This window comes from Leucopleurus acutus (genome assembly GCF_964270905.1).
Source record: "Leucopleurus acutus genome assembly, chromosome: 9".
NCBI lineage: Eukaryota > Metazoa > Chordata > Mammalia > Artiodactyla > Delphinidae > Leucopleurus > Leucopleurus acutus.
This window is the reverse complement of record NC_139144.1, coordinates 86,608,608-86,680,696: the sequence shown is the minus strand read 5'-3', so window position 1 is coordinate 86,680,696 and position 72,089 is coordinate 86,608,608. Positions and strand designations below refer to the sequence as shown.

Below are 72,089 nucleotides of genomic sequence, written 5' to 3'. Positions count from 1 at the left end.
ATTCAGACTGTTTATAACCAGCCACGGCCGAGTTGATTTTATTCCATTTCGGAATCTCACAGGTAATTTCACAAATGGACTACAACTCACCCCTGGCTCTCCCATCAGAGCAGCCTGTCAACCCGCAGCGTGGCAAGACACATTTTCCAGGTGTCACAGGACAGTTCAACACGTAGCAGGTCAGCAGGCACTCGGCAGGTGCAGACAAGTCTCCACCAGTCACATCCAAAGGGTCTCAGGGAGACCTGGGCACTCCCAGAGCTTTTCTCTTTCTTATTTGTCTCTGTGCCACAGAACCCATGCCAGACATTCCACCAGCGAGAATTTTCTCAAGATCTGGTGCCCAAAACATACTTAACTGTCTGACACAGTCATTTTTGTACCTTTTAGAGTCCCTTTTCGCACTGCTGACTCCAAGAAAGCTAATTAATTATTTTATACACCACTAATAAATTGACAAAGTGATTAATCTGATCATCCTTTTTATGAAATTACCTCTGAAATGCTAACTTCTCATCTTCTGAAACTCACTGTGTAAAGTACTCTGAAGATTACATTGTACCAGATTTTGGCTCTGTAAATCTTAATGGCAGGGGTTTTTTTTTTTTTTGCCCAAAGCAATAAAAGCTGTCCTGAATTTATCAGGTCAATCAGGAAAGAGGCAGGCAGCAGAAAATTGAAGGTGACTCACACTGCAAGTGGGGTTTGACTGACATTGTTCGAACCTGCTGTTGCCAGTTAGCTACAGGGGACTTTGCATCAGTGAGCGTTACAGTGGTAGCCTCGTGAAGCAGAGGGGCATGTGGAGCCTGCAGTTGCAGGTATCAGGGCTCCCTGCCTGAGAGAACTAGTGTGGTTCTGAGTGGTCCCTCCCCCCACCCCTTCCACCACCTTTCCTGCATCTTCTCTCAGTACACCCACTGAGTCTCTTGGTGGTAGAGACCTCCCAGCGTGTCCCATTTGGGCTCAAAGCCCACAGAGAGCTGCTTCATGGCTGCCCACCCTGAGCAGTACCCAGAAGTCCTTGGCATGGGGTAGGGGCAGGGAGCGCACCTTGGCTATTGCCCTCCACTACACTTTACTCCACCCATTGGGCAGGCTCCTGGACTCCAGTCTCAGGCTCTACCCGTGCTGTCATCGCTGTCCCACAGAAGGAATCTTAAAGCCTGCAGAGGCTACCAGGTCTGGTAGAAATAGCAGAGTCCATCTTCATTCTTTTTTCTAACAGCTAGTTTTCTTTCTTTTTCTTTTTAATAGTAAGTCCTGTGCATCCCAAGTGTGCCTTACCAAGAGAGTGTTAGGTCACTTTGCCAGCATCTTCTTAAGCTGCATGCAGAACACCTTTTACTTGTTTTGAAAACAGGTGAAAGACAAAACCTATTGAACCCATGGCCTCATTTATCCATTCACCAGCCCAACCATCCATCTATCTCTCCACGCCTCCACCCATCCATCCACCCATCCATCCATCCATCCATTCAGCAGTGTATATTGAGCAACCTACGGTGTGTCAGGCTCTGTTCTAGGCTCTGGGGTAAAACAGAACAAGAACACGGCAGGGATGATTCCTGCCCTCATGACACTTCCATTCTAATAGAGAAGTTGGACAATAAATAGGATAAATACTAAATGAGATGGTGTTCCATGCTTTGGGAAGAGGATAGGGACTTCTAGTCGGGGTGGCAGTCTACAATTGTAAATAGAGGGGTCAGGGAAGGCTGGGTTGCCTCACTCACCTCACTCTATCCCTGGCTCTGCCTCATGGAGAAGATGACATTTGAATAAAGAACAGAAGGAGGTGAGAGATTGAGCCCTGTGGATGCTGGAGGAAGAGACTTCCAGGCAGAAGGAACAGCCAGTGCCAAGGCCCTGACACAGGAGCATGACTGACTGGTCAAGGAACAGCGAGGCAGTGCTGTGGCCGGAAGAGGGTGGCGGGAGTTGAGGTCAAAGAAGTTTGGAATGCACGGGCCATGGAAAGAGCTGAGTAAACTTGACACTTCTGGGTGCTCTGCAAGGGAAGAGAGCATCTCTGTGCCTTGTTCCTGTGCTCCCCTGGCGTTCCCTTGTACCCCAGTTCTGACCTGAAGGTGTCTATCCCCCAGGCAGACCACAGCCTGAGGGCCCAGGCTAAGAGAAGGGTGTGGGCTGGAGAGCATGTGGGTGAGCATTTCCTGGGCTCTGAAACCCCACTGCCAGGATTCTCTACACGGCCTGGGGAAACTGAGGTTAGAGGGCACCTCCCTCCAGCTTCCCCTGTACTGTCACTGCAGCCGCTTCTCCTCTGAGCAGGTTCCTTCTGCTTCGCTGGGGCAGGAAGTTTACCACCTACAAGTTCCCTCTGTTCCAGATTTTCTCCCATCCCTGCGCACACAGGTGAAATAAACGAGAGAAGGGCCCTTCCCAGGAGCTGCTGGGCCGATTCCTCTGGTGGAAAGAGTTTCTGATGAATCTAACATGAAGCCTTGAAACCAGAAGCGGTTAATGATGCCCTCACGTTGCTCCTGAGGGAAGACCGCAGTGCGAAAGAGGGCTCCAGTCAGCGGCTGGAGAGTGGCACGGTGAAAAAGAGACAGTCATTGTCCTCTGGAGGGCTGAGGGGGACACTCCTCTGTGACCCTACACCCAAAATCCTGTGTGGAAGTTAGTCTATTTCATCACACTCCCCCCTTCAGCAAAAGGATGACTTTTCCATAGTCATGATGCCACACTGAGGTGTCAGCCTTCCAGGGGTCTAAAGGAGGTACAGGAAGAGCCCAGGAGGCCTCTGAGGGGAGCACAGAAGGGACAGCGGTGTCCCCTAGCTCACCCGCAGTTGTTTGTTTCAGACAAACCCTGTCTTTGGGCCTGGGGCTCTGAATCTAATCTGTGACTGCCCCTCCGCTGAGCTGCCCCACGAAAAAATTTTCTGGAAAGGGACAGCCAGGTGTGAGTTTGGGGAGGCTCTGAGAGCTCTGGCATCTCTGTTTTTTGCTTCCTGGGTGTGAGGATGAGTGACAGATCGATAGATGTCACAATAGCACTTTGGTGTGTCCCCAGCCCTCTGGCTCATCTGCCACTCCACCGTGAGTGCCTGACTCCGGCCTCCTCTCCTCCCCTCCTCCAGGCCCACATCATGTTCCAGAACAACCCCCCACCGTGTGCGTGGGGAGCGGCCTTATTCCCTGTTGCTTTTCTAATGAGCCTTTTCTTTCTCCTGAAGCCACACTCACACACCCGAGAGCGCCGTATCGACTGCCCTCTGGGTTGCCATGGAAACAGAGCATTCTTCCCTCCTCCCTCTTCTCTGTTTACCTTGGTCAGGGACTGCGGCTAAAACCAGCCTATCGCGGAAGGAGAGGGAGGACGGAAAGCCAGCCGCTCTAAACCAGATCATTCCGGTTCAGAGTGGTGCCCCCGCCCCTTTCCAATCCTGAGAGCCGCTCCGGTAGGCGTGGTGGGCTGCACTGGGAGGCTCTGGGCTCTGGGGCGGGCAGGGTCCGGGGCTCCTCTCTCCGGCCTACCCCTCCTCTTCCCTGCGGGGCTGGGTGATAGCAAAGTCTTTGCGGTGCTGGCCCAGGTTGCTGGGCCTAAGCCCAGAGCTGGGCAGTTGTTCACTGCACAAGAGCGCCCTGCTGGGGGTGAGGAGGAGTGAGAGCTGAAATCCAGCCGTGCCCGCTGCCCCGGCGCAAAGCATCCTCACCCTGCCTGGACCGCTGCCATGTCCTCCTAAGAGTCCTGCTTCCTCTTGCACCTTCCCTAAGGCAGCCAGAAGCATCCTTTTGTGTTCTCCCTGCCTTAAAGTTTTCCACTGCTCTTAAAATAAAAGCTAAACTATCTGCCCAGCTCGTCATGATCTGCCTGGCCTGCCTCTCCTTTCTCGCCTCCAGTACCTCTTCTTCCGGGTTCCCCTTTCTCCTTCCTTCTAGAAGACTCCAGGAGGTGGGTTTGGTCTGTTACCATAACATTCTTCCTCATGGCGCTTTCTAGCTCTTCCTGCTCATTCACTGGGTTCTTAAAATGGCTTTATCTAACTTTTCTATGTAAAACGTAAAATAGTATTCACATTAGCCCCCCACCCATCCCGCACCCAGATGCAAGCTCCCTGAAGGCAGGGCCATATTCCCTGCTGCATCCCCCAGCACCCGGCACTGCGCTCGGCACGTAGTAGGTGCTCAGTTAGGAACCGACCCAGAGGTAGTGAGCGCCGGACCCCCTCCACCACCACCACTTCTTTCCGGGTCCAGCCGGCTGGCGGTTGCCCGCTCCGGGAGGAGCTCCGCCGGCTCCATCCCCGCTAGGGGGAGGCAGGGGAGCCACCGGGACGGCTCTTCGCGACGCTTGAGTGCAGCACCAGGTAATCTTGCTGCGGACGGAGAAACTCGACTCTCGACTGCCCTGCCGTGTGTCCAAGGCCCAACCGGGCAAAAGCCGGGGCGGCGGGGGTCTCACTGCAGGAGTGGAGGTGGCGCGTCGGGGATCCGGCGTCCCTGAAGCTGTCACCCCAGCGCACCCCGAAGTCCTGACAGCACGGCCCTTCCCTGCCCCAGCCCAGGGCTTCATAGCCCGGAACAGCCCACCCCCGGGCGGCTGGGGTGGGCGGATGTGGTTCTCCAGACGCCCTTCGATAAGGGTTCTTTCGGTAACGACTTGCTGCCTGCAGCCAGGCGCCGCCCGGCGGGTGGCAGTTATTACAGAAAACCTCTCGGAATTGCAGGCAGGGCGCCCCTTTTCTGGGCTTTGCGGTTCAGGCTAGCTCTCGTGGCAAATCCTCTGACTTGGCTTGTCTTGGCTTCGCAATCTGTGAATGGGGTAAGACCTCCCCATCCTTTGAATTACCCAATCATTTACAGCCAGACTTGCTCAGAAGGGACCCAGATTTACGGTATCCTGAAGAACTAAATTGAAAGAGCTGTGAAATTCTGCTTTATAAAGGGGAAAAAAGGAAAAAAACAAACAAAAACCAAGAACACACTTGAAAAAACAGCAGCCCCTGCTGCAGCTCTTCTTACCTTCCAACCTGTCTTACAACTGTTAGCTCTTTTGTCTTTCTCTGGATACCTTTACATCTCTAATTAATGTGTTTCCTGGTTATTTGAGACACTCTGTATTTTTCCTTCCTGGTATGGAAGATGAGGATTTATCTCACTTCCATCACTCCACCTCTCCTGTCTCATCCTCTCATATTTAGTTTCTTTATCGGTTATTTTTATAATTTTAGTAGGTAAAAGTACTTCACCTTTATTTCTTGTTCCATCAACTCCAGAGAGCAACCTAATAATGCTTACTATGTGCCAAACATCGTTCTGAGCACTTTACATGTATCTACTCATTTAAGGCACACAATAATGTCAAGAGACAGGTTATTGTTATTAACCCCATTTTAGGGAAAAGAAAACTAAGGCCATTTTACTATCATTACTAGTGGTTTTCCAAGAGGGAGAGGAGGGGAATGTGGGTGGCCAGTCTGCCATCTTCACACTGAGTTCTAACAGAGCAAGTTTTGGGAAGCACTTATTCTGACCTTTGCTCTAGTTCCCTGTTGGGCAATGAAGTGTGACAGTGACAAGTAAGGTAGGGAGGTCTCCTGGTCATCTCAGCCAGTACCAGACAGCTCAGCTGTGGGACAAGGATTCCCAAATGTTGTAAACCAGCTAAATTGTAATCAACTGAGGAGTATGTTAAAATAACCCACCTACAAGAACAGAATCTTTGGGATTTGGGCCCGGGAATCTGTTTTTAACAAGCAGGCCTCGTGCTTGGAAACCAGTGGGTCATAGGTGAGTCTGGCAGCTGGCCTTGTTCTATTCCATACTCCAGTTTCAGCACTCTTCCTCGGAGCCTGCAATGAGCAAGTGGGTACCCTTTACTGTGTCACTCACTGAGGAACTACCTGGCTTTTGCAGTAGACCTCCTATCAAAGTAGGATCAACGATTTTAATATGAAGATCAAGGTGAAGAGCTAATGCAAGTCCAGTCCTAGTGTGGATTCTCACGTATGATGTTCACCATTATGCTCCAGGCCTTTGGTCATAATCACAGAATGTTAGATCTGAAAGGGACCTTGGAGATTATCTAGCCAAACTCCTCACTTGACAGATGAGTAAACCAAGGCCCAAAGGAAAGCAAATTGCATACAGAACTATTATGGACTGAGCCAAGAGCCAAGCCCTGGTCTCCCAATTCTCCAGGATGTCTCTTTCTAGAACTGTACTGTCTAGGTAGCCACTAGCCATGTGTGACTATTTACATTTAAATAAATTTAAATCAAAAATTTTTAAAAAAAGGTTTTTTTAGATTTAATTATTTTATTTTATTTTTGGCTGCATTGGGTCTTTGTTGCTGCGCGCGGGCTTTCTCTAGTTGTGGCGAGCAGGGGCTACTCTTTGTTGCGGTGCGTGGGCTTCTTATTGCAGTGGCTTCTCTTGTTGCAGAGCACGGGCTCTAGACACACAGGCTTCAGTAGTTGCAGCACGTGGGCTCAGTAGTTGTGGCTCGCGGGCTCTAGAGTGCAGGCTCAGTAGTTGTGGTGCACGGGCTTAGTTGCTCCGCGGCATGTGGGATCTTCCCAGACCAGGGCTCGAACCCGTGTCCCCTGCATTGGCAGGCAGATTCTCAACCACTGCGCCACCAGGGATGCCCTAAATCAAATTTAAAATTTAGTTTCTCAGTCACAAAAACCACATTTGAAGTGCTCAAGAGCCAGCAGCTAGTGGCTACTACATATTGGACAGTGCAAACACAGAACATTTCCATCATCATGGAAAATTCTATAGTCTAGGGCTGGTCTGGAACCTGGGCCTTTCATCTGAAGGTAGTATGGGAACTGGATAGTTTTATCAATGTCTTCTCCCCTCAAACAATTACTGCAGAAGAGTAACTCAAGAGAATGTGGTTGTACTATTCAGTTAACAGTAGTTTAGTGATAGCATTTTGACAAACTAGAATTTTATGCATGAAACTGGCAGAACAAACCCACCCAAACCAACTAAGCCACTGAAAACTCCTCCTAAGCTACAATGGGTCTCATCTAAGAACCAAATCAGATACTAACATGAGTTCGTTTTGAAGCTCTGGCTGGTTTAAAAGGTGTAAGGTCCATTTCTTATTCCTGGGAGGTCTGAGGGGAGTATACTTTCGAAGAGACAGGAAAAATAAACCAAAGGAAATAAAATTGCTCTGCATAATAACTGTAAAATGTTAACTGTAAGGTGGGCTGGGAAGGTTTATGAATTAATTAAGGGGCAGAAATTGTATCTTTTCCTCCTTGTGGATTTATAATATCTAAGATTATTCATCCCGGGAAGGTGTATTTGATCCAAAAGTTTGTCAATGGAAACACTGGAAAACGAAAGGTGCATGTGCAATTCTGGATGGGAGACCTTAAAAGTGACCAGACTTGCGAGTGTCCACCCTACTTCACACTTAAGAGACATGAAGAAAAGTACTACTGGGAGAGGGGATCTCATTAGAAGTGAAACTACACAAAGCAGAGGTCTTGGAGAAGGAAGCATTTGGAAGACCAGTTCCAGAACTAGGAACTGTGGTTTCATTCCCAAAGGACCCTGGCGAAGGGCTCAGATCCTCCTGGGGCTTTTCCCTTGAATCATACAGATAGTCGTGACTCTGTATGTAAAGGTTCACATTCTTCCTCTGAATTCCCTGTAGCTCCTCCAGCCCTTCAGAAGTCTTGATACATCCATATAAACTTGTGTGGAGGTGGTCTGGGGAATATATGGGAGGGGGCAGTAAAAGGGAGTATGCCTTGCCCCACAGTTACTCCCTTGCTGATGTCCTGGAGGGAGCCACGTTGCGTTGAGTGGATTACGTGTGTCCAGGAGTTGCAGAGGGGGAGCAGAGAGAAGGCGCCCACAGTGGGTGGGTGTGAAAGGTAGACGACACAGAGAGAAAACTGGATCCTGTGGGGTGGTAAAGGGAGTGGCGGAGGTAGGTTGGACTGACGCTTGGGTCATAGAGGTGAGCTCACATATACAAGTTACTGTCAGACAATCAAGGTGGCCTTGAACCAAATAGATCTGGATAAGATTTATTGATCAGATTGTTTTAGAAAACCAACAGCAAAACACTGACAAGATACATAAATACAGACTGGACATTTTAGGGTAAATTCACTATATTTCCTACCTGCTTGTAGGAAACCAGGTAAGGTGGGAAAAGCTGTCCTGATCATATGGCATGCACACCAGACTGCAAAAGGACTTCCACACTATTTAACAGGACTGTGGCAAACAGCTTTAAAGTAAGGCAAGCATCGTGTGTGGCCTAAGCATACCCTGTACCAAGAGCCAAGCCCAGGCTCGCCTCAGAGACTGCATGTGAGTGAGGTTTCCCTTTCTTGCCTAGTTCTTCCAGAAATATCCTCATTGGCAGGTGCCTTTACAGGGAGATGCCTGGCGCTGTCCCTGCTCAGACTCTGTGTACAAGGAAGTGGCTTTAGAGAAAATCAGTGTGTTTCTGATGCCTCCTTTGTATTCTAAATGTGCAACTAGTAAAACAGCAATTACTACTTGGTGAAACTGCCTCTGACTCACCCTGTACAGTGACTGAGCAGGGCCTTTTAAAAACTTCTAAAAAGTGAAAAAAATAAAAGATAAAAACATGAAAGTTATGTTAAAAAGATGGTACCACTTTTGAAGCACAACTCAAAACTTCTTTCCATAACACCAGATGAGGGAAGAGGTCGCTTTCCACCAAATCTAACGACCTTAGAAGGGAAACGCCACTGCTGGGCATGATCTGGTGGCGATGCACACAGAGGTTACAGAACTCTACCAAGCCTACCTCAGGCCCTGCCAACGCTCCTAGAGCCCCGAGGCATTTGGGGAACCTAAGCAATTTAAGCGAATGGTGACCAGTTTTGGAAGCTTATGATCATAGGACCATAAACCCTCATCCATCCTGGAGCTCAATGCTAGAACAATGAAGAATGAGGAAATTGACTTTTTGTGCTATATCAGAGTGCTGGCAGGTGGACAATTCAGTAACCTATGCCACCTTCTAAACATCTTTAAGACCACATAAAAACAAACTGGTTTTACAGAATTAAGACCAACGTAGTCTTAGAGGATAATTCAACCTTTCCTACAAGCCAAGCTATGGGTTGTAGGAAAGGTTGAGGCTCCTTCAAGAATAGTGGAAAAGCAAGTATTTGCAAAGATCCAAAGAAATGTATTCAAATGATGGGATTTCCTCTGCATCATACACAGCTTTTTTCTTCCAATATGTGCTAAGAGTTCTTTGGTGGTTATAGGAGAGACAGCCTAGAACTCAGGGCAGGAGACTATGCCAAAGCAGAAGAGTGAAGAGTAACATCTAAACTCACCATTAACCACTGTCATCAGGTTGACCACCTACAGCTAACTGGGCTGCCTATATGTTTGCTGGTTTCTAGCCCCTCCGTGATTCCTGCTTTTCAATTTCTAACTACACATTAGCCCCACTCCACTGAAAAGGAGATGCTTGTGGGAAAGGGTAGGGAGAAGGAAGAACTATAAATCAATCAATTGTTTGATAGAAAAGTTGAAACACTGATTATCTATGGATTTCAATTATCTGTGCTTTACTCTGGGTAATGAAAGGTCACTGTTAATATACCTTTTGCTTAGAAATGTTAATGTTTATTATTATATTTTTAAATCTAGCTATGTAATGGACACGAATAGCTTAGAGCAAATTTTTACATCATGTCACCAGGGCCCTGAAAAAAGAAGATTTGCCAGTAGAAAGGGTTTCAGTTTGGCCCCTGAACAGTTAAAATTTCAATCTATTCTATATTGGTTTATAGATTTTCCAGAATATGGAAAATACCTTATTAAATGAAGAAAGCATCATTTTCTTCATTTAATAAAGTATTACTTTCACAGATAAATTAGTATATACATGGGAGAACTCACAGTATTAAATATTAGGTTTTAATTCTCCATTTAGAAAACTCCTTACAGGTAGACTTCCTTGTTCCTAGGCAAAGAAATGTAAGAAGATATGCAAACATGAGATAGTACAAATATGACTGGGGAAAAGTCTCAATTCTAACAAACCCGAGAAACAACAAGTCTCTAAGAGTTGGAGTAAGGAAGCACTGGACTTGAAAGTCCAGCTTTACCAAGAGTTGGCCTAAGCCAGCCAATCACATCTCAAATTTTTGGTATAATTTGACTCTAAAGTAATGAGCTGGCTTCCCCAAGACAGATACAAAATAGTAGTCTACCTGCTTTATAGTCACACCTTATATATAATCTGTATATATCCATATGTGTTTCTATATATTGCACTTAAACTTACAGGACTGCAGTAAGATAGCTGGGAGTACCTCAAAGAGGCAGAGAAGCAGCAGGCATAAACTTTCCTAAGTCAAGTAACAGTGTCAGGAATTCAGAGTGCTGGTTTTGGATATACTAAAATGCCTGGTGACTCCCTATATAAAATTCTAGTCATCTACATTTAAGTCATCATACACACAGTCTCATTTGGCATTCAGAACACGTGCACATGTGTGGTTCTATAGCACTCAGAGCTGATCACACTACATCATTTTCACTAGTGTTATATTAAAAGAAGACACTTTAGACCAAAGATATGTACTTTTATGAAAACGTCACACACAAGGTCTTGGATGTCAGGCCTCCAAAGTCTACCTCAAAGAATACCGCCTTCAAAAGGTTTTAAAAAGGATGCTAGGGGCTTCCCTGGTGGCACAGTGGTTGAGAGTCCGCCTGCCGATGCAGGGGACAGGGGTTTGTGCCCCGGTCCGGGAAGATCCCACATGCCACGGAGCGGTTGGGCCCTGAGCTATGGCCGCTGAGCCTGCGCGTCCGGAGCCTGTGCTCCGCAGCGGGAGGGGCCACAGCGGTGAGAGGCCCCCGCACCGCAAAAAAAAAAAAAAAAAAAAAAAAAAAAGATGCTAGCAAGTGTGGATTGAACCAGTCTCTCTTTCAGCTCTCTGGTGTCACAGAATTAGAGACCTGCTTATATCCCAAGGACTATGGAAGGATAAGCACAGAGGCTGAACATTCAGTCTTTGGTCCCTATAAATCCAGGACATTGTAAATAGAGCTGCAATGAACATTTTGGTACATGACTCTTTTTGCATTATGGTTTTCTCAGGGTATATGCCCAGTAGTGGGATTGCTGGGACATGGAAGCAACCTAAGTGTCCATCAACAGACGAATGGATAAAGAAGATGTGGCACATATATACAATGGAATATTACTCAGCCATAAAAAGAAACGAAATTGAGTTATTCGTAGTGAGGTGGATGGACCTAGAGTCTGTCATACAGAGTGAAGTTAAGTCAGAAAGAGAAAAACAAATACCATATGCTAACACATATATATGGAATCTAAGAAAAAAAAAAGTCATGGAGAACCTAGGGGTAAGACGGGAATAAAGACATAGACCTACTAGAGAATGGACTTGAGGATATGGGGAGGGGGAAGGGTAAGCTGTGACAAAGTAAGAGAGTGGCATGGACATATATACACTACCAAACGTAAAATAGATAGCTAGTAGGAAGCAGCCGCATAGCACAGGGAGATCAGCTCGGTGCTTTGTGACCACCTAGAGGCGTGGGATAGGGAGGGTGGGAGGGAGGGAGACACAAGAGGGAAGAGATATGGGAACATATGTATATGTATAACTGATTCACTTTGTTATAAAGCAGAAACTAACACACCATTGTAAAGTAATGATGTTAAAAAAAAAAAAATCCAGGACAAAGAGCCTTTTGCCACCCTGGGTAGTGTGACTTGTTTAATTATGGATAGTTTCTGCCCAAACATCCAGAGACTAGATTGGAGTCATGCAGCAAAGCTTTGTTTTGAACTAATGGAGCTGCTCAGACTGACCTGCTCTGGAGAGAGCTCCTCATTGGAACAAGCCTAGCAGTGGGTAGCAAGAAGTTAAAGGCCAGACTGGTCATGGCAAGAGGGGGATGGGGCCTCTGGAGGAGTTGCTGCTTTCCCTGCTTCCCCCCTACCCCCTCATTCCCCAAAAGGACCCAAACTCACAGATGAAACGTTACAAGACCTTGCAGAACACAGGCTCTATGAACTCAACCCCACATGGATGGGAGGTTATAATAAGGCCTGGAGGTTAGGAGTCCAAGTCTAGAGGCCACATTCTTCTCTTCCCCAGAATTGAACACTAGATGGTAACTTTTTAGCCATAACTCAAAGGTGATTTTCAATCCACACATGAGCCTAAGAGATTCCCTTCTGGGACGAAGGGAGAAGAATAATTTTAAAAGCTAAGCGAAAAAGAGGCACTTAAAGCAAAAACATGTCCCTAGTCTCCCATCTGAGTCTCCTGTTATGACGTAACCAACGGAATGATCAGCACTGTGCCCTCTTGCACACCTTTAGCACCTTTCATACACCGAAGGACTTCCAACTGCTCATGTCTCAGTGACCACTCTAGCAGCCCGATGGCAAAGCAAGTAAAAACTTAGGTCATTTCTTTTTTAGAATTAAAATACAACACAAAACAAACCAGAACTAAAATTTCACACCAAAAAGTGAATGATCCTCAGTTTCATTCCTTCCTCATGCTAGTTTTAAAAATGATACTTAGTTCTTCAGGAAGAATGACCTGTGGCTTTTCCCCAAGACCTTTTATCCAGTTACTAGGCAATTACTCACAGCACCATGCACATTAAAGCAGACAGAAAATGAGGCAAAAAGCTAAGAGAAAAATCAAGGGCCAACTGGTTTTCTAGAGATAAAACCCATTGCCTGAGAATACGGCAGGTGCACGGCCCAGAGTGAGAAAAGAAAACAGTTCTGGAAGAGATATGGGAACATATGTATATGTATAACTGATTCATTTTGTTATAAAGCAGAAACTAACACACCACTGTAAAGCAATTATACTCCAATAAAGAAAGAAAAAAAAGAAACAGTTCTGAAAGGAAATGGCCGATATGACAAAGTTCACAGCCCAGAGCAGAAGCCCTCCCTGCCCTGCTCTGTTCAGGCCTCTCACGAACTTACATTTATGTCCCACAGCATTTATGCCACACACTTAGGGTCTGCAATTCCCCACAGTGAAGTCAAAAAGATACTTGAAACCATTAATAAGCATAGGAGAATTTCAAAACTGCCCAGAACGAAGAACTGTGACCACCATAAATTTCTTGATTTGACATGTTCTTGGTGCCATAATTTCTAAGAGCAACGACAAACAGCACAATTACAACACACAGTAAAGTCTTTAGACAAGTCAACTCTAACCACTGCTGGCACCAAAAGGATGAGAAAAGAAATCACTAATCAAGAGCTGCTGAGCTGCTTAACTTTTTTCCAAAGTCAAAGGATCGGTTTGGGTACCTAGGCAGCAAGACATCAACCACCGCTGCCATTAGATCCAGCTACTCAGTTAGATGTACCTTTGAAAACAGGAAGTTAAACATCTAGCTTTCCCTATAATCTGCAAGAGTCTCAAGGTTAGCCTTCTTGTTCTATCCCCAAAACTTCTTGTTGTTGTTGCTGGATTTAATTTTTTAAATTTTATTTTTGTTTTTATCGATGACGTTGCTTTAATTTATAGAGCACTGCCTGACAGGGTCATATCCTTAGAGTTCCTCTAAAATTTTCTTTATCTTATCTTAATTCATAACATTATTAAGGTACTTTCAGACTTTCCCTCAACTCCATCAAGGAAGAGGGAGTATGTGAGTATGTGTGTGTGTACTGGGGCAGAAGGGAGAGAAGCAAAGAAAAAAGCACGAGGGAAAGTGAGATTCCATAAACTTAAAACAATTTACAGAAAGGCATCTGATGTATTTTCTGAATAAGGCCTTGATCAGGGTAACCAATCCTCTCTGTAGCACATTCTACACTGCCCATAAATAAAGGAGTCTCTTTAAATTAACATTTCCAGTATCAATGAACAGTCCAGAAATCCTCATTTCAAGCGCTCGATGAGTCCCTGTGTGAGTCCAAGGTGCAGAAGCTGTGTCCGGGAGAGGTTTGCTAGGTTGGGGAAGGCCGCAAGCAGCTTCTCCCACGCCAGTTCCAGCAGGCTAGGAACCACCAGCCAGATCTTAAACAACGACCCAGTCCGTTTATTTTCGTGGATGTTCACCACTCCTCCATGAATGTACATGCAACCAGCCTATGAACAAATGGCAGTCAAAAGAGGATAAATTCACATGGGAGAGAAACAGGTACTTACGCTGAAGATTCAGCCAAAAAGTTCATAGTAGGCTGAATTAGACAACAGGAAACAGAAAAGTTTCTCACTGATCCCAACACAGTGCAGAGATCAAGAAAGGCTTAGATACTGAAGGAGTTACTAAGGGAAAAGCAAGAGGCTGGTTTTACTTCAACAACAACTCCAACAACGGTAAACTAAGACTATATTAGGCATCCCCTGTGCCCAGTACTAGGGTACAAGGTGAAAACAAAGGTCTTTGCATCCAAGAAACTAGTAGAATCTTCAATAACATGGCCTCTTGGGGGTAAAACTGTTCTGCCTTCCCAGGAAACACCTTTGGTGTCACTGTCGGGGCCTGAATGCCACATGTAGCATTGCTTTTACATTTATGTTGCTCTTTTGAGCTTGTATTATGATGGTTTTTCTCCCCTTTTCTCAGAGGAAGAGCTAGCTTTGGAAGAAAGGTTTTAAAAACACATTCTTAATCCAAGCTTTGCTAATATCAGAATCTTCTTTTCTTGCTATATCTCTAAAAATATCTCCTTATCATCTGCAACTACATAAAAAAGATACGAAAATGAAAGCTTACTGGTGTAACAGCTGCACAGTGAAAATAAACTGGCTCTGGCATGGTAGCTGGGAGCTTTACCCATTGAAAAGTCTGCAGATTCAGCTTCCAGATATCTCCCAGGATCACTTCTCCATTATAGCCCCCGCAAATGAACACATCTATCAGGAAAAGAGAAAGCCAAAATCACACAAAGGAAAAGGGCCACGGTGACAGCATGTCCTGTAGTAGCTCTCACAGCTAGATGACACGGGACCAGTTCAGTCCCCATACCATACAGGACTCCAGCTGGCGGGCCGCTCATGCTGCTGTCCTGTCCCTCACTAAAGTTCGGACACTATGTTGGGATCTTTGCTAGGGCTAAGAATGCAAGCCTCTGAGGAAGCTTCATGTCTAGGTTCTCAACTACAGGTGCCAGGCATAGGAAGTGAATGAGCAAGAAGGTTCAGGGAAAATAAACAAATAGGTCCAGGGAACAAACAGGAGTGCACATGCTCTAACGAGGAAGATGGCGATGCAGCTCCAGCTCATCGATGCCATGCAGGACTTGGGGTCAGCAACTGCCAGATCTTCCAATTTTTTAAAAGATGCTGGAAATCCAGATTTTTTGAAAAGTGAAACATTTTGATTTTTAAATATTGGCCACTAATTCAAAAACTGTAATACACACATGAGCCAAAGAGAACACATCTGCAGGCCACCAGGCTGCAAACTCTCCTTTTAAATAACATCCTGAAAAGGATAGACATTTTTCTGCCCATAGAGACAAACATTCTCTACTTAGACAATTAACCTGCAATGTTCAGTTTGGGGGCACAAAAGAGGTTTTTCCAAGCTTTCTTCAGCCCAAAGAGGACAGTTTGAAGTCCCATTTGACCTGTACCAGTTATTTATGTCAGGAACAAAACCTTCCCAAAATCAAAGGTTTTTTTTTTTATTATTGTTCTTGTTGTTCTTTTTGTTTTTATAAAGTCAGTTAGTTATAACTAAGTAGACAACATGTAACAAAGGCTATGTGAACCTTCAAGCTAAATGCCCACAACTATAGCTGAATTCCATTTGTATGGTGCCTGGACTCAAAGAACCAAATGAATACATGTGTTAACTCAAATCTAGATCAAGTTTAAGTCAATAAAATTAAACTATAAAATACACTGGAAACTTTTCTGGCTAGGATTTAAAAAAAGTATGGATCCGTTCTTAGAGAGGCAAAGCTGAAAAACGCCACTATCTATAAATCTTGTCCAAAGAGCAGAAGCATAATAAAAAGCGCCTCTGTACTAGAGATGGCAGCATAATCCTAGTAAAATCTGAACTAAGCTGCTGAAAGGATACAGGCTATCAAACTCATTTACACACACCTTCCTCCCCTCCAAAAATTTAAGGTGGTATATCCAACTATAAAATAAGCTGTAAATTAAAAGACAGGACAGTTGTCCAAAGAGGAGTCATTTATCACACTCAGATAAAGTAGCTGCAGCTGCTTTCTGAAGCCATACAATGCTTGTGCTGTAATATGGCCAAAGAATGCGCTAAGAGTTCTATCTGGTATCAGATAGAGAAGAGAATAAACTTTATGAAATAACACTCTGAAGGAGCCATTACAATTTTAATACAATGTCTACCAAGGTTTCTACTGTATGTCAGGATTATTAGTGTTACCCACCAAAACCAGAGACATCTGTTGAGGTGGGGTGCTGAACGATTAGGCGGTAGAGTAAAAGCTTATTTATCACTTATTTTTGAGTTCTGTGATAACTGAGGGAACCCAAACAATACATTCGTTTACTTTATGAAAATTGCTGAGAGACGCAGAACTTTATGGATTTCCCTTTAATTCTAAACTAAAAGAAATAGACTCTCCCCAAAGTTATGCCTCTTTTAAAGAGTTATCATTAAGAAATAAAATAATCTCAGTATGTACAATTACAAAAATGGAACCAGCCTGTTATTTAAAATCCTTACCATTTTTTATCTGAACACAACTGTGACACCTTCGGGCTGCAGGAAAACCTGCCAAACACATAAATACAGAAATTCCATTATTCACAGAAAGACTGGGAGTAATGGTGATCCAACACAGCAAAAGACATACTATGAACAACTTGCTTAAAACAATCCCTTTGTTGCATTAAAGCAAACATTGACTAGTCCTTCCAATCCTGCCTTATTTCACACTAGAATAAAGCCATCATAAGTTTCATCATAATGATATAATGTTAAGGTGTCAGGAAAACAAAGTGAGGTGGCAGTGGGCAGGGGTTACTAGTGGCTTTCCCAAGCCCTTTTACCCACAAAGAGACAGGTAGATCTTGATTTAAGGGCCTACTTTTATCCTACCCAGATTTCCCCTCTTCCACAGAATTCACCAATCCCCATTAAAAGTCTGTGCTCATGGGCTTCACTGGCAGTACAGTGGTTAAGAATCCGCCTGCCAATGCAGGGGACATGGGTTCAAGCCCTGGTCCGGGAAGATCCCACATGCCGAGGAGCAACTAAGCCTGTGCGCCACAACTACTGAGCCTGCGCTCTAGAACCCGTGAGCCACAACTACTGAGCCCACGTGCCTAGAGCCTGTGCTCTGCAACAAAAGAAGCCACTGCAATGAGAAGTCCGCACACCGCAACGAAGAGTAGCCCCCGCTCGCTGCAACTAGAGAAAGCCTGTGCCCAGCAATGAAGACCCAATGCAGCCAAAAATAAATAAATAAATAAATTTTTAAAAAATGAAATAAAAAAAATAAAAGTCTCTGCTCAGTTGCTGAGGAAGAATAATAATTGGGCTAAGGAATACAAGTAATTTCTTTTCTTTTTTTCTTGGCCACGCCGCACAGCATGCGGGGTCCTAGTTCCCAGACCAGGGATCGAACCTGTGTGCCCTGCAGTGGAAGCTTGGAGTCTTAACCACTGGATCGCCAGAGAAGTCCCACAAGTAATTTCTAATACCAATTTAACAGATATTTTTCTTCTCATATAATGCAAGAAAATTACTTTTTCTCTTTCAGAACACGTAAAACTATAAAATACATTTATTAAAGATAAATGAATCAATATTTTAAATTTACCTATTTTTTCATGGGGTTTTGTTGCAATTTCCTCCCATGCATTCGTTTCAAGGTTATATGCATGAATCTTGGAGAGAAAAGAAAAAAAGAGGATACACAAAAAATTTTAGCTAGCCTGAAAACTGGATTTTTCATAACAGCCTGTACAAACATATTCTTGGTTGAAAAGCCTTCTTTTCCTTTGCTATTCTCTGATCTTTCCTAATTCTAATATAAGGCAAAACATTAAATGAAGCAATTGAAAATTAAGCACATACATAATTTTATTATTTTTAAATCATAGAAAAGAATGAAGAAAAAAGTTGGAATTCTGCAACTTGCACATTTTCTACAATGAACATGTATCATTTTTATAACAGAAGAAAGCAAGTGTTGGTAAGAAAACACGGAACTGCAGTTTTGACAAAACTTGAAAAAGACCATTAAGGTTCCCAATCAGGAGCTCTGAGGCCTACAGATTTCCCCTGGGACATATGGATTTAGAAATGCCACAGAGACAGATGAATAAAAGCCCTTCAGAACGCAGCTTTCTAAAGGTAGTGATGTGCAGTCCTAAACATGCCTGTTCTTTTTAGATACACAGCACTGACAATGAGAGGGATGTGACATTCTGAGAATCCTGGTTCCAAATCTAATTAGTTGCTCCATTTAACCTACTATTATCTTTCTTTTAATGTCTTTTCTCATCTAGCATAAAGAGATAATTCTAATAAAGTATTTTCAGTGCGTAATTATGCAACTGTCAACTGGAAAGCATATCAGGGGCACAGAGTTCAACCTTATAAAGAGCACCTAACACAAAATAGGTGTTGATGAAGAAACTGCTTGAAAATTACAATATCTACAGTAACAGAATTGTTACTTATTATGCTTAGTATAACACATGCCTCTCTCTAGCCTTCTTCCTCTCTCTCTCTTTTTTAATATACCTTGTTTAAGGAATAAGCTGTCCAAGAAGTACCACCTCCCAAGATGTAAATCCTCTGCCCATCATGTGCAATTTCATGTCTGTATCTGAAAATATACAATAAAATACATTTATAATTATGGGAAAAATGATCTACCTAAGATTTGGCTGCAAGACTTTTTATTGCATCATTATTTATAATAATAAATTATTGGAAATAACCCAAATGTTTAATAATAGTGAATTGGTTAAATAAATTATACAATATATAAAAAATGGATTAGCATGCAACCAATAAGAATGTAGGAACAGAGGATGGTTAATATACTAAGAACTTCTTTTCATGTCATTAACTGAAAAAAAAATCAGTTATATAAGAGCAGATAGGCTATAATCCTACTAAAAATTTATAGATATACAAATATGCACAGAAAATGACTATAAGGATACATACAAAATGTTAACCCTGGTTATCCCTGAGTTTAGATTTTGCTTTTTATTTTCTTCATTTTGCTTATTGGTATTTTCTAGATTTTCTATAATCTTTTTGTGATAACTTTGTATAAGGGGGGAAATTATTACAGTTTTAAAAAGTGATCTGCCTACATTTAATTAGAAAGCTTAGACTATGGGCTTTCAAATTAAGACACTTATTTAACAGATACAAAAATATCAGAAAAATTATGCTACATAAAACTGTGAATATAATATGAAACACCTACCAGAACTTTTATCCAAGCAGTCTAGCTAAAAGCTGAAACAAGTTATAATATGTCCATAAGATGATTCAAAGAAGGCAACCATGTGAAAATGCTTTGAAAACAATCTATTTCCTCCTTTCCCTGGAGGCCCTGGTGCTGATAAAACAAATTACATCAAAATTGCTCCCCATACGAAGCCAGCTCCCAAGTCCTCTCATGGTAGTTCTGCAATAATCAGCCCACTAAGATACTACAATAGAAATAAGTCTTCCTTGGCACCCATATGTCGTTTTTTCAAAGGCAACAAAGACATAATAGTCTAAACAGTGAATAAAAAATTATTTACTGTCTTTGCTTTTAAACTAGAGGGCAAAAAAACCTCTTTAAGTTTTCCAGTGAGTTTAATTCTAAGAAGAGGCAACTGCTATTAGGAAAAAAAAAAAGTGAAAGATCTACGACTGCTACTAGAAGGCAACTAAAGAGAATCATGTGATGTTTGAGTGTTTAACAGAGCACTTAAAATAAATGACCTTCCCTTCCTTTCTTCCATCCATCCAACCAACACTCACTGAGTACCACTATGGGCAAGGCACTGTGTTCTTACTGGGGATACGGTTGTAAGCAAATAAGCCAAAGAATCCTAATATGCAAGTTAAGAAGGGAAATCAAAAAGTAACTAGCATGTAATTATTTTGCCTGTAATATGAAATTTAGTTACAATTGTTACCATTGGTTTCACTATTTTCCTAATGCAGGAAAACTGAAGTACAAGAGGAAATAACAGGAAAAAAATTCTTTAATTCAGAGGGAGATATCATTCCCTCACCAGAAGATCCTTCTTTAATGCTGAACTGGGATCTAACAGCCAGTTAGCTATTTTAACCAGGCCAAAGGGTCTTCTTCAAACCATACTGCCAATATTCTGAAAAAAAAGTAAAATCTTAGCAAGAAAGAATAAATATGCTTTAATCCTAGAATCTCACCTCTCTTCTGGTAGATCACAGGATAGGTTGTTTGGTTTCAGTTGTGTCCACTCCCTGGTATTGAGATCTAATTTGTGCAGGTCTGTGCTGTAAATATAGCCAGTTGTCCCTCCAAAGACATAAAGGGAGCCATTGATGATAGCCATGGCCTGGATAATGAGGAAAGGTGAACGAGACTTCCTTGTTAACACTTGATTGAAGAATGTAACCTTATTAGATATCCCCAAATCAGGTTTATGAAATTTTCTTGTATTTTTTAACTTTCTAAAAATCAGACCCTTAAAAAGGACTAAAGATTTTAGAGAAACAGAGATTATTTTTAGAAAAGTTAACTTTGCTCAACTGGAAAGAAAGTTCTATCTAGATAGGCAAAGGGCGTCAGATGATCCTTAGGGGTCCTAGCCAACCAAAGAATTTATAGATCATGGACATGAGCATTTCCACTGAAAGCTGCTTCACTTTCTAAGCAGTCTGAAGAAAAATGCCCTTAAGGAGAAGGAGCAAATATGAAAATAAGGCACCAGAATCCCTTAAGTAAGAAGTCTAGAGGTGGCAGTCCCCCAAACTTGACATTTTCCACCAGACTCTTCTCAGTGTAAGTTTTGCTATTGTTATGGTAATTTCTTAGAGTTTAAGTGCCTCCTGTGGTGGGATATGGTCATCCAGTATGTGCCTCACACATAGTTCAGAAGCTATGTATCAGTACCAGTGCCAGCCAGTGCTAGTTGAGAAAGAAGCCACAGCTTTGGTTGTTTTAAGCTTAGCCCATTACTCTCAAAGGGTCCCTGAAGTATGGTGAGTTGTTTTCCTACCTTTTTAGATACAACGTTTCAAACCTAAGGTTTGAAGCACTAGAACCTAACTGGAAACTAATTTCTACATAATCTGTGTTTTAGCTCAGATCTGTATAAAAGTCTCTTAACATCACTGCCTTAGCAAAGACCCAGTGGGTCTCAGTAGATAGGGATCATCTACCCTATTACTTAGGTTAGAAAGCTCTTCAAAGCATCATAACACTCTAAAGACGATAGGACCTGGGCCATAAATAGCCAAATCTCTCATTGGGTGAGGTGGGTGAGGTCCTGACATTTATAGAAACCTCCATACAGGTCTAGATCATTGATCTTAATCAGAAACAAAGAGTAAGGGGAAAAAAAGGAAAGAAGAAGGCAAGCAACCAGATTTACAAACTACAATTTCACATCAGAACTGAAATATCAAATAGTAACCACGATGAATTTATTCTCCATTAACAAAAATTGGTGGCAATATAAATATTCTGACATTGTTCCTGGAACTAGAAAATCTGAACAAATACATCCACAATGACTGGCTATAGATTGGTACCTGTCCATATATACGACTGGGTTTCTTCCCCCGACAGCTGAGTAAAGCCCATCTCTTATACTTCACGTTACAGACATGGACGTCATTGCCGTTGCTCTCACCAAATGGGATGCCTGTTCCTCCAAACACCAACAGGTTGTTTCCATGCAGCACAACTGGGAAAGGAGAAGCACAAATTTCATTTTTGTACTGGCTACCTGCAATGTGTTCCCACATTAACCCAGAAAATCTGAGAAACTCAAAAATGTCCGCTTTAATACTTTCAGAAGATAGCTCAAACCGCTGACATATAACTACTACAAAGTTTTACAGAAAAAGATCTAATTCACACAATTTCACATAGCTCACTGTTTGATATGTGACATGTATTGTGAAATGCATGAAACACTGTATATAACAATACAGAATGATATGAACTACAATCTACCACTGCTGCTTAACACAGTTCAAGTACACAGTAAAGCAAAAGAAAATGAAGGATCATCACTGCCTTAGCAAAGACCCAGTGGGACTCAGGATGAAGGGATAAAAGGACCACTCGGTTTTTGCCAGGGGAATGCTCTCTACATTTTAAATTATAGTTTCTGTCATCTTAATCCTCCACCAGATAAAAAGAACACGAATATCCTGCTAGTAACTTTCTGCTCCTGTCATCACACACACTTGTATATACTTTTTCTCTCTCTGATGGCAAATATTCTGAAAATACTGCTACTGTATTATTTCAGTGACTTTTTTTTTTTAAACCAATTATTCAATTGATGTAGTGTAAGAGTCAACAGCATGAGCTCTGGTGCCCATGAGAGCTGGGTTTAAAGTCTCGTGTGACCTCAGGAAAGTTATTTAATATCTCTAAATTAATCTTCCCAACAACCCTATGAGGTAGGAACTATTATTATCTTTTCCATTTTTATAGATGATAAAATAGAAGTGGTGAGAGGTTTAAATAATTTGTTGAAGGTTTCCTAAAAAGAACCTTGCCAAGCTAGGGTTCAATCCCAGGCAGTCTGGCTCCAGAGCCTGCACTCACAGCCACTGCCCTTCGGGCCTCTCTAAAGCCGCAGTTTCCTCATCTGTACAATGACGATAATTCCAGTGTTGGCATCATAGAGATGTTGTGAGGATTAAACAGATACCACATGTGAAGTACTTTGCTCAAGAGCTGCAAACCCCATTTGTTGATCTTCTACTACATTTTGCCTAGCATATATATGATACTTTATGTTGAACCCTCTGAGATATTATTAATTCCATTTTATAGGTAAGGAACTAGAAGCTAAAAATCATCTGTCAAGTAAATGACATACAGCTAAGTTCAAACTCAGGACTACCCAGCTCACAATTGATTCTGAATCACCATGCTATAGTACTGACACAGTATTATCACAGTAAGAGTCTATCCATTAACAGGGTTTAATTATATTACTATTATGATTTAGTATTATTAAACATTATTAACAAGGAAAACATGTGACACTGAGCCAGACCTCTCAGACATTTCATAAAGTCAAAAGTTCAGAACTGCTGGCACTCACGTGACATAGATGCCAACTCTCGGGGCATGTAGCCATCTGTGCCCATCTGGTGCCATACTCCTGTAGCAAAATGATACCTCCAAAGCTCCCTGAAGAGAGGATAGTCTTCATTATCTGGCCCTCCTGATTCATCATAATCTGGGTTATAACCTCCAAACACATACAGATTGGTATTATCTGCCACACAACGATGTCCGCTTCGTGCTGGTGGAGGTCTGTGGCCTAGGAGAGAAGAGGACAGCTTTCCGCAGATGACCCAGCACATTAAAAGCACAAACAAAATTTGGCAACAAACATTTCATCTTTAAAAGGAAATCAGGGAAAATTTATAATGTGGATGTACTTTTTATTTACTTAGGTTATTTTATACATTCACACATACTACTTAGGATTTTAAGGAGCTAGTCTCCATTTCTATTTCATTGGACTATTTTCAGATTTTGATAACTGTAAAAAGATTTTTCCCAAGGGAGGCAAAATAGCATCATAAACTTGAGAAAATGGCTGGTTACTTGGAGTTTTCAAGAAAAGAAGGCGGAGGGGTTTAATAATCCAAAAGCTAAAAGGACAGATTTTCTATTTTCTTAGAGGAGAAGAAAACACAGGCCAACGAAATTAAACTGAAAATATTAGAGAACTACATAAATATAATCACAAATGTGAATGAGTCATGTATAAATAAAAATACACATACATAAAACCTGTGATTTTTCCACAATATATAATTATACACTTAAAAAGAAAACTGGCTTTCAAAGAGTTATAGCAATGTCTGGAATTTAAATACCACTCCAGACATTATGGTAGTTAACAAAGAATATCCCTGTATTTATCTCAAAGAGCATCTTTCATCCTATTAAGAACTTTACTGAGAAAAGCTATTTCAGGGAATTTCCTGGTGGTCCAGTGGTTAGGACTCGGTGCTTCCAATGCTGGGGCCCCGGGTTCAATCCCTGGTCGGGGAACTAAAGATCCCACAAGCTGCACAGCCAAAAGAAAAGAAAAAAAAAAGCTATTTCTACAATTTGTATTTGTAAGCTTTCTGAAGTTTAAATTATGTCAACTAGTTTACTAAAAGTTACTTCAAGATTATTTTAGAGTAAAAAACCCCGGAATTTATATTACTTCTATTATCCTTACAATTTTTACACCAGTCTACACAAACCCTTATATAGCTACAGAACCAAAGATGCTTAAATACGCACTGGATGGAATAAGCTACTATGGTCATCTGTTATCCTACAGATTTATCTACTTTCATATATTAGGAATAGATACTAGTATAATATTAATATTTATGACAATGCTGGACACCTAATAAACATTTGTTATATAAACATTTATTACCAGCCTAATATAGGCCTCACATATTTATACTTTAAATCAAAATCCCACTTCCTACGGTATGCTTTTAAACAAGAACTGAAAAGAAATTGCACAGAGCTAGAAAAACTAAAAACCAAACGAACAAACCACGAATCACCCAATCACTTAATTCCAACCTGTTGGTCCTGAGAATCTTTGATGGCTCCTTACTGCTCAAGCTTGAAGTCTTCAAACAGCAATTCAGAGCCTTTCCTGATCCTGATCCCTCACACTCCTGCCTGTTTACGTCTGTCTCTCTGCTTAGAAAGTCGAGTCCTTCCCTTAGCTCTTGGCCTGGTCTACCTAGCCTTCAATGCCTGGAAGTTCCCTGGTGGCCTAGTGGTTAGGACTCTAGGCTTTAACTGCCATGGCCTGGGTTCAATCCCTGGTCGGGAAACTGAGATCCTGTAAGCCGCGCAGTGCGGCCAAAAAAAGAAAAAACCTACAGCCCTTACAATTCAGTACCATACCACTCAAATAATAAGACAGACATGGACAATTAATAAGACGATTACACCATAACTATGTAAATACGTAATAAATATAATTTTAGGCAAACTATAATCACTGAGGAAATTTACTCACAAGCTGTGATTTACCTCAAGTGAACTCAATTTCTCTTTCTAAAAATCTTGAAACACAGAAAACGTGGTGTGGAAGAAAGAGCAATAACTTCTACAAATATCTAGATTTGAATCCAGGTTCTTTCTAACTGCTTCCTTGAGCAAGTCACTGACCCTCACTGAGTCTCAGCTTCTTCATTTGTATGAATGGATTATTATTCCTGTACTTTACAGATTTATTATACTTGCTATTATGTTAAAATGTTTATTGGTTAATAATATATGTATCTTCCCAGGAGGCTATAAGCTATTTGAGGGAAGAGGAATTATTTGCATTCATCTTTCTATTACCAAACCTAAGGCACACAGAAAACACTGAACAAATTTACAAATTTAATTTTTCTCTACTCATTTAGTTAATATTTATTTTTCTTCTCCAAATAATTCTAAGTTTCTAAAGGGCAAAAATCATGTATAGCAATTAGCCTGTATCACCCACAACACCTAAAACAGGGATATATAACAGACACTAGAAGTTTCACTGATACTAACTTCAGGTCAAAGTTAACAGTAACAGGGATGATCAAAACAGTGTAGAGCTCTCCGTGGACTTTGATATCGTGCTTAAGAGAGATACAATTTTGGGGATAGGGGTTGGATTATGCAATGGTCTTCTCAAAACACAAATGTTTCTAAGAATTAGCAAGACAAATTTTAAGAAAAAAAACAGAGTTGCTATGGTCAACAGACAGGAACTCTAAGAATCTCTATAATGTCATTTGCTTTATTACCTGGAGACAAAAGATACTTTTTGAAACTGCTTTTGGGCAAATATGAAAAGACATACAGTATATTCCAGGATTTTCTCTAAACAACTGTACAACGGAGAAGACATTCCATTCTAATTTTACTGCCAACTATTTTTGAGACAAATGTAACTCACATGGATTAAAGGTTGAGGAGTCAATGAAAGATGATTTTATATTTACCCACTCATTCATTCATTCATTTAGCCAAAAATATTACTGGACGCCTCTACATACCAGGTACTGTACTAGTTGCTGAGGATACAATGGTAAGACCATTACTCTTTCTGTCCTCTGCAGCTTACAGTCTAGTCCTGCGCTGTCCAACACAGTGGCCACTAGCCACATACGACTCCTAAGCATCTGAACTAAGGCTGGTTCAAACTGAGCTATGCTTTAAATGTAAAATACCCCCTGCATTTCAAACACTTAGTATCCAAAAATAAATGTAAAGTTACTGATTTTTATATCTGAATATAGGTTGAAATGACATTTTTGATCTCTTGAGTCAAATAGAAATTAAGATTAATGTCACCTATTTTTTACTTTTTTCATGTGGCTACTAGAAAATTTAAAGTTTTGTGGCTCACATAATATGTCTATCAAAAGCGCCTGTCTAGCTCAATTGCTGGCTTCTGTAAATAATGCCATTATCTATGCAAATTAAACTGCTGGGTAAAGAGCATCTGATCAACGTATGATAAATATTATACATCCTGTCAAGAAGTCTTATAGCTAGGAGTAAAGAGGTAACTATTCTTTCTCTTTAGTCAGTAACTAAAGATTTCTTTGTACATATTTATAGTCCAAGAGTGACTAACATATTAGAAAGCCATATTTTATTTTGAATAAATCATGGGGATTTATCAGGGTCAATGTCATGGAGACTACACATTAATTTTCATTATAAAGAATATAGCATAGGCTCCTCAACGTTGACCAAACTTAACTGGGTTTTAGATTCTTAAAGTAGTTCTCTGAATCTTGTCCCAAATTCTCCATGTGCAAACCCCACTTTCCTAAAAAGTACTTGCTACTAATAAAATCAGCCACAGAATTAGGTTACCTGATTGAGGAACTCCAATTAGAAAATGCAGAAGTCAAAAATTAAAACTGAACCTGTGGGCTTCCCTGGTGGTGCAGTGGTTGAGAGTCCACCTGCCGATGCAGGGGACACGGGTTCGTGCCCCAGTCCGGGAAGATCCCACAGGCCGCGGAGCGGCTAGGCCCATGAGCCACGGCCGCTGAGCCTGCGCGTCCGGAGCCTGTGCGTCTGGAGCCTGTGCTCCGCAATGGGAGAGGCCACAACAGTGAGAGGCCCGTGTACCAGAAACAAAACAAAACAAAACAAAAACTGAACCTGTATGCAGAGGTGAACTCAATACCCAGAAGGGAACATGCAGCTGAGGGAGTATGTACCTGTGGTAACTAAGCCATCTTTTTGCTTCAGTGTGCTCATCATGTGACAATGATGAGCACACTTGCTCTTTACCCCAGGGAGTAAGCCAGAGTTTACTGTAACCAGGGACATGGGCTTTAGTTTGCAGCCCAAAGGAAGAAAGAAGCTGTCAGAAATAAGGCAATGATGAGGTTGCGCCAATGTTATTACTGTTACAAATAATTTTGTAACAAAGCTTTCTTTATGTAGATTTATATGCAAATGTCTAAAAATTTCTGGAAACAGAATTTCTGGGGTCAAAGGAATATACACTTAAAATTGACACAGATAGGGGACTTCCCCGGTGGCGCAGTGGTTAAGAATCTGCCTGCCAATGCAGGGGACACGGGTTCGATCCCTGGTCCAGGAAGATCCCACATGCCGTGGAGCAACTAAGCCCGTGCGCCACAACGACTAAGCCTGCGCTCTAGGGCCCACGTGCTGCAACTACTGAGCCCGCGCACCTAGAGCTCGTGCTCCACAACAAGAGAAGCCACCGCAATAAGAAACCTGTGTACCACAAGGAAGAGTAGCCCCCGCTCACCGCAACTAGAGAAAGCTCACGCACAGCAATGAAGACCCAACGCAGCCTCCCCCAAATTGTGACAGATATAATATTGTTATAGAGCCATATTGCTTTCCAAAAAGACTGCAACAATTTATACCCCCAGCAATAGTGTATGGTAGTGCCTATTCCTTTATGCCCTCTTCAACCTTTTTAGTTTGTGCCAATCTGATGGGTGTCAGGTTACTTTGTATTTCCCTGATTTTTACTAGTTCACATGTTTATTGGCCCATTTGTATTTCTTCTTTGGGGAATTGCCTGATCATATCCCCTGTCCACTTTCCTATCTATTGTGTTGTCTTCTCACAGATTTGTAGAAATTATTTATTTATTCTATTTCTTTCTTCCAGCCTGCTATTGGGCTTTTAATTTTGTTTATGGTACCCTTTACTACATGGAAGTTTTTGTGTAATTGAATCTCTCAATCTTTTCTTTTAAGGCTCCTTTGCAACAACAACAAAAGGCTCATTTGCTTTACATCTCATTTAGCTCTGCATCATTATAAAATTACTATTCTTATTTATTTCTAACAATTTTTTAGTTTTGATTTTTAATATTCAGAACCTGAATACATTCAGAACATATTTTTGTGTATTTTATGAGGTAGGGCTCTAATATTTCCTGCAAAATGGATAGGCTATTGTCCCTAAACCCCTTATGGAAAGTCATCCCTTCTACACTGAACTGAAATGCCATCTTTATTGTGTACTAAATTGACATGTTCTAGAGTAGAATTAATAAAATCCCAATATTCAGGTCTAATCACCTTGGACACAAAATCTATTGCTCTTTAAGAATGCACACAATCAAGACACATCACACAATCTTAAATGCGAAAGCTTGCAAATTAAGTAGCATATAACATTTTTGCTTAATAAGCCTATCACAAGATGTAGCCACCTCTAGATGTGCTATCAAACATTTGTGATAAGGCCATTGTAAAAAAAAAATTAAAACCTTTATTGCTAAAAGTATTAACTAGTTATATATATCATACAGCCTAAATGATAAATTCAGTTTAACTTAACTGGTCCCTTCTTTCCAAATATAAAGCCCAGTATTACCTCTACCTGAGAAGACAGGTCTTCTATTGTACACCTGGAAGCCTGGACAGGAAAGCCGGGGAAGACTGGGCCAGCTGGTTCCTATCCCTGACTGGTACGTAGACCGTTTTACTACTCCCAGAGTCCAAGCTGCTCAGGCAAAGGCCATCCATCCACAGCAGCACACAATATTATTGGTTATGTAAGCATCTCCTACCACAGAGACTCCATACACTGTATGAGATTCATATATAAAGATCTGGCTTCTTAGGGCAGAGTAATCTTAAGTCTAAGTTGGCAGCAGTAAAAGAAACTTGCTTTGACAGACTTTGGTGTTACCATGAGTTAGTTTCAAGTGCTGAGCAAAGCATACTGGAGACAGCTGTCACTACATATCAGCCTGGGCTTCTGGGCTCTGTTCAGTCCCACTGTTTATTTATTGATTCCTGTACCATTACCACACCGTTTTAATTACGAAAGCTCTGAAGTATCCATCAACATCTAGTAGGACAAATTCCCCTTTGTTACTCTTTTACAAAAACTTCTTAGCTATTTTCCCCCATTTACTCTTGCATTAGGTTTTAGAATCAGTTTGTTAAAATCTGTAAGAGGCCCCTTGGGCAGACACCATCTCATCCAGGTGATCAAAGTTAACATCACCAGTAAAGGGACAAATCAACATCATGTGCAGTGAAATGAACACAGCATTACTTCCGTAGTATTCCAGCCAAAAATGTATAAGTTGAATGTAATCATGAAAAAACACAAGACAAACAAACCCAAACTAAAAGAAATTCTACAATATGACTAAGTCCCTACTGTTCAAAAATATTAAGGCTAAAGATACATGAGAACTGAATGCAACACATGATTCTGGGACTTTATTTTACTATAAAGGACATTATTGGAATAATTGGCAAAATCTGAAATGAGGTCTGTAAATCTGATGATAATGTTAATTTAATCCATTATTTATAGTGTTAATAGTGTTAATTTCCCAATTTTGGTACTTGCTCTGCAGTTACATAAGAGAATATCTGTTTTCCAGGAACAAACACCAAAATATTTAGGGGTAAAGGAGCATAGTGTCTGCAGCTTAATCTCAAGTGGTTCAAACAGAAAAACAATATGTATATGCATATGTATTACAGATAGCGAGGGGAGAAAGGGAAGAGGAGAGGAGAGAGAGAGGGAGCAGGATAAAGCAAATGTGATCAAATGTTAACATCTGGGGCACCTGGGTGAATACAGGACAATTTTTTTACCATTCTTGTAACTTCTCTGTAAGTCTGAAATTATGTCAGACTAAAATTTAAAACTAAATTTTAAGCACGTCCCTTGAGGAATTTACTTGAGATGACCCATGAAGAAATATAGTCTCTAGCCACTTATCCTCATCTTTTTGATATCATCAGTATAGTTTCATTGTTTTCTTGTTTTTTATTCCTAAGTACCTCATAATTTTCTATATAATTGTGAATAGATATCTCTTTTATTTTTTAATTTCTTGTTGTTAATATACAGGAAAGTAATTTATCTTTGCAAGTTTAAATTTTATCCAGCCAATTTTCTAAACTCTAATATTAGTTATCATTAGTTAATTATCTTGAATTTTACATCAGACAATCATATCATCCTGTTATTAAAGACAACTTTCAGCTCTTTCTTTCCAATATATGTACCTTTTAATTTTTTCTTCATTGTATTGGCTGAAACCTCCAGAACAAGGTTGAATAGTGGAGATGATAATGGGCATTTTTGTCTTGTTTTTTACATTTTTAATGATGATACTGGTAATTTTTCACTATTATACATGATATTTGCTATTGGTTTCTTGTAGATAGTCTATCAGTAAAATAAAATTTCTTTCATTCCTGGATGCAAATTTTTTTCTTAACCAGGAATGGTTTAAAATAAAGTCTTTATTAAAATGTATGTATAGAAAAGTACATATATCGTAAGAGTATAGCTTGATCCATTTTAATAAAATGAACACACAGTATCAAATTTTATTAAATGCTTTTGATAACGGAAAAATCAAACTGTTTCTTTTAACCTTTTAAAGTACTAAATACATTCCACAGATAAACCCAATTTGATCTTAATTTCTATTTTTATTTAGATTTATCCCTGCCATCATATATATTTTTTTTTTTAACCATTCTTTCTTATGATTTCATTTTCCCACTTTTCTAATTTTACTGAAATAATCAAGCTTTCTTTTTTCCTTTCCTTTTTCCCTAGGGAGATCTACATAGTATTACCCTTAATATTTTTTAAAAACCCATAAATTGGTATTTCTCTAACAACAGAGTAAACCACGTCTGGAAAGAACTTTGCCTATTAACAGTGGTTACTTCTGGATAAGGGAATAAGGTGAGGAGTAAAGATGCGAAATGGGACCTTGCTTTTTTAATTTAACCTCTTTCATTGTGAAATACAACACATGTATAGGAACATAATTATAAATGTATAGTTTAACAAACTATCAGAAAAGTAACATGTTGTCATCATCCAGGTCAAAACATAGAATACTGCCATCACACAGATGCCCTCTTACCTGCCCCTTTTGATCACAACCCTCTCCATCCCACCTCCTTCACTTCCAGAGGAAACCTATTTCCACATTTTTATGGCAATCATAAAACCTGCTTTCTTTTAATAGCTTTATTATACCTACGTATGCATCCCTAAACAATATTGTTTATTTGGGCCTAGTTTTGAAGTGTATTTGTATAGAATGGTATAGTATGTTTCCTTTATGGGATCTTTCATTCAAAATCATGTTTCTGAGATTCATCCACATTGCTGGGGTTAGAGGTAGTCTGTTCATTTCCATTGCCAAATACTATTTCTTTGTATGAATATATACCACAATTTATCCAGTCTATGTTGCGTGAATGGACATTTGGGTTGTTCAAATCGGTGGCTCTTAATGCTGCTATAAACATTTTTGTACATGTTTTCAGGTGTACAGGGGCCCATATTTGTTGGCTATAAATGTAGAAATGGAATTTCTGAGTCATAATGTATGGAAATCTTTACCTTTACCAGATAAAGGCCAAACCGGTTACAAAATATTTAGTATTAGTATCATCATTCTTTTTAGTTTAGCAATTCCTGTGAGTTTGTAGACCTAGCTCACTGTGGTTTTAACATGCATCTATCTCATTACTAGTGAGGTTGAACACATTCTCATGCTTGTTGGCCAACTGGATTGATCCTTTTGGGAAGTGGCTGCTCAAGCCTTTTACACATTCTTGTACTGAGATGTCTTTTTCTTATTGATTTATACAAATTTGTTATATATGCTTGAGATAAGGACATTCATTTTTCACCCTATATATTTCCATATTATTTGAATTTTAATAAGCATATATTACACCTAGAAATTCTAAAATGAAAAATTATAAGATCTTTAGCAGAGTTTTACTTTCTTCCTATCCCCAGTTTGTTTAAATCATCTGAAATGTTAGTTACAGAATGTTATATATATATATATACACATACACATACATACACATACACTAGATTTACATTATTCTTCTATATATTTAGAAAACTTTTCTTATCAATTATACCAGGCTTCACAGTCCCTGTATTTAGACACAACTCTAAGTTTTTCTGTTTTTTTTTTTATGCACTACTGCTTCTTATGCCCAAACCTTCCTCTTTCTTGGATTTGTTTTTCATTTTACTGGGAACACCTCTTCAAGTAATTTTCTCAAAAAGGGTGTGTTCATAAACTTTCAGAGTTCTTATTTATTTTGACCTCCATTTAGACATTTAAATATTAGTGAGGCTGGGTACAGTTCTGTGTTCAAAATAATTTTCCCTCAGAACACTGAAGGCACTTATCTTCTAGCAAACTATGTTACAGGTGAGAAATCTCAGTCTTGAGTCTTTCTATGTAGCCTGTTTTCTATCTCTGGAATCATAAGTAGTTCAGTAATGTACAGATAGATGCTTTTTGCTTTTATATTTTTCCAGCTTGTTCCTTGGTGGGCCCTTTATACTTGAAAACTTGAGAGTCTTTCTTCAGCATAGGGAAATATTCTTTATTTCTTTATTTTCTCTCTTCCACTGTCTTTCCTTATGTAACATTATAAAATGGATACTGGATCACTTAGATCTATCCTCAAAGTATAATTTTCCTCATGTACTTTCTCTTTTTGTTCTCTTGCTTTACGGTCTGTAAATTTCCTCTACTTTATTTTTGTAAAAATTGGTCTTAAGCCTGTGTATTATTTAATCCTCCAACTGCATCTTTATTTCAGCAAGTTTCAATATGGAACTAATTCCTTAACCATTCTTTTGCATGGCAGTTGTCTTTTTATTTGTGGACCCAATTCTCTCTTGACTCTGAGGAAACCTGCTGTGATCAGAACAAGTTTAGTTTCCCTAAAATGTCTGGTAAGCCTTGATCACTGATTCATATTAATAAGTGAAGGACTACATTGATTAGTATTCTAAGAGATAATGAATTTCCTCCACAGTTGTATTACTCTGTCTCCAAACCTCCAAATGGGAGATGTGTTTGATTATGGGTGTCTTCAGGTAAGTGGTACACTCACAGACAGGTTTCTCTTTAGAAGTGGAGAAAAAGCAGTTTTTCTAAAATAAGGAAGGCTGCATTTTGCTAGCATGGTCATTTAATGTACATCAGTCCTTGGTGGAGTTTGCTTTCTTCTCCTCCCCCTATTTCACCCTCCTCATCCAATCTATTGTGGAGGTCCATTACCTAAAGCTCTGCTTTGTGCGCACACTCTTTCCAATCCCAGTCCATGAAAGCACTGCCTGTTCAACCCTCCCCTAAACAAATCCCCTACTTTGCTTGAAGAACTGTTCTTAGAGCTTTATCTTAGAACTAATGCCATTGCCAGGGAGGGAGGGAGGGAGAGAAGTAGGAGAAATAACAGTTCTGAAGGCAGTCCCTTAATTACTTGCCCTGCTGTTCCATCTTACCCCTACCTGCTCCCTCCTCCTACACTTGCTGATTCTAGGCTTGAGTTTCAGGAAAGGAGCTCTTTAGGAAATTATCTGATTTCCAGCGTGCAGTAGGAGTACCTATTTGGGGTTGCATTTTATTCTGTTCTGGTTTCTCAATCACTAGAATTCCAACTGCTTTCTGTTACCCTGAAATTCCTCAAATTTGCTGGTATTATAACAATAGCAAGAATGACAGCAGCTAACATTAAGTCAACGTTGGCTAAACAGACTGTCAGTATAAATATTTGTTATCCTGGTCTTTAGCTAGTTGACAAGCTAGAGTTAAGACAATTAATTTGGCTTGTTACGCTGACTTTGTTTCTGATAAATAAAAGTTTTCAATTATGGGAAAAAAAAACATTGGCTAAACGTAAAAACTCTTCTAAGTGCTTTGCACATATTACCTCTCTTGATACAACAAACTTAGGAGGTTGATACTATTATCATCATCCTAATTTTACAGATGAGGAAACTGAGGCAAAAAAAAAAGAATAAGCAACTTGTCTAAAGTCACACAGTTGGTAAATGGCAGAGCCTGGATTCAGACATAGGTAATCTGGCTTCAAAGCCTCCCTTTTCTGTTTTTCAATATAGTTATGATTCATTCTTTTTTGTAGGTCTGCTTTGTCATTTTCAGTAATAAGTGAGAAGTATGGGAGGGTAAATGGGTGTAATCGGTCTATCATTTTGTAATGAAAACACACTGTTTTCACTACACTGATAATGTTTTCACACCACTTATAATGGGTAGCAACATCTTTTAGAGAATATGCAGGATCTAGTGAAGGAATCTAGCGACAGAAAATGAGCCCTATGAAACTGTTTAATCAGAATCAAAAGAGATAATGTGTAGTAGGAGTCCCAAAACGAAAGGCTTGAAAAAGTGGCAATATCAAAAGTATAGATAAGTTGTTTTAAAAATCTAAGGAAACACTAAGTAGCATTTTCGTATTCTCAGCAACTTATTAGTTTACTGTCACCACCACCAGAGAGAAGTTGAGAATGTACTAAAATTTTAGTCCCATCCTATTCCCTGACAGCAGCCTTACAAATAATTCAGTTCAACTCAAATACATATGATATACCTACTACATGCACTGAGCTAAAAACTGGAGATAAAGAAATGAAAGGCACTGTCCCACTGTCCCTGCCCTTACAGAGCTTACAGTCTATGGCAGGCAGGAACAAGTAAACAAATGACTATAATTCAGTGTGGTAAGTGTTATGATACAGGCAGATACACAGAGGGTGCAATCAAAACAAAGAGACAAGCCTTCCAAGGAGGTTTCTCTAGAAATAACTCATAGACTGAGTGTTCAAGGATATGCTATTATTGGCTTGGGGAGATTAAACTGAATTTATCATCTTTTCTCTCAATCTGCTCTTCCATCCATCTATATAATACCTGGTAAAGAGAAAATGGTCCACACAGAAAGCTGGAAGCTTTCTTGACTTTTCCCTCCTCCTCTTGAATTGGTCATCAAGTCTCATCTAATTCCACTTCCTTATATTTCAAATCAATTAGCTACTCTCTATTCCTACTAAATATAACTACCTTAGTTGCAGCCTCTTATCATTTCTCACCTTGATAACTCTAATAACCCTAACTGGTCTTCCAATTAAATCTCTTCATTAATTAAATAAACTGATCCTGAAAACTCCCCTTGGGTGGTGCTCCACTTGATATGGGCCCTCTCCAGCTTCTTCTTTCGACACTCTTTCCCACTCTGCCAAACTTCCTACAGTTCTCTGAAAGACCGTGCTCTGTTTTGCCTAACTGCCTTTATTTAAGCTGTTTGGTCCTTGTTTTGGTCCTTGTTTGAGATGTTCCAACCTTCCCCTGTTAACACATACTCAGACTACTCAATACATCTCTTCTGAAAAGTCATCCTGATGGCTACTTATCTTCCCCTGTCCTTCCCACATGCTGAGTCAGGTACCTCTTCTGTGTGCTCCCATATCACACTAACTCATCAGGACACTTATCACAAAGAATTACACTCAAATTATTCTGTAATTGTTTCTTTACTTGATCCTCTATAATCTAGATGATTGAACTAGCACAAAGCCTGTTACACAGGAGGCAATCAAAAAATACTGAAAGAATGAAAGCATGAACAAACGAACGAACGAGGTTAGTTAAGTCTGTGAAATCTGATGAGATAACCAAAGGAGATAATGGAGAGGACAGAACGTTGGAGCAATACCCATCTCTAGTGAGTAGGAAGAAAGAAGCCAGTAAAGGAAACAGAATGAACAATCAAAGAGGCAGGAAGAAAACATCTCAGATTGTACAGCAAAGTATAACCCAAAAGAAGAGAAAACGTTAAGAAGGTACAGGTGGTCAACAGATCAAACACTACAAACAGGTCAAAGAAGGTGAGGACTAAGACAAGGCCACTGATTTAGAAGCGGTCACTGGTGATCTTGCTGTTGCTAATGCTGAGTTTACTCCCGCCTCACTCTTCTCAGCACTGTCAGAGACCATCTTCCTCAGAAATTTTTTGAGGCAATTTAGGGCTTACGAAAATAACCAAAGATATGAAACTTACCTGTGCTAATCTCTTTTTTCCATGATTAAAATATTGAAAAACAGAGACTATAAAGAAAATAAAATCCCACCATCCAGATATAATGTTATTTCACTATTTCCTTTGTTTTTTATGTTTATATTTGTACAAAACTGATATTATATTGAATTTTACATCCTAATTAAACAATTTTTTAATTATACTTAAATTTAGTCAGCCCCCAAGTTAGCCTTCTCATTGTAAATCAAAAAATTAGTATTCTAATTTTTAAATAGAAAAAAGAAAAATTTTATCAAATTAGATGTACTGCTTGGCTACGTGTGCACAATGGTTTTTTTTGTCACATAACACTAAAATTACCTATTAGTTTCTATCAATAAAATTATTTATGCTAAAAGGTAGCATAGCAGGAATTCCCTGGCGGTCCAGTGGTTAGTACTTGGTCTCTTCACTTCCATGGCCCGGGTTCAATCCCTGGTCAGGGAACTAAGATCCCACAAGCCACACGGCGCGGCCAAATGATAAAATAAAACAAAATAAAAGGTAGCATAGCACCCTAAGTATGTTATCTTGACCCATTTAGGCTAGATTTTTTTTTTTCATGACCTGGACCTTGGCCACTAAAAATAGGTTAGGCACTAGATATAGAAACATCTTTAGCTGCTGCAGGTCTTTTTCCTAGTCTTTTTGTTTTTTTTTAAATAATCTCTTCAGTCAAAATTAGATACACTGGGGGCCTTCCCTGGTGGCGCAGTGGTTGAGAGTCCGCCTGCCGATACAGGGGACATGGGTTCGTGCCCCGGTCCGGGAGGATCCTACATGCCGTGGAGCAGCTGGGCCCGTGAGCCATGGCCCCTGAGCCTGCGCATCCGGAGCCTGTGCTCCGCAACGGGAGAGGCCACAACAGTGAGAGGCCCGCGTACCGCAAAAAAAAAAAAAAAAAAAAAATAGATACACTGGCTTATAAATAATAAGGTCTAAACTATAACAATAAAAACGCTTGTCTGACAATTTATTATATCTAGAAAAACAGTAGGAACCAGAGTTTTCAACCCTCTTCTGAGATTTTCTTTTTTCAGTAGGGAGTATGTTTTACTAGAAGAAGTAAAAAATAGAAAGAATGAAACATTTCTAAAAGTAAGAATTACTAGGTCAAAGGATGTGAACATTTTCAAGGCTTTTGATACATATTGCCAAATTAAATCCAGAAAGGCTGTGTCAAATTTACACTTCCTTCAATATATGAGCTTCATTTCCCCATACCCTTGCAACACTGAGTATTCTTATTTTTAGTCTTGCCAATCTAATAGGTAAAAATGATAACCTTATTATTTTAATTATGTTTATAACAATAGTGAAAATAAACATTTGTTCATATTTATTGAGCTTTCTTTTTTACAAATTGATTATTCATGTTCTTTTACCTATTTTTCTAGTGGGTATTTGCTTTTAAACTATTGATTTATAAGAGCTCTTTATATATTCATGATATTAACCATTTGTTACAAATATTTCCCCCTTTTATCTTTTTATTTATGGTTTCTGACATAAGAGGTTTTTAGTTTTATAGTCACATAAATTTTATTTCTTTCTTAAAATCATATTTAGAAAATTATTTCCCATACCCCATATTTTATAAATTATTCAAAGTTCTTTTTAATATGTTTACAGTGGAATAATACTGACATCAATGAGATGATTTATTTCTACGACCTAATACACATTAAGTGATTCTAACTTCCTAAAACTTATAATTACAATTCCAACAGTGGTCACTATGAAACACAGGTTTAAAATTAAATTCTAGATTTTCTTTCATCCAATTTTAGCTGTTTAGACAATTTTTTAAAACCAGAGTTTTGAGTTTAGAAAATCCATTCAAAGTTCCCTTTAACCCATACGAAGCACAGATCTCTTGCTAGTTATCACCCACCTCTCAAAAACCTGTTAGGGATCCTTATGATGGGACAGGACTGAATGAAGCGCCTCCTAACTGGGTCCCATCGTATTTTCTTCTTACCTGTTACCACAATTATCAGCAATAAGTCAGACACATACAACACATGGCAAATAATACATAGTAACTGTAGTTATAAAGACAGAAAAACAGGAAACAAAACAATACTTGAATACAGAAAGAAGTGATGTAAAGTAGCATTTAACCCTGTTTCGGAAGTCAAAACAAAATTTAATTAATACATAAGCAGTGATGAAGGTTTTCAACTCATCCCCAAAAGAATAAGAACAATTGTGTGCACCATTTTTCAGAATTCTGGTTCAAGAGACATGCATTCAATAATCACCAATGCCATCTTGTGGCAAAAATTCACCAGGAGCTTTATAAACAGATTAGAAACGATGACATTTTTACAAGTCAGTGAATGTTAAAAAGGGAGCTCTGACTAAAATTATTTTGGCATAACGTAGGCTCCTGTTCTCTTCCAGGTTTGGTATTCTTTTATCAGTTATATGGTTAAGAGGATAAAGCAATGGGCACCATTCTTTAAATATGAAATAAGCTGATCTTGCTATAATTAAAATTGTGTGGTAGCAACCAAATAAAACAAACATTTAATATCGTGACACTCCACTGTGGGGGGAGAAAAAAAAGGAAATTCCTCTGCCTTCACAGGAAGCAAATTAACTGCACATTAACCCCAATTAAAACTTGTTTTCTTATAACATAGAAGAAAACTGCAAAGCATAGTAGAAGTGTTAAATGGAATAATTTTGTCTCTTCCCAAAGGTTTGATAGCTCCCAAAGACAGCTCTTACAAGCAATAAAAACAATTAACACTGGTATAGAATTTAAAGTTTAAAACAGCTTCTACAAGTGTTATCTCATTTGATCCTCACAACAACCCTGTATGGATTCAACAGTCATTTCATTAAGCACCTGCTATGCCTTGAGCCCTGCTAGGCTCCACGGTAGCCAAAGGAGGCTATGACTCCTAGCCTCAAGAACTCATGTGAGGAAGGCAGATGCCTAAACTAATAATTACATTACAGTGAAGTAATTGCTATAACAGGGGCTATAAAAACACTTTGAGGAAGATATTATCATCTTAATTTTACAAGTAAGGAAGCTAAAAAAAAATTAAGTGACTTAATGCCAAAGCCAGGAGTCAAGCCTGGGCAGTTTGACTCTAACACCTGCCTTCTTTCTACTATACCACACTTAACCTGTCTCAAATTCCTTGGAAAGCATATAGTTTTTGGTTTTGGCAATTGGAAATATCTGAGATGTTCATCAGCAAGGTCTGGTCTGTTTACTAGAGCACTTGTACATAGAGATACATAAATTCAGTGTAATGAAATAGCATTACCTGCACATGTATACTTAATATTGTGGTGGAGACAGACTCGTGAGCAAGGGAAAGAATTATTTTGCAAAAGAGTTGCAAACAGGTTTATCTATTAATCCTCCAAGTCTTTTAAATCAGTAGTTCCCAAATGCTGGTCTACAGACCACTGGTGGGCTAAGGTGAAGATTCACCAGTCCAACACAAAATGAGAAAAATATGGACAAGGCAATGAGTTTTTAAAAATGCTAAAATGTTCCATTTAAAAGTCTGTCCTTTTTTCAGAAATTAGAAACTTTTTATTAAATATTCTTTTATTTTAAGAGATGAAGAAGATAGAAAATGGTACTTGATTTTGTTTTTTAATATTCTTTCTCGGAAAAATAAAAAACTTGCAAGCCTATATGTATCCCCAAAATATACATATATTTAAATTTATAGGTTTATGACATCCAAAGACTGGAGAAGCACAGCTTTAAATCAATACAATATTTGTTGATCACTCATAAGTCCAAAATTGTCAATCACACTATCAAAGGATACATAAGATGTATAAGAAACTTCCCTTGCCCTCAAGAAGTTTATATTCTAATTAGGGAGACAAGACAAACACATAAAACAATTAGATAGCAATACAAGACAGAATATAACAAGTGATTAGCTTAAAATTTGACATTTTTATGTATCAAAAGCATTAAAATGTACATACCCTTTGACCCAGCTATTCCACTTCTAGGAATTTATTCCTAAAGAAATAATCATAGATGCATGGAAAGATGTATGGACAAAGATACACACTACGATATTATTTATAATAGTAAAAAATTAGAAACACTTTCAGTGTCCAATGATAGGGAGATGGTTAAGTATGCTAAATAAACATATTTAAATATATTCATATTCTATGTACCACTAAAAAAAGTACATACAAGAATATTTACTAACATGAGAAAACATTCACAATATATTGCAAATGAAAGGTGCAAGGTACAAAATAGTAGCAGTGCATGATACCATATCAACAAAGAAAAAAGTATATATTCATGAAAAATACAGGAAGGATATACATCAAATTTTAATTGTGGTTATCTTTGGGCAGTTATTATGAGTGATTTTGGTTTTTTCTCCTTAGTGCTGGTGTTTATTTTCCAAGCTTTCTCATTGAGTAGGCATTACTTTTGGACTGGAAAAAAAAAACAATACCATATTACTTTAATTTTTTTTGAAGCTATGATAAGAAAATACTATAAAGAAACATACCAAAGTATTAACAGTGGTTATGATTCAGGTTGAGGATTATCACCCCTTTTATATTATCCAAAAATTCTAAGACATATTGTTTTATAATGGAAAAATATAAAACAAATTTAGATAACAGTGAGGGAGTAATACTGAAAATTATTGAACCAAAGTTGTAATCAAAAATCCTTTTTGGTGTTTTCTCAGAGCTCTGTCAGACATCTTTGGCCTGCTTTTCTCTCAGCAACCAACATAAGTCTGTCACAGGCACAGGCTAATGTTGACTCTACAGAGGTTATTCACCCAAAGTAGGCACTAAGTTCAGAATCCATATTTTCTTCCTTCAGCCAAAGAGCAGAAAACAAGAGAAACCAGCAACATAGCATACATATGCCTCTCCAATTTCATGTAAATATATTCCTGAAAACTATATTTGTTCTTGAAGCTTTAATTTTTATATATTTGAATGCCAATGTTCATTTGTGATTGCTTATACTCTTCAAAACAAAAACCATAATCTTTTCAATCATTTCATCAATATTTTATTTTTTGCTAGCTTTTCAATTTTTCCTTTTTATTTCACTATAAATATGACATAGTCATTGACAGTCAAGATGGTAGGCTGAGCACACTGCAAGCAAGCTCCCCTCTCCCCAAAGCCCCACAAGTAACACAAAAGCCATTTAAAAAAAAAAACACCTAGGGCTTCCCTGGTGGCGCAGTGGTTGAGAGTCCGCCTGCCGATGCAGGGGACGCGGGTTCGTGCCCCAGTTCAGGAAGATCCTACATGCCGCGGAGCGGCTGGTCCCGTGAGCCATGGCCGCTGAGCCCGCACGTCCAGAGCCTGTGTTCCGCAACGGGACAGGCCACAACAGTGAGAGGCCCGCGTACCGCAAAAAAAAAAAAACCAAAAAAACTCCCCAAAATCTATAATCAAAAGAAAGCAAGAAATGGTCTTAGTCAATCACTGAAAGATGTAAGGCTGACAGAATCAGCTTAAAGAAGGAAACCACAGTGCTATACACCCAAAGTAGAGGGCTACTGCAAGTGATCTGAACAGCCCTCAGAGTAAACTAAGCCCAGAGGTGGAAGACAGCAGAAAGAACTGAAATAATTTATAGAATTTACAGCATAACTGGTTAGGGGGTGGCATGGAAGTTACAAAGCAGGTCAACCTCTCCCACCATTTACCATTTTGGTTCAAGCATTATAGAATAGAGGTACATAATTTGCTCCTAGATGGGAACAGTGGCATCAAACAAGAAAGGTGTCACTCCCCAGGTAGGAACAATGAGTATAAACCCTTGGATCAGAAAGACAGGACAGAGCCCTGGGTGGATATTAAATCCCAGGAAAAAGAGGGGACAGACACTAAAGAAGTCTGGCAATTGGTACGCTCTATCTCACTGCACATTCCATCTCTACCCACAGTCAGTGGAGACCTGCTGCAATAAACATATGTAACATTCACAGGAAGGCTAACAAGGGCTCTCAAATAAAGGTGAATGAGCACAAAACCAAGACTCAAACATGAAAAAGTTATTAATGTGACAAGCAGAACTCGTCCCCAAAGAAAGAGAGTTGACAAATTAAATAGAATAAAACCTTAGATTAGGTACAATTACTGCCCTGAGATATGCAAGATGATAATACATTTATTTTAAAAGAAATAAATTGGAATTCTTAGAAGTTAAATTTTGATCATTTAAATAAAAAAACTAATTAAGGACTGAAAAAAATAAAGAACAAATTAAATTAGTAATCTAAAAAATGGAGCCAAGAAATGCACCAGAATATGGTATAGAAGGAAAAAGAGGTGGGAAGCATTTTAAGAAGTTAAGATATAAAAGGGGATTGAGCAACTACTATCAAAATGCCACCTGCCTTTTTTGTAGAAACGGACAAGCTAATCTGAAACTTCATACAGAAACACAAGGAAACCAGAAAACCAAAACAATCTTGAAAAAGAACTAAATTGGAAGACTCACATTTCCTGGTGTCAAAACTTACTAAAAAGATATAGTATTCAAAACTGTAGTCCTGGCATAAGGATAGACATGTGTATTAATGGGACAGAAATTGAAGGGTCTACAAGTAAACCCATGTATCTATGGTCAATTGATTTTTTTTAACATCTTTATTGGAGTATAATTGCTTTACAATGGTGTGTTAGCTTCTGCTTTATAACAAAGTGAATCAGCTATACATATATATACATATACCCCATAGAATAGACTTATGGTCAATTGATTTTTGACAAGGGTGACAAGATTACTCAACGGGGAAAGCATAGTCTTCAACAGATGGCCCTGGGACAACTAGATAGACTTTAAAACCTAGAATTCTGTATCTACTCAAACTCTCAGTCAATTGTGGGAGTGAAATTAAGACTTTTTTTTTTTGGCTGTGCTACATGGCTTGCAGGATCTTAGTTCCCCAACCAGGGATCAAATCTGTGCCCCCTGCAGTGGAAGTGCACAGTCCTAATCAGTGGACGGCCAGGGAATTCCCAAGACATTTTTGAATGTACAAGGACACAAAATTTTTGCTTCCCTCAGAGTTCTAGTGAACGAATTACTCAAAGATATACACCTAGAATTTAAAAAAATAATCCAAGAATAATAATAAAGGTATAGGAAAAGAGTAAGCAGAGAAATCAGTAAAGTAAGTTTAAATAAGTGCTGACTGGAAAACAAAACAAAACACAAAAGCTTACTAACATTCAAAACCGTAATCTCAGTGATACCGACAGGAGTAATTATGAGGGTAAGAACAAGGGCTGGAGAAGGGAAACCAGGTGAATGGTAAAGTCCTTGTCTTGTTCAGAAGAAAGATCCAGAAAGTGATTAATACAGATACTGATAGAAAATATAAATTTAAGTATTATGTAAAAAATTTAAGATGGCTTCACTCCAAACATTTAAAGAAGACACAAATTCTTTCAGAGAATAGAGAAACTCATTTATGAAACTAGTAGAACCCTGATAGCAAAGTCTGATAAAGACATTAAAGATCATTACAGGTCAACATCCTTTATAAACATAGGCACAGAAATTCTAAACAAAATATTATCAAATCAAAGTTACATAAAAAGAATAATACATCATGGCCAAGTGAAATTTGTTCCAAAATTGTGAGGCTGTTATAACGTTCAAAAATCAGTATAATTCACCACAAAAACAGAATAAAGAGAAAAACTATGCAATCATCTCAATAAATGCAGAAAAAGCATTTGATAAAATTCAACACCAAGCCAACTGGGGGAAAAAAGAAATTTATGCTTACACAAAACCTTGTACGTAAATGTTCACAGAGGGACTTCCCTGGTGACGCAATGGTTAAGAATCCGCCTGCCAATGCAGGGGACACAGGTTCGAGCCCTGGTCCAGGAAGATCCCACATGCCGCAGAGCACCTAAGCCCGTGAGCCACAACTACTGAGCCCGCGCTCTAGAGCCCGTGCTCCACAACAAGAGAAGCCACAGCAATGAGAAGCCTACGCACCGCAACAAAGAGTAGCCCCCACTCACCGCAACTAGAGAAAGACCACGCACAGCAACGAAGACACAACACACCCAAAAATAAATTAATTTTTTTTAAAAGATAAATAAATAAATAAATGTTCATAGAAAGTTCATTCATAATAGCCAAAACCTGGCAACAACCTTCCAATGAATCAGAATGGGTAAATGAACTGTGGTTCATCCATACCATGGCAGACTACTCAGTTATCAATGAACTAACAATTGATGGGGGCAATAACTTGAATGGCTCTCAAGGGAATTATGCTGAATAAAGAAAGCCAATGTCAAAAGGTTACATGATTCCACTTATATAACATTATTGAAATCACAAAATTATAGAGACGGAGAACAGATTAGTGGTTCCCAGGGGCTTGCCAGGGGGAGGTGGCTATGCCTAAACAAGGGCACATGAGGGGCCCTTGTAAATGGGTCTGTTCCATATCTTGTCTAGGTGGCCATGCAAATCTATACATGTGATAAAATTACACAGAACTCAATACAAACACATGCACAGACACACACACAAATTAATGCATGTAAAACTAATGAAATCTGAGTAAAGTAAGTTGATGGTATCAATGTCAATTTCCTGATTGTGTTACTGTGCAGTAGTAACAAGATATCATCTGGGAAACTGGATGAAGGGTGTATAAATCTCTCTGTATTATTTCTTACAATTGCATTATAAATCTACAATACCTCAAAGTAAAAAGTATGAAAAATTAAATAAATAAAAACCAAAATGCAGAGGAAAAAAACCTGACTATGTTGATATGGGGCAGATTGCATTCAAAATGATATATCTGAAACAATTATGAATATTTTAACAATTAGAACTATTGATAGAGAACATGATCTAAGAATTCTGGTTTAGGTGATATGGTCCTACTGCATTATACAATTCAGTATCTATAAAGAATTTCAAAAGAGAAGCAAATTAACACTGTATTCAGAATCACTGCACAGTTGTGCAGACTGCTTACTGCACGAGAGCTCTATGCCAAGTGGCTAAATTGGGACTAAAATCCAGCCTGCACTTTGCTGCCCAATGTACTCACAGAACTATGTCTACATGCATCATGGCACACTTTGGGCTGGCAGTGACCAACTTGTTAAGTGAATGACTTTCTTTTAAACATAAGAGAAATAACATTTATTGAGTATCTATTCCTAGCACTTATATACACTCATTTTTAAATTTCTCCCTTTGCCTTTCAAAATAAGATCTGAACCCATATCTGAGTTCTTCTGTGCTGCTTGGGTACAGAGTATTCCTCAGGAGGCTTCGGTTCTGTCTCAAATCCTTTTTGAAACAAAGTGGTGTATAAATTAATACAAACCAAAATATGAATTACAGTACAATATTGTACTGTTATGGCTTAATTAGTCATGGCATTATATGTATGTATGTTTATGTGTGTGAAAACAGCTGCATTCCTTAATAAAAATACTGTTCCAAGAACTCATTTAAATCCTCACCACAACTCTTAGATAAAATTATGATCCCCAATTTACAGATGAGAAAACTAAGACATAGAGAGATTAAGTAATTTGACCAAGGTCACTTCGCTAAGTAAGCAAGTAAAAACTCTGGGATTCAAACCCATGCAGTTTGGATCCAAATCACTCTTAACCACTCACAATAATGCTCATAGTCACAATTCAATTTGGCACCTGAAAAAGTATGTCTGACAGAGGCACTTGATAAATACTTATTAAATGAATGAATGAATGAATGAATACTATGGCAGTAATTCTCAACCAAAGGTACACTCTCCCAACTCCCTAAAGAAGTTGCTCTCCTCTCCCAGGATTCTGGTATTATTCTCCATTATACAGTCATCCCTTGGTATCCACTGGGGATTGGTTCCAGGACCCCCGAGGATACCAAAATCCTAGGATGCTCAAGTCCCTTCTTCTATAACATAGCTAAGTGTTTCCACACAACTTACTCGCACATTCTCCAGTATACTTTAAATCCTCTCTAGATTACTTATAATACCTAATACAATGTAAATGCTATGTAAGTAGTTGTAAATACAATGTAAATGATCTGTAAATAGCTGCTGGAGTGCAGCAAATTCAATTTTTGCTATTTGGAACTTTTATTTTCCCCAAATATTTTTGATCCGAGGTTGGCTGAATCCATGAATACGGAACCCGCGGATACAAAGAGCCAACGGTATCATTATACTGCCACTTAATTAAGAATAAAAACCAGGGACTTCCCTGGTGGCACAGTGGATAGGACTCCACGCTCCCAATGCAGGGGCCCCGGGTTCGATCCCTGGTCAGGGAACTAGATCCCACATGCATGCCACAACTAAGAGTTTGCATGCTACAACTAAGGAGCCTGTGTGCTACAACTAAGGAGCTGGAGAGCTGCAGCTAAGGAGCTGACAAGCCTCAACTAAGGAGCCCATGTGCCACAACTAAGGAGCCTGTAAGCCACAACTAAGACCTGGTGCAACCAAATAAATAAATAAATGTTTTTTAAAAAAAGGAATAAAAACCATAGTAAGTCATAGCCTATCACAGACTTCTTTCCTCCTATAAAAATGAAGTAATCACAGCACACTGAGAGACATCTTCAAACCTTAAGATATTCTTTGTCATTTTGGTTTATATCATTAGTTATTAAAGTATGACTTTACTGAAAAAACAGCCTTGTAGGGTGAGTAGTTTTGTCTTTGGGGGAGGGAGAGAGCACAGGAGTCGTATCAGGCTCAAACTGTTCCGAAAGGCAGATGTGATACTGAAACCACTGTTCATAAATGACTGAATTCTAAGTTATACTATCCTTCCTTAGAAATAGTAAAAACGAAAGAGGCTAAAAATTTTACAGATTAAAAATTAATCAAAAAGTATTATAATTCATAAACCTATGTTAGATTAAAATATTAAATCGGGACTAACAAACAAAAATTCTAGGAATACTCCTGACTTAAAATAGCGCCATCACATTCCTAATGTTTATGAATGGCTGCCAAGACTCTGAAATAAAGTTTTAAATAAAAACCCCACCCTTTGGGACCAGTTTCATCTTTTGATAGGAAGAATTAACTATAAGCACACCACAAACTATATGTATACTAGATGGTCTCTAAAGCTCTAAAAATTCTACAATTTTCAGTGGAATCAAAAATGCTCTAAGAATCTTAGAACTTACCCAGTGCAATGGTTCCTGAGATGCTGACTAGACGGCTCGTTGCAAGCTTATTAAAAAATATAAAAATAAAAACAAAAACAAAAAAAGCAGATTACCAGGTCCATCCCAGTAGGTCTGGTATATTAGCTTTGGTAGGGAATCGGGTTCTATTGAGACTAATAAGAATTATTGGCTCTCTTCCCAGAAAAATGCACATATATGCTCACAATTTTACATACGATATAATCCTCTGAAGACTATTCACAGACTTGTGAATTGAGGGACTCCAAGTTAAAATATTAAAAGAATTTAACCCAGAATGTTACAATTGTTTTCAAAGGGTAGTTAAATGGAAGAAGGAATAACCTTATTCCATATTCTAGCAGAAGACACAACTGGGAGAAACTCATAAAGTTGCAGCTGAATTTAAGGCAACAATTAGAGCCAACAAATAATCTGACAGCTCTCTCCACAAATAGGCAGCCCATTAATTTAAGAGGTCAAAATAAGTAGACCTCTTTAAAATAGAGGTTAAAAAGATTAGAGGTATTGTGGAAAGGATTCCCACACTGGGTAGAAGATAAGGCAAGATGACTTCCAATGTCTTTTTCAATTTTATGATTCTAAGGAATTTTAGAAGAGGGGAAAAGGGAAAAATAAAAAGTCAATCTTAAAACTTTTTTTTTTTACTCCTTATAGGTTGTTTTCCACATTTAAGATTAAAAGAAAAAGTCTGCATTTGCGCTCTATGTTACCTGTGTCGATGTGCCTGTCTTCTTTATTTTTTAATTGAAGTATAGTTGATTCACAATGTTGTGTTAATGTGTGCCTGTCTTGAAATGTAAACCACAGCCAAAGGATCTGTTTTTCTTAATTCAATATTGCCTCCTTCCTTTTTATCTCAAGCAGAACTTCATTAACAAGCAAACAAAAAAAGCGTATAGAATATATCCTACAACCCTAGAAAATAACCCAATCAGTTTCTTTACTAACAACTATGTATTTAAATCTTAATTATACTGAAATAAAAATTTATAGTAATAATTCACTCAAAGAGCCAGACTACATTATTTGATCTTTTCTTGTTCCTGGATTTCTTGTACTCTATAACTTGAGTTTCCAGAGAATAACCTCTCTCCCCAAAAACATCCCTGAGAGACAGAGAAAAAAAAAAAGACTATATACTGGGTGAGTATAGATGTAGGAGATTAAATATGAAAAATAGATTTTTAAATCAATACATTTTGGCAAAGCCTACTGATCTAAAATTTTGCAACCTCCCTCCTTTAAGGAGCACCAAAGATGGGTAGCTCTTTAGAGGTACAGAGTCCACGCTCTTTCTGCAAGTGAAACTGAGAAACTAGAGAGAAGGAAATCCACAAATTCTAATAGTTAAATGAATGTATCCAGAAGTGTCATTTATTACTTTTACTATGCATTCTGTTCCTTGATTAAGACTAGAAAAGTGATCAGTTTTGAAAGAGAAGACACAGCTGTTCTATATGAACTCACTTTCCCTTCTCTCAGGTAGCCATTTTCTGTTGGCAACTGCAGTGTCTTCCTAAAAAAATACCTATACTTGACCAAAGGCAATGAGAACTTGTGTTGGACTAAATCTGGCAAAAAGCAACAAAACATTCACTAAATAACAAAATTTTAATACCAGATATTTTTAAGAACTGTTTTTAAAAGTCCAATATTTAGAAACAAGCTATCCTGAGAAACTGATAATAATCCTGTTATGTAAAAAGCAGAGGAGCCAATAAGAACATCTTAAATGTAAAACTAAAAGATGCCAGATACGAATACTGCCAAAGTACACATGATTTCTAGTAAGACATTTGCATGAAGCATTATATTCAGAAATAACAGCTATTCTTTTTTTTTTTTTTTTTTTTTTTTGTGGTACACGGGCCTCTTACTGTTGTGGCCTCTCCCGTTGCGGAGCACAGGCTCCGGACGCACAGGCTCAGCAGCCATGGCTCAAGGGCCTAGCTGCTCCGCAGCATGTGGGATCTTCCCAGACCGGGGCACAAACCCATGTCCCCTGTATTGGCAGGCGGACTCTCAACCACTGCGCCACCAGGGAAGCCCCTGGAAATAACAACTATTCTTTACTCAGAAACAAAAATTTCAAAAGATAACATTTCACAAGAACATTTACATTGAAGCATTTTTTCTATAAGTGCACAGATCAGTTTTGGACTTAAAATCATAATTGAAAAGATTTTGATGTAGCTTTAAGAAGTTATTTCTCTCCCTGAATGGTTTTCTCAGTGTTTTCTTTTTATATGCACGTTATTAAAGCTAAATACATTACCTCTTTCTAAGGTACACAGTTCACATTATAAAATTCATATTCCTGCATCAAGTTTGTGTGTTTGTGTGTGTTTTAAGGAATTTATTTTATGTGACACCCAGATATTTGCGGTTGGCTTTGGTTTGATCAATTACACATCTGATTCAAATTAACTGAGTTGACAGTTTGCTGATGAAATCATATAGCAAGAACTACTGTGGGTAAAAAGGGAAACAACTTTTTCAAAAAGTACCTTTCAACTCCAATGACTATCTACCTCATTTTTTTTTTGGCTTAGTTACTTCTAATTTCACTATCTAGTCTTATAGACAAACTCAATGATCACACTTTAGATAAAGCTTGGAGCAAATTCACTGACAGTATAGCATATATAAAAAGGAAGAGTATTAGATCGAGCTGAATTCTAAATGCAACAGGAAGCCACTAAGGATTCTGATCTTGGAAGCAATAATAGTTATGCTTTGGGGAGATTAATCTTGTTTCCGTATATAGAATGAAATAGGAAGACTGAGAATGACAAAAACATTACAGGTCTCCCCTGTTATTCTAAAGTATAGTGTTCCTAATGAAACATTTCCTAATTCGAAATGGTGTAGTGCACAGAAGCAATTACCTTAATTACCTTTGTGCTAACCGATGCACAAAATAAACCCTGAAAAAGCACAGATGCTCGCAGACACAGTGCAAAGCTATACGGCTCGATGCTGAGATGATGAGTACAGTTCCCAGGGAAGGAGCTTGGCAAGGCCACTCATGCTGCTTGGGGTGCACTCTGCCTCTATAACAGCTAGCTGCAAAACAAACGCTGAACCAAGTTTTGCTTTTCACCTTTTTTTTATAAAAGTGAAAATCCTCTTCAGATTTCTTTCAGTTAGTGAAAACAGATACTCTCTTAAAAATGAAGTGGCGTGGGCTTCCCTGGTGGTGCAGTGGTTGAGAGTCCACCTGCCGATGCAGGGGACGTGGGTTCGTGCCCCGGTCTGGGAAGATCCCACATGTGGCGGAGCGGCTGGGCCTGTGAGCCATGGCCACTGAGCCTGTGCGTCCAGAGCCTGTGCTCCGCAACGGGAGAGGCCACAACAGTGAGAAGCCCGTGTACCAACAAAAAAAAAAAAAAAGAAAGAAAGAAATGAAGTGGTATAAAGCAAACTTTGTAAAAGCAGGGGATACCTGTATTAATATAGTCCTATTTGAGGCAGTGAAGGCCTGAACTACAGCAGAACTGGGAAAGACAGGCAACAGAGACGAGGATGGCACAGTGGTTAAAAGCATGGACTTTGGAACCATCCTGCTGTATCCAAATCCTGTATCCAAATCCTGGCTCTGTCCCTTGCTAGCTATATGGCCTTGGACAACGTCTTATCCTCTGGGTCTCAGCTTCTTTCTCTATGAAAAGGGGACGATAACATTACCTACTCCTCATTAGGTTATGAATAAATGTTTATAAAAGTGCTTAGCTAAGAATATTATTTGGAGATAAAGCACAAGGACTTAAAGACTAGCTGGATGGGAAAGCTGAGTAACATAAAGAGATAAACTATAAGTGTGAGTTTTTTAATTCTGTAACTTAAAGAAAATTTTAAAAACACAGATACTATGGGCTTCCCCAGTGGCGCAATGGTTGAGAGTCTGCCTGCCAATGCAGGCGACACGGGTTCATGTCCCGGTCCGGGAAGATCCCACATGCTGCAGAGCGGCTAGGCCCGTGAGCCATGGCCACTGAGCCTGCGCGTCTGGAGCCTGTGCTCCGCAACGGGAGAGGCCACAACAGTGAGAGGCCCACGTACCGCAAAAAAAAAAAAAAAAAAAACCAGAAAACACAGATACTAAAGGGTAAGTTGGCAATACTTATCACTATGCATTGCACAATGCTTTTAAAGAGTAAAAGACCAGAGACAATTTAAATATCTATCAATTGTGTGGCTGGCACCTTGCTGTACACCTGAAACTAACACATCATTGTGAATCAACTATACACCAATAAATTTTTTTTTTAATTTGTGTGGCTGGTAAATTAGTGTACATCCATACAATGCAATACTTTCAGCCATTAAGAAGAATCAGATCAATCTAAATGCGCTAATATAGAACAGTCCCCAGAATATATTTTCAGTAAAAAGAAAAAAAAGAGGAAAAAAGGGCAGGTGCAGAAAGAATACTTTATGTTCTACTCTAATTCGTTTAAAAATAAAGTTAACATACACCTATATGCATGTATATGCGAATTCTAATTCTGGCAAGATACACCAGAAACTAACAGATGATACCTCTGGGGAGAGACTAGAGAATCAAGGATCTAGGGAGAAAAGAGATTTTTGTCTCCCTTGTATACTATTTGATTTTATCATGTGTATGCAGTGTTTTTTAGTTTAAAAAATATTAAGGAAAAAACAATGACAGGCAGGGAAGGTTGAGTTCAATAGTAAGAAATCATATTTACATATTTAAGTGAACATAATTTTATGTGTTCTACAAGTTTGCCCAGTATAGATTCTGGTAACAGTCTAATGATCTGGGGGTTCAAAGACACTAAAGGCTTTTTTTAAAAAAGATGGTCTTAAAAATAGTTCAGGGAGAATAAACAAAATGAACCTTAAAAAGTATACAGGCTATTAAAAACTAGGCTGCATTTCAAAATTCTAAATTTTTATGTCAGTTTGTGATTTGAAATTCTGAATATGGTTTCCCATGTTACATATAGTTAGTAAGTCTCTAGGCCACCCCACAAAAGCCTACTATACCGACAATGATAACTACAGTACTGCAGTAATAGCAGTACAGAGTCCACCATTTTAAAACCTTATTTTACTCAAGTTCTCAGGCACATCTGACAAGGTGAGCTCTCCCTCCTTGGAACAATTTCTTCTCTTGGCCTTTGTGAAACCAAGCATCCCTGCTTTTCCTCCTATTTTACTGACCTTCCTCACTTGCTTTTCCTTTCCTTCTCACCTTCAAGAGTTATAGTCTTCTGCCGCTATTTCTATTTAATCTTTCTTGGTGATCTCACCTAATTCAGTGACTTTAAATACCATCTGTATGCTAAGAATTCCAAACTTTATATCCTGAGCCTCCACCTCTCCCTTGAGTTTGATTTATATATGAAGACTGCCTCCCTATATCCTCTACTTGGAGGTCAAACAGGCATCTCAAGCTTAACATTAACACAGCCAAAACAGAACTCTCGATTGACCCCTCACAATCCTGCTTCTCTCAGTCTGCTCCATCACATTTAATGACACCATCATCCATCAAGTTGCTCAAGACAAAAACTTTGGAGTCATCCTGATTCCTCTCTTTCCTTCATATTTCACAGTAAATCCTGTTAATGCTACTTTCAAAATATATCTCATACTCAATGACTTCTCACCACCTATACCAGTGTACCCTACTCCAAACCACCATCATCTTTTTAGGAGGCTACTGCAATACTTTTCTAAATGGCCTTGATGCTTCACTTTTACCAATTCCCACAATCCATTCTCCACCCGGCAATCAGAGAGAGCTTTAAAAAATGTAAATCACATCACATACTCCCCTGCTTAAAACTGTCCAATAGCTCCCCTTCTTAGAATAAAGAAAGGTCACAAATTCAGTTTTAGACATGATAAACTTGAGGGGTAAAAGCCATATAAGCGCAGACATGGAGAAAGCAAGTATTTGGCCCTCAAGAGAGATCCGGGCAGAAGTTACAAAGTAACCCTACTTATTAGCATATGAATGAAAAAATGAAAACCATGGATTTGGAAGAGAATACCTAAAATAAGTTGAAAAAAGAAGGGCAGAGGCAAGGGACCAAGACTTGAGAACTCCAATAACTTAAAGGTCTGGTAAAAGAAAAAGGATCAACAAAGAAGACTAAGGATGAGAGGCCAGACACGTAAAAAGAAAACCAGACCTGATGCCAAGGAAGCCAAGGAAAAAGGACGTTTCAAAATGGAGAGAGATCAGGTAAGATGGAGACTGAAAATCAACCACTTTACTTGACAACATATATGTCATTTGTGACTTTAGCAGGAGCTACTTCAAAGACAATGGGGAGATATGGCAATGAAGACAGCAACTCTCAGTCAATGCTTTCACGAACTTGGTTATGAAAGAAAAGGGAGAGAGAGATATAAAGCTTCAGAAAGCTCAAATGCTATAGGGATGATTTGATGGAGAGAATGAAGTTGAAGACACAGATAAGTGACAAAAATGTAAATTTTCTGAAAAGGCAGGAAGGGAAGGAATCAAGGCACAGATGGAAGGATGCAACAACTATTCTGATAATACTAAACATAAAATTGTACTTGGAAAAAAAGTATTTGGAAAAACCACACAAAAATTGTATGTGCTAAATTCCTAGATTAAAAAAGTGTATTAGACTTATGTAATGTAATGTAAAATAATCTAAACCCAACTCTTTTGCATGAATAACTATAGACATTGACAATTACTAACTCATTCAATAAACATTTAGTAAAAGTCTGCTATAAGTGGGGCAGTGTTCTAGTCTCTGTGGAAGGTGACAGAGAATAAGACATTATTTTTGTCTTTAAGAAGCCCATTGTTAGTAAGCAGATAAGTGTGAAAACAAATACTTGCAATTCAGTATAATTACTGTAATCTTTTGTATATAGAAAGGAAGGTGGTGACACAAAGAAGAGGCACAATAGCATGGACTGTGAAGTCCAACAGACTGGGTCTGAATCCTAACTCTGACATTTATTAGCTGCATAAACTTTGTGCAAGTTGTGTAGCTTCTCTCTAAGCCTCAGTTCCTCATCACAGAAGGGGATGAGAAAGTTAATTACCTCATAAAGTTATGAGAATTAAATAAATTAATACCTGCAAAACACCTTGGACAGAGGCAGACACACAGTAACTACTCAGTACAAGTAACTTATTTGTATTAAAAGAGAGAATAGAAAAAAAGCTGTATAAAGTATACTTGGGTGGGTCTTAGAAGACAGTAGGAGAATGGCAATCTAGGAAGAAAAACCGTCATGTGCAGAATCATGACACAGTGTGGTACTGCAGGAAACTACAACTCAAAATAAAATCTCTCCCAACCTAACTTCTTCCAAGAATTTATGGCAACTAACGGCAAATAGATCTATAGCTGAAATATAAAATGAAAGACATAAATGGCGAGGCTGGAGAGGTAGAAAAGGACAGACAGAAAAGTTAGAGTAAAGAGGAAAAATTGACACGACTTTATGACCAATTGGATAAGGAGTGAACAAAAGAATCTAATGTGATTCTCAGATTTCTGGCTTGTTTCACTAAATTGATGAGGTAGCCATTAAATTAGAATAAGGAGCATAAAGGGACGAACAGGTTTGGCAGGAAAGATAATGAAATTGTTTTCAGACATGCTGAATTCAAGGCACTCATCAGTCACTTGGGTGGCAATGGCAAACAGGCTAGGAAAAGAGGTCTGGATTGGAGACAGATTTGGATGTTGTCAGGATAGTAATGATATCACCCAGGGGAAAACGTAAGAATAAGGAGGGAAACAAACAAACTAACATATACTCTTGGATGTCAATACTAAGGGACAGATAAAGAAAAACTAATGAGAAATTCAAGCAATAAAAAGGATAACTAAGAGCTCTTTAGTAACTAAGAGCTCTTTAGGAATACACACGTGTCTAGTTATGTATTCCCAGGCTTTAGTACAGGAGGTAGTCAAAATCAAAATCTAGAGAAACTGGGTAGGATGAAGACTAAGAGATACTAATGGATTTGTCAGTTAGGAAGTTATTACCTTACCAAGAGCAATATGAGTAGAATGATACAGGTAGAAGTGAGACTGCAATAGACTGAAGAGGAAAAAAAGAAATTAAACAAGAGAGTCTATTCTTTCTGAAAGCTTGGCTGTGAAGGAAAGAAGTAAAATAGCACATCAACTAGAAAAAAGCCTAAAAGGTTATTAATATGATAAATTGAGAAGAAACAGATTCTACTTGATAAAATAACAGAAAACATAAATGTTTATGAGTAAAACATTTAAATATAGAACAGCTTTAGGAGAATCCCAAGTTGCTACTAGTAATATGTACTTATTTATATTGTATTAAATAAAACACAATTCACTGATAAAGAACTAAAAGGAAAGCAAAATATCAACGTGTTGACACAGTTGTCTTTATGTGGAATTACTATAGATAATTTTCCCCTTGTTTCAAGTTTTCAATATTTTCCAAATTTTAATAATGAGCTTGTATTCCTTTTTTTAATCAAAGTATAGTTGATATACAATATTATATATTTTACAGATGTACAATATAGTGACTCACAATTTTTAAAGATTATAATCCATTTATAATTATTATAAAACATTTGCTATATTCCCCATGTTGTACTATATATCCTTGTAGCTTATTTTCTACCTAATAGTTTCTTAATCTCCTACCCCTATATTGCCCTTCCCCACTTACTTCTCCCCTCTGGTACCCACTAGTTTGTTCTCTGTATCTGCTTCTTTTTTTGCTTTATTCACTAGTTTGAGGTGTTTTTTTAGATTCCACATATAAGTGATATCATACAGTATTTGCCTTTCTCTGTCTGACTTATTTCACCTAGCACAGTGCCCTCCAAGTCCATGCATGTTGCTGCAAATTTCATTCTTTTTTATGGCTGAGTAGTAATCCATTGTATATATAAGCCACAACTTCTTTATCCATTCATCTGTTGATGGACACTTGGGTTGTTTCCTTATCTTGGGTATTGTAAATAGTGCTGCTATGAGAGCTTGTATTCCTTTTATAGTGGTGGTGGTAGGAGGTGGAAGACAATAAGCTTTACCAAAATTAATGATACTTCAGGGGCAGAAAAGACTTAAGTGATTCTAACTTGAGGAAGATAGATAATAGAGAAAGATGAAATATTAGCAGGCAGAGAGCAGAAAAGAAATGGAAGGAAAAAAATAAAACCAATGCAGAAATGAAATCTTCATTGTAAGTAGCACAAAGGAGTACAAATACTGTTGAAAACACAGTAAAGGACCTGGACAACAGGACTGAGAAAGGCAAGCAAGATATAACCTAAATGGGAAGGAAATCCAAAAAAGAGGGGATATATGTATAAGTATAGCCAATTCTCTTTGCTGTACAGTAGAAACTAACACAACATTGTAAAACAACTATACTCCAATAAAAATTTTTCTTTAAATACTGTTTTCACCCCCCCAAAAAAAGATATAAACAAACTCTGAAAACCATAAAACATTGTTGAAAGAATTAAAGAAGATCCAAATAAATGGGAAAACATCCCATGTTCAGGGATTAGAGGACTTAACATTATTAAGATGGTGGTATCTCCAAACTGATGTACAGATTCAACACAATTCCTATGAGAACGCCAGCTGAGTTCTTCATACAAATTGACAAGCTGATTCTCAAATTTATATGGAATTGCAAGGGACCCAAAATAGCCAAAACAAACCTGAAAAAGAATAAAGTAGGAGAGGGACTTCCCTGGTGGCGCAATGGATAAGACTCTGTGCTCCCAATGCAGGGGGCTGGGGCTCAATCCCTGGCCAGGGAACTAGATCCCACATGCATGCTGCAACTAAGAATTCACATGCCACAACTAAGGAGCCCTGGAGCCACAACTAAGGAGCCAGCGAGCCGCAACTAAGACCCGGTGCAACCAAATAAAAAATAAATATTAAAAAAACAAAAACAATAAAGTAGGAGAACTCACATTTTCTGGTTTCAAAACTTGTTCCAAAGCAACAGTAACAGAAGCAGTGTGGTACTGGCACATGGACAGATATTATAGATTAATGGAATCAAGAATCCAGAAATAAACTTAAACATGTTTAAAGTCAACTGATTTTCAACAAGAATGCCAAGACCATTCAATGGGGGAAAGAACAGTCTTTTCAACAATGGTGCTGGCACAACAGGACAGTCAGTTAGGATAACCTTTACCACAAACCAAACATAAAAACTAACTCAAAATGAATCAAAACATAAGTGTTAGAGCAAAACTATAAAACTCTTAGAAAAAAACAAAGGGGTGAGTTCTTCATGACCTTGGATTTGGCAAAGGATTCTTAGATATGACACCAAAAGCAAGAGCAACAAAAGAAAAAAAATAAGATAAATTGGACTTCATCAAAATTTAAAACTTTCATGCTTCAAAGAACACAATTAAGAAAGTGAAAAGACAACCACAGAACAGGAAAAATATTTGCAAATCATATACCTGATAAGGGACTCGTACCTAAAATATACAAAGAGCTCTTACAATTCAATAATAAAGACAAATAATCCAATTAAAAATTGAGCAAAGGATCTAATAGACATTTCTCCAAAGACATACAATTAGTCAACAAGCACATGAAAAGATACTCAATGTCAACCATACCTCAAAAAAAAAAAAAAAACAGAAAGAAAGGAAGAAAGCAGGAAAGGAAAGGAAAGAAAAAGAAAAAGTGCTTGACATCATTAGACATCAGGGAAATGCAAATCAAAAACTACAATGGGATGCCACTTCATTCCCACTAGGATGACTGAAATCAAAAAGTCAGATAACAACAAGTGTTGACAAAGATGTGAAGAAACTGGAACCCTCTTATACCACTGGTAGGGATGTAAAATTCCAGCCACTTTGGAAAACTGTTTGACAGTCCCTGAAATGATTAAACATATAGCACAGAGTTACTAAATGACCCAACAATTCTATACCTCGGTATATACCTAAGAGAAACGAAAACGTATCTCCACACACAGATCTGTACACAAATGTTTACAGCAGCATTATTCATAATAGACAAAAAGCGAAAACAATCTATATTTCCATCAATGGATAAACAAAATGTGGTATATATCCATACAATGGAATATTATTTAACCAGAAAAAGGAATGAAGTACTGATATCTGCATCAAATGAATAAACTTTGAAAATAGTATGGAAAGTGAAAGAAGGCAGTCACAAAAGACTCTATGATTCCATTTATATGAAAAAGTCCCTAATAAGGAAATCTATAGAGACAGTAGACTATGGTTGCTTAGAGCTGGGATAGTGGGTAGGGGAGGATGGGACAGGAGGATAAGGGAGTGACAGTTTAAAGGACATGGGGCTTCTTCTTGAAGTGATGAAAATGTTCTAAAATTGACTGTGGTAATAATTCCACAAATCTGAATATACTAAAACCCACTGAGTTGAACACTTTAAATGGTGAATTGTATAGTATGTGAAGTGTATCTCAATAAAGCTACTAAAACCACAGGAATGAAAATGTTAAAGTTTAAAAGGATTAACCACCATTGTGCCAAAGAAAATAAATAAATAATTGAACTGCAAAATATTTAGAAAATAACTACAAGAAGCCTACAACCTACAAGACACAACTCAAGTAGTATTCAGGAAAAAACTCATAATTTAAACACTTAGAAAGAATGAAAAGAACATTAAGCAACTAACATAAGAAGACAGAAAAACAACCACAAAATAAACCGAAGGAAACCTAAAGGAAGGATTTAAAACATGAAAGAAAAAATAAATAAATAAGAGAAGAGAGAAAAATAATAGAACTAATTTTTTTAAAAATCCAAGAGTGGGCTTCCCTGGTGGCTCAGTGGTTAAGAATCCACCTGCCAATGCAGGAGACGTGGGTTCGAGCCCCGGTCTGGGAAGATCCCACATGCCATGGAGCAACTAAGCCCATGCACCAGAACTACTGAGCCTGTGCTCTAGAGCCCACAAGCCACAACTACTGAGCCCGCAAGCCACAGCTACTGAAGCCTGCGTGCCTAAAGCCCGTGCTCCGCAACAAGAGAAGCCCCTGTAATGAGAAGCCCGTGCACCACAACCAAGAGTAGCCCCCACTCACTGCAACTAGAGAAAGCCCGTGCACAGCAACGAAGACCCAACATAGCCAAAAGTAAATAAATAAATAAATTTATTTTAAAAAAAATCCAAGAGCTGGTTCTAAACAAAAACAAACCAAAAAAAGGGCAAGGCCTCACATGTACAAAATAAGAAGTGATAATGAGTAAAGTGATAATGTAGTCACAGACACAGGAAATTTTTTTTTAATCGTTAAAGAGTATCTTGCCCACTTCACACAAATAATTTTGAAAACTTAGATGAAACGGATTATTTTCTAGGATAATATAAGCTAGCAAATCTTCCTCTCAAAGATATAAACTATAAGCAGTCGAATTATCATAGAAGTAAGGAGATAATTGTCAAAGAGCAATTCTCCCCCCAAAATATTCAAGGTCCAAGTAATTTCACAGGCAATTCAACCAAATCTTTAACTTCAATGCCATTTAACTGGACAGGGAAAGACAAAAGCATAGAAAAAGAAAGAAAAGTTTGAAATTACTTTTATGAAAGTGGCATAATCTAACAAAGATAAAATACATAAAAGAAAACTACAAAGCAATTTAGCTTAAGAAGAATGATGCAAAATTTCTAGATAAAGTTTAGCAAATAGAACCCAGCAGCACATTTTAAAATAATAATACACAATAACAAAGTGAATTGATTCAGGAAAGCAAGGATGGTCCAGTAATAGTAAATCTACTAGTACAATTCACCACAATAGTAACCAAAGGAAAAAAATTACATAATTCCCACAGAGGCTAAATTTTCCTTCCATATTTTAAAAAATCTTAATAAAATGGTAAGAGCTGACTACTTTAACATAATATGTGTACTTCAACCTAAAGTCAGGTCTAATCTTAACAGGAAAGCCGATGCAGGGGACACGGGTTCATGCCCCGGTCTGGGAAGATCCCACGTGCCGCGGAGCGGATGGGCCCGTGAGCCATGGCCACTAGGCCTGCGCGTCCGGAGCCTGTGCTCCGCAACGGGAGAGGCCACATCAGTGAGAGGCCCGCGTACCGCAAAAAAAAAAAAAAAAAACTCGAATTGATGTCAGGAATAAGGCAAAGATCCACTACTATCTTATTGTTTAATATTTTTGGAAAGTACTAGCCAAATCAATTTGACAAAAGAAAGAAATAAGTATAAAAGCTGGAAAGGAGGAGATAAAATTATCTTTACTTGGTAATGATATGATTATTTAGCTGCAAAACCCTAGAAAAACAACTGGGAAACCATTACAGATAGTATGAGAATTCCAAAGGTGGCCAGGTACAAAATTAATACTCAGAAATTAATAGCATTACCATATTCAAACAACAAGATAAAAGACATAATAGCAATAGAAACCCCATTTACAATAGCAACAAAAAAGATAAAACACCAGGAATAAACATAAAAGAAATGTGAAAGGTCTACATGAAAAAAACTTTAAAATGTTATGAGGGCTACAAAAGAACTCTTGAACAACAAGAAATGAATGTACACCCTGTTCCTGAACAGGAGACTGAACCTCAAAAAGATGTCAATGATCTCTAAATCAGTCTACAAATATAATGCAGTATCAATAAAAATACCAAAAGATGGGGAAGGGGAGCTCGATAAACTAATTCTAAGTTTTACAGAACAAGCAAAGAATATTCAGGAAAACTCCAAGAAGTAGAATGAGAGAGGACTATAATCAAAGAATGGGGTCACTAGGTATAAATAGGTAAACTGATCAATGAAACACAATAAAAAGTCCAGTAAGAGTGCCAAATTATATGTAGGAACTAAGTACACCTATAGATAATATTTCAATACTGTGATAACTGGGTAGCCACCTAGAAGAATAGTAAATTCCTACCTGAATACTTTACATAACTTAAATTTTGTATGAATAACTTAACTTAAAAATAAATTATAAAATTACCAGGAAAAACACAAGAATTTTAATTAGAAATAATATTGAAATAGGAAAGGACTTTCTTATGACAAAAAACCCTAAAATCCTAAAAGATTAATAATTACAACTACAAAAAAACTTTAATTTCTGCTGAAAAAATATACCATAAACAAGGTTAAAAGCTAAATGAAACTGTGACAAATATCTGCAACACATAAACAAGGCAACTAATTTCCGTAAAACAGAGCTCCTATAAACAATATTAAACATCCCAGTAGAAAAATGAACAAAAAATATAACCAGATGAATAAGAATGATAAGCAGATGTTATAAATAAAGGAAACAAATATGGCTGTATGGTTCTTATACAAAAGATGAAGAAAAATATACCTTTTAAATTGGCAATGTAAAAAAAGTTTAATAACCCACACCGTTACCAAAGGTATGGAAAGCCAGAACTCCAGCACCAATAGTGGAACACAAACTGGTGCAACGTCTCTGAAGGGCAATTTGACAATATCTATCAAAATTTAAATAGCACATATCCTTTGACCCAGCAATTGTACGTCTAGCAATTTACTCTAAAGGGATATTAACTGTATCATCCTTTGGATTAGCAAGACTGTAAACGTTTTAAATGCCCATCCAAACAAAGAAATGCTACCATTTTTCTCCCCTCCTACACTCACACACACACACACACACACACACACACAAGCCAATTAGCTTGGGTCAAAGGAAGAAGGAAAATCTGCCTTTTACCATTTGTACCATTTGTATCTTATATCATGGAAATCTTATATCATGTATGTATCTTATATCAAGGAAAATCTGCCTTTACCATTTGTACCATTTGTATCTTATACCATTTGTATCTTATATCTTATATCACATTGAAAATTTTTAAGTTAAGATTTTCAGTATTATTTTTACCCAGCTTTACCAATTGTTATATTTTTCCTCCTCTTTGTCAGTTTTCCAGTTCCTACATTAGCAACAATGTTTAACTGTTTCCCCAAGAAACACATGGCATTTACTCAAATTCACACAGTTAAATCACAATAGTAATGTGGGTTCATTGTCCCCATGATCTCCTTGCCCCTGAGCTCTACACCTGCATACTTATTCTACAGAGAGCACTGTCCCTGTTCTTTACTGTGTATATGGAGATTATGACTTAGGAGAAATCCAGGACTAAGAAGCTATGAATTTCTTGGCCTATGGGGCAAACACATAATCACTACTGTATTTTAGGAGACAGAAAAAAAGTAAGAAGCTGCTCAAACAAGGTTTCACGAAACATTATTTGTGCTGTCACCGTGGATGCAGAGTCTAGTCCACTATTTTTATGTTTAAGAAATTGATTGTATCCATTTGTCCAGAGTCAATGGGGCTACAGGGAATTGAACCACACTAACCAATCACATTCACAAGAACTTAGTTGCTTACACATAATGCCAATGTATTAATTTAGAATTTAAGAATATATATGTGTGTGTGTGTATACATGTATATATACATATATATTTGATGTATATGTGTATATGTATATATAAAGAGTAGCAAATCATGCATATCAAGGAATCACACACAAATGGTAATACATGCCCAAGGAGAACCACATGATAGCATGAGTGTGTATAGGGAGAAAAGAACAAATAGAAGGTCAGAGAAGACTTCCCTGAAAAACAGTGTGATCAAGCTGAGATCCAACGGAAAATAAGTTTAAAAAAAGAACAGGAGAGGGCTTCCCTGGTGGCACAGTGGTTGAGAGTCCGCCTGCCGATGCAGGGGACACGGGTTCGTGCCCTGGTCCGGGAAGGTCGGAGCGGCTGGGCCCGTGAGCCATGGCCGCTGAGCCTGCGCGTCCGGAGCTTATGCTCTGCAACGGGAGAGGCCACAACAGTGAGAGGCCAGCGTACCGCAAAAAAAAAAAAAAAAAAAAGAACAGGAGGAGTAAGAGGGTTGCTGGATGATGGAATAGTAAGTACAATGGCACTGTGGCAGAAGGGAGCATGATCTAAGGAGGCAGAAAAATATCAAAGAGCAAGACAACATGATGTAGGGTTATCTGGAGAGCTAGAGAGGGGCCAGACCATGCGGTGGCTTTTGGGCCATGTTAAGGACTTTTGCCTCATCTTAAGAGCGATGAAAAGCTAGTAAAGGGTTGTAAGCTGAGATGAGAACAGACTTGTGCTTGCAAAAGATTAGTGTGCTGTACGCACTGCAGGGTAAGAGTAGAAGCAGGAAGACTGCTTAGAAAGCTGGTGCAGGAGACCTAAATCAGGGATGATGGCAGCATGGACTGCCACAAATAAAATAAATAGGACTTGGTGACTGATTACACCTGAAATGCAAGGAAGAGGAAACCCTTAAGGAGGATGCCCAAGTTTCAGGTGTGTATAACTGCAGGAATAAAGATGCTATCACTGAAAGAGAGAACACTCCAAGACGAAGTTGTTTTGATTTTATTGTTTTGTTTCTTTGGGGGCTAGAGAGAGGGTAGATGTGCAAAAAAGTAAGAAAGGGTTCTGAGTGCCCAGTATCTGAAAATCTTGCTAGAGAAGGATGAAAAATGGAAAATGGGATTAGAATTCAAAGGCGGGAGAAAGTTAGCTCAAAAACTTATTATTTTTTAACCTCCATGGTCAACCATAAAACAGGCCTAGAGATTTCTACCCCTCCCCATCACCTAAAATCTTTTTAAACATATCAAAATAAAATCTTTCAATCAAGGGGAGAGGTAAGGCTTAAACTGCAATACTTGTAAAAATAAAGAATTGGTGTGAAAGAATTTCAAAGTATATACTGAAACATCAGATGTTCTTAATTCTGAGAGTGAAGAGAAGACAGAGGCTTCCTACTTGGGAAAGGAAGAATTAAGTGCCAGTCAAGGAGAAAAGAAAGCAGAAAAGAAGAGCTGTTGGTTCCACTGCATGAATTTTCACAGTTTAAACACATTTATCTTTACCTCTGGGCAAATGGGTGTTCTTGGCCTTGTGTGCTAAGAGAATGCAGAGATAGCTCCACACCTAACCCCCTTTTCAGAAATTATGGCCTCCACTGCCATCAGGTGGTGGCAGTGAGGAAGTGCACCAACCAGTTTCTTCGAGCCTATATGAATGCCTATATGAAGCCTATGGTATAATTAATCTAAGACCAAAGACCTAAGATTGCAGTAGTAGAGGACAAACTGGTTATAGTCTTTGGTAACAGATTTATCTTCTAACCTGTCAATACACAAAAATGAAATTTTTTGCTATTAATTTGGGGTAAGAAAAAAAGATTTCTCCTTTTTTTCATGTTAAAGAGCATATATTTAGCAATTTTAAGAATACCCAGTCTGATACTATCATCTCAAATCCAACTTTTGGTGTATTATATATTTGACTAAAACTGCTTCACTGTTAATTTTAATGGCACATATAAATGGTGCATTTCTAGCATACATCAATAACCTTATCACAAACACAAGCAATTGTCTCATTGAATATGCAAAATTCCCTTTATCTTCAAATTAATCAAATAATAATTTTTTACTACTTGGAAGTACAAGGCATGGTAGTAAACACAATTCAAAAACCCTCATATTCTCAAAACTCATCAGCTAAACAAATATATCACTGGTAAAATCAACTTCAATCTTATTCACAAAAAACATGGTGAAAGATTAACACACATTCTTGATAGTTCTCGTCATGGTAAAAATAACCTTGCCCAATATAATACCTGACATTCTGGGCAGTACACCTTTATTCTACTATACTGAATATTCACTTACAAATGTAGTTCTTTAAATTTGCTGCACACACACATCGATTTGATTTGTCTGTCTTTCAAGTCATTTGAACACAAGGACACAAGGATAGGAAATCGTAGGCAAAAACGTGAAATAATCACACTGGGTACATTTTTCCAGTTCTCAATCAGCTGTTTTCATATGGTAGACACTGCATAATTTTGTCACTGAGTATATTCCTGATCTTCATTTTCTCCCATTAAAATCCATACACACTATCTATTCTGTCTCTGTACCTTCCAAAATATTAATAATTCAACTAGTTTTCCCTAATTCTCTTGGTTCTGTTTCCCACCCACCTCCCACCCACCCCACTTCCTCCTCCTTTCTTGTTTCAGAATGCCTAACTCTTACACACTCGAGGTGGTTTTTTTTTTTACAAAAATCACTCTTTGGGATGCTCTTTCCTTTTCTCTCCTTAAAAATATCTCCCACAGCTAGGCGCCAATGTCTTTCTTTTACAAGATCAAACTGCGGAAGAGGACGAGACTGGGAATCGAGTAAGCGAAACATCTGAGAATGTCAATGAGACAGCGGCCTCTCCTTTGAAAAGAAAACACAACTCTCAGCACAGACCTTTCAACAGAGCAAAAATACTTTTTATTTTCCGCTGTGTTCCTGTTCCCTCCCCGACCTCAAAGACACCTTTCCTTTTCTCTAAGCCCCAGTCGCTTTGCTATGCGTGGGGCCTGCCTTTCCTCCTCCCAAGGAAAAGAAAGACAGGGAGAAAAGGAAAGGTAGCAATCACCTTCCCGCCGCGCCCGCGAGCTGTCAGGATCATGCCCTACGACTCACCTGGCAGGTGCGGCCGCCCGGAGAGTTGCACGAAGCGGTTGAGCTGGCCGGTCCCCCGACCCCCGCTGCCCCCACTGCCCCCGCCGGCCCCGCTACCTCCGCCGCCGCCGCCGCCGCCACCGCCTGCGGCGCCTCCTCCCCTCCGGCGGTTCCTGTCCCAGCCCTGGGCGGCCGACATGACCCGCTAACGACGGCTGCAATCCGATCGCGGCAGCCCGTGGCCCGGCGGCACTAGCTGAGGCTCCTTCCTGGGCTCCTCAAGAGACCCGGGAGACAGGGGAAGGGGGAGCGCCCTGTCTCACCAGCGGCCAATGACTGACGGACTTGGTGACAGAGAACCAATGGCCAGTCGTCTTCTTGGTAGGTGGAGGGAGGCGGGGAGAGACGTGGTAACCATAGCTATGGCTAAAAAAAAAAGTGGGGGGAGAGAAAGGCAGAAGCAGCCACTCATCACTCGCATCCACCGCGCTAAGCAAGACCGCGTCGTGGTGACTCCTGCGGGATCAGGCGAGCCAATCGAAGGCCGAGTGAGAGAGGCCACGCCTGCAGAGAGTCCCAGTGGCGACTCCAGGCGTGTCAGGATTCAGGAACGGGACGCGCACATAATACAGATATTTTGAGGCAGTACTGTGTTCTGCCAGCTTTACAGGCTGAGATCCCTTTCCCACACTACACAAAGAGCTCTCTTCGAGGGGAAAAAAACAGGGGGCGGAGTCAAAGCTTAACTGTAAGAATGCGGTTTCATTTGTCTTGTCTTTCAGTCGACTGGCGGAACTCCTCCCTAATTCAATATAAGCCACGTCCCGGGCAAACAGTTTTAAACCTGGTTAACAAACATGGGAAGATGTTCAAGCTCACCAGTAATCATAGAATACAAATTAAGACCCCAATGAGAAGCCGTTTCAGGCTTATTACGTTAGAAGGATTGTTAAAATAACACCCAGCAGTGAATTAAGAGTCCCAAGAAAAATGTTCTTTCATAGATGACTGATGGCTATGTAAATGTTTTTGTTCAAATTCCTTTTTGCTCATAGAAAATTTGAATCAGCTGGAAGACAGGAACAGGTACGGAGGATCAAGATCAAAGAAAAATGTAGATGTACAGATCAGGAATTCCTATTGTTCCAAAATTAAACAGAAAATTTGTCTTTGAACTTACTGGGCACAGTGCAAAGTGGGAAAATAGATTGTTCACTGACGTTTATGAGTGGTAAGGGAAAACCATATTAATTCCTCAAGGGAAACAAAACTTTTCAAGATTCTTAGATCTGGTGGATTTTTTTTTTTTTTTTTTTTTTGCGTGACGTTTCATGTAGGAGAACCTTACGTGATGAAAAGAAAAAAGAAAATCTGCTGGAGCTGAGGATGCGTATCCTCTTGGTGCAAATTTCATGTTCCACTGGCCCCGCCTCCTTATTTTGCTACTTTCAGGCCCTGTGGGCAGGTATTTTACCCATGAAGCATTAGAAAGCACTGCTTACAAAAATGTTTGAAACCTGAAAAAAAAAGTCTATGGCTCTAAAATATGAAAATCAAAATTAATCAATATTAATTTTTATAAAGAAACTGTAGCATTAACCAAATAATAGATGAAGAAAATTTTCTTTTTATAGGAGTATTCCAAGTAATAAATAATGAGTGATAGACTATCACCATTTTGCAATCTCTAATGAATTCAGAGATCAACCCACTGAGCATCAACCAGTGCTGTTATCACAAAAAGAAAGTTGAAACATACATGCCTCTAGAATGTAAACATGACTATGAAGTAGTCTTGTAGGAAAAAATTGAACCTGAATCCTATCAGAGGTCTATATCTAACCACCAATTTATAGGAAATATGGAGGACAGAGGAACATTAAAAAATATTACAGAGATGCAAAAAGCAAAATCCAGACTATGGATATTCTACAGGATAAACAAGCAAATTTCTTCAACAAAAATTCCAGAGGAAAAAGATTTGAAGGGAAATAAAATCTATAGATTAAAAAGAGACTTGTGATGATTGTATAACTCTGTGAATATATTAAAAATCTTGACTGGCATTGGTTACACAACTTTGTTAACATATTAAAAACCACTGAATTGTACACTTGAAAAGGGAGAATTTTATGTTATGTGAATTATATCTCAAAAAAATTTTAAATAACATGGGAGGAGTGGATGGTGAGATAGATGAAACAACACTGACTTCATTTTAAATCAGTAAATTATATGTTATGTGAATTATATCTCAATAAAGCTGTTTTAAAAGAGAGCAACTTAAGAGGTATACCAACGAATTGCAATAACATTCACCCTTTAGTAGCATTACCAAACCAAACTTGGGTCCACTCACCCATGCACAGTAAAGCCAAGGAAGGAATGTGCAGCGTTTACTGCAGATGCCGAACAAGGAGTAGGGGCAGCTAATGCTCAAAAGACCTGAACTCCCAGATGGATTTTAGATAAGGGTTTTTAAAGGCAAGGTGAGGGAGAGTCACAGGGTGTGTGATCAGCTTGTGCATAATTCTCTGATTGGTTGATGGTGAGGTAACAGGGGGATGTCACAGGGGTTAACATCATCAGTCTTCAGGCTCCAGCCTGTCTGGGGGCTAAGTGTTCATGGTCATCATGCAGTTAGCTTCTTCCATCTGGTGGGGTTTACAGTATCTGTAAAACAACTCAGGAATGCACATCAGACACTGTCGTCTATGTCCTTCAGGGAGGAACTAAAGGTTCTGTGACTACACTATATGGCTGATCTATTGTTTAAGTTGTCACCAGTTCTCCTGGCCCAACTGCTATCTTTTGTTACATGTTCACATTCTTCCAGACATTAACTCTTGAGCCAGCCTTTTGTGACTTAGGGGAGGCCTGAGAGACTAAAGCTTTTCTACAAACAAGCAGCAGGCAGAGGACATGGTGTGGGGGTCGGGGGGGGTCTGTCCTGGGAAGACCCCTAGGGTGCAATAGTAAGCCTTATGTGAATACTGATTCATAAAAACTGGGGCAAAAAGCATGGATGAGACCACTAGAAATCTGAACACTGAATATTTTATGACATAAAGAATTGTTAATTTTTAGGTGGAATAATATTATTGTGGCTATGTTAACAAGAATCCTTTTCTTTTCTTTTTTTTTTTTTGGCCATGCCACATGGCTTGTGGAATCTTAGTTCCCCGACCAGGGATTGAACCCCAGCCACGACAGTGAAAGCACCAAGTCCTAACCACTGGACCAGGGAACTCCCCAAGAGTCCTTATCTTTTAGATATACATACTGAAATATGTGTGGATAAAATTATATAAGTCACTTATTTGTTTCAAAATAATATAGGAACCAGCAATTCCACTCCTAAGTGTATACCCAAGAGAAATGAAAACATACGTCCACACAAAGATGTGTACATTGCTGCTTATAGCAGTATTATTCACAACAGCCCAAAAATAGAAAAAACCCAAATGTCCATTGACTGACGAATAAACAAAATATGGTATATCCATACAACGGAATATTATTTGGCAATAAAAAAGTGGAATACTGATACATGGATAAATGTTGAAAAATTATGCTACGTGAAGGAAGCCAATCACAAAAGACCACATATTATATGATTCTGTTTATTCAAAAATGTCCAGAATAGGCAAATCCATAGAGAAGGAGATTGGTGGTTGCCAGGAGCTGGGGGAGAGAAGAAGGAGTACAGGGATTCTTTTTTTTGTGTGTGTGGTACGCGGGTCTCTCACTGCTGTGGCCTCTCCCGCTGCAGAGCACAGGCTCCGGAGACGCAGGCTCAGCGGCCATGGCTCACGGGCCCAGCCGCTCCGCCGCATGTGGGATCTTCCCGGACCGGGGCACGAACCCGTGTCCCCTGCATCAGCAGGCGGACCCTCAACCACTGCACCACCAGGGAAGCCCAGGGATTCTTTTTAAGGTGACAAAAATGTTCCAAAATTAGATAGTGGTGATGGTTACACAATTTTGTGAATATATTAAAAACCACTGAATTGTACACTTGGAAAAGTGAATTTTATGGTACATGAATTATATCTCATTAAAAACAATTTTTGGTAACACAATCCTTATCAATCCTTTTGATAAGAGGGAGAAGTGGATGGGGAGCTAGCCCACCTTTGTATATGTTAAAAATTCTTCATAATAAGAAGGAAAAAAATCTACAAAAATAAGATGATATTAACAAATCAACTGAAAACCATCTCATACAGTTACATAAATATATAACCATTTTAAATTCCAAGAACAAAATGAAAGATTTATTCTGAACTAAATTTAAAATTATTAAATTATTTTAAAAGCCTTTTAGGACTTCCTGGTGGCCCAGTGGTTAAGAATCTGTCTGCCAATGCAGGGGACACGGGTTCGAGCCCTGGTCCAGGAAGATTCCACATGCTGCGGAGCAACTAAGCCCATGCGCCACAACTACTGAGCCTGCACTCTAGAGCCCGCAAGCCACAACTATTGAAGCCCGCGTGCCTAAAGGCCGTGCTCCACAACAAGAGAAGCCACCGCAATGAGAAGACTGCGCACCACAACGAAGAGTAGCCCCCGCTTGACGCAACTAGAGAAAGCCCTTGCGCAGCAATGAAGACCCAAGGCAGCCAAAAGTAAATAAATAAATAATTTTTTTTTTTTTAAAAAAGCCTTTTAAAAAGGTTACAGCTGATTTTTAACATGGAGTGTGGGTACACTGATGAGTATCAACATGCTTTGGAGAGGGGCCTTCAAAATAAGTGCATGCAGACAATATATACCCACTAACATGATATAATATGAAGTACACAATATCACCTATGGAGTAATTATGCCAAAAACATTAACTTGAATTAATGAAGATATGTGCTAATGTCCAGTTTATAGGAACTTTCAGGGGACAAAGGAACAAGTTAAATGGCATGTGAAATGATCTAACAAATCCAAAGGGACAGTCTCCATAATAGCTAGACTGATCTTGCCAATAAGTCAGTCATAAAAAACAAAATGAAATAACACAAAAACAAAATGCGAGGGTGGTAACCCCTAATGACATAATAGATCTAAGCAATGATAATCAATGGCTGCTAGCACAGCAAAAAGAAACCAGCAGACATTATGTCGATGACGTATTCTTACAAAAAAAAAACACAAAAAACCCAGAATCTGAATAAAGTCAAAATTTTAGCTCTAACTACTAGTTCACAGGAAATAAAAGGACCGAGAATATGTTAAATGATATCTTAGGGATGTAACCTGGAAAATATATAATGTGGAAAACTCTACAGAACAAATAGCCTGTTTTCTTCACCATTACATTTCAAGGAGAAGGAGAAAAAGGAAATCCACAGATTAACAGAGTTTTAAGAGACATATCAACCAAACGTAGTGTTTGAGCCTTGTTTGCATTTTGATTAGAATAAGCCAAATTTTTTTTATTGGAGTATAGTTGCTTTATAATGTTGGGTTAGTTTCTGCTGTACAATGAAGTGAATCAGCTATATGTATACTATATCCCCTCCCTCTTGGACCTACCTCCCACCCCACACCCCCCATCCCACCTATCTAGGTTGAAGCAGAGCACCGAGCTGAGCTTCCTGTGCTTTATAGCATGCCAACTTTTTTTTTTTTTTTTTCCGGTACGCGGGCCTCTCACTGCTGTGGCCTCTCGCGTTGCAGAGCACAGGCTCCTGACGCGCAGGCCCAGCGGCCATGGCTCACG

General features: G+C 38.8%; 1 protein-coding gene across 2 annotated transcripts; it reads right to left on the bottom strand.

Annotated features, from left to right (window-relative positions):
* Nucleotides 1-11,692: 11,692 nt before the first annotated feature.
* On the bottom strand, nt 11,693-66,572 carry KLHDC10 (kelch domain containing 10; the record flags this gene model as incomplete). Of its 2 annotated transcripts, XM_082846555.1 has the most annotated exons (10): nt 11,693-14,110; nt 14,742-14,881; nt 16,686-16,733; nt 17,785-17,851; nt 18,714-18,798; nt 20,376-20,524; nt 21,723-21,877; nt 23,258-23,479; nt 38,491-38,577; nt 66,395-66,572. In XM_082846555.1, 10 exons carry the CDS (start codon nt 66,570-66,572, stop codon nt 13,901-13,903), a joined length of 1,341 nt encoding a protein of 446 aa, XP_082702681.1. In that variant the 3' UTR covers nt 11,693-13,900. The 2 variants fall into 2 exon arrangements, with proteins under 2 accessions (XP_082702681.1, XP_082702682.1); XM_082846556.1 differs by lacking the exon at nt 38,491-38,577.
* Between the last annotated feature and the right edge of the window lie 5,517 nt (nt 66,573-72,089).